Here is a 72,089-nt window from a genome sequence, read left to right as displayed (position 1 = left end):
TGAAAAAATTTCAACCACAAAGGCTTGCATAGTTACACATGAATCATCATAAACATTCACTAAAGATGAAAATCCATATCTCAAGCAAAAATTTAACCAATAATAGAAGAGAAATAATGTTCGAAGTTTAAATAACTAGTAAAAACATCAACAAACTCTAGAATCACCTGCTATAACTCCTAATAATGACATTGAATGCTCTAGATTGGAAAATTTTCAGCATGAATTCGCAAAATTCAGAGTTGTTCTCATCGTGCTCCCTCCCCAACTTAAATGACATTGTCCCCAATGGCATGCAAAAGATTATGATAATATAAAACAAGAGGAAACAAACAACAACAAAGGGAAGGAGCAATACAACCTTGGAAAGTTGAGCGTTACAACCATCAACCAACGCCTGCCATAGTTATCTACTATCGACCTGGAAAACTAAGAAAAACAAATACTGAAGTAAAATGGTGGGTTGCTTCCCACAAGCACTAAGTTTACTATCTTCAGCCAAACAAAGAGTGAGAACTCAAGAAAACTCATAAATTGGGTCAATCAAGTCAATAGACTCAATGACCTACCTATCTGTGATACCATCCACATAAGGCATCCGCCTAAAAGCGAATGTACCATAGGGGCATGTGAAAGTGGTTTTCTCTTGGTCCTCTGGGCACACAGACACCTGATTATAACCTGAATAGTCATCTAGGAAACAGTAATAGCTTTGGCCTGCTAATTTCTCAAATATTTGGTCTATGAAAGGGAGAAGGAAGTGGTCCTTGCGGGTGATAGCATTTAATTTCCTATAATCAATGCATACCCACCAACTTATGGTTGTACGAGTAGGGACCTTATCACCCTGGTCGTTCTCAACGACAGTGATGCCCAATTTCTTAGGCACAACCTGAGTGGGACTCACCCACTTGCTGTTAGAGATGGGGTAAATAATGCATGCATCGAACCATTTTACCACCTCTTTCTTGTCAACTTTGCGCATGTTAGGATTCAATCTCCTTTGTGCATCCCGAAAAGGTGCAGTCCCATAATCACAGTAGATATGATGCATACAAATCGATGGGCAAAAACCCTTCAAATCAGCCACGGAGCACCCGATGGTAGCCTTATGTTCTTTGAGGACACCCAACAGTTTGCTTTCTTGATTAGATGTTAAGCTAGAGGCAATGATGGCAGGTAATGTCTCATTTGATTCCAAGAAAGCATACTTCAAAGAGTTTGGCAATGGTTTAGGCTCTAACACTGGTGGAGACTCAATAAAACTCAATGGTGGCTTCTCAGCCAGGGGAGGAAGTGACTCATACTTGACAGTCCATAAAGGATGGTCTGGAGGAGTAGGGGCATCTAATAACGCATTGACCTCAACAGTATACGCATCAATATCAAAATCATCACCTCCAGAGAAGGTTAGATGCTACTGCAATGGGTCATCTGCTAACACCACTATTGTGCACTCTGCTACTATCTCATCTATAACATCAATGGAGAAACACTCTTCCTCACGTTGGGGCCCTACAGAAGCATTGAAGATGTTCAATCGGAGCTTCTTATTACCAAAGGAAATATCCATTGCACCTGATCTACAATTGATGCAAGCATTGGCAGTAGCCAAAAATGGACGTCCTAAGATAATCGACTGTGGTTTCCCATTAGTTTGTGTTTCTATGTCAAGGACTAGGAAATCCACAGGAAAATAGAGCTCATCTACTTTAACCAATACATCCTCAATGAAACTTCTAGGTACTTTAATGGAATGGTTAGCAAGTTGGAGAATAACCTATATAGGCTTCAATTCTCCAAATCCAAAATGATCATAAATTGAGCTAGGTAAAATATTAACACTTGACCCTAGATCAAGAAGCGCTCGCTCCATGGCAAGGTTGCCAATGGTGCAAGATATAAGAGGGGCTCCTAGATCTTTAAGCTTAGGGGGGGAGTTGATTAGACAGGATTGCACTAACCTGCTCAGCCAAACGGGACGATGTAACTATAGAAGAGAACGATTTCCAGAGGGAAGATTCTCAACCTAGACTCCCTGGAGATCCACCACGGTATGTAACAGTGGAATAGTTCAAAGCAATGCAAACTCGGTGGCAGAACCAGATGATGGAGATGCAACATAACATCCTACAGGGAATTCCACCACCACCTCCACATCCATCCCAGGCGAAGGAGAGAACACATTCCCCTGAGCACAGTGAAAATCACAATGATGCCAACAACATTCGAGGGAAGGATAAAGAGGCACTGGGAGACAATAGAAGGCAAGGATCTCACATGACCAAGGTCGAACAGGCCTTAAACGACAAAGTGATGGAGTTATAGGAGCAGATCAAGGAAGTTCTGAAGGGAAAGGGTCATGCTCCAAGCTACAACTTCCAATTCACCGCCGATCTCACCTTCACAGACGAGATTAAGGCAGAACGCCTACCTAAGGGCTTCAAGATACCCACCATTGAGCAGTATGGAGGCATGATGGATCCGGAGGACCATATTGAGAGCTTCAAGTCTTTAATGTTCTTCCAGGGAGCATCAAACGCCATCATGTATTGGGCATTCCCCTCTACCTTGAAGGGCTACGCAAGACAGTGGTTCGTACGCCTGAAGCCACGATCACATTCTAGCTTTGTGGAGCTGGGACAAGTCTTTCTTGCCAATTTCATGACCAGTAGAGTCCACAAGAAAATAGCGGCCAATCTATTGGCCATCAAGCAGCGCTCTGATGAAATGATAAGAGACTTTCTCACGAGATTCAACAATGAGGCGTTGGAAGTATGAAATGTTGGGTAATCACTTCCCTCCCCAATCATTGGTTTTGATGATAATAAATAAACATGTTTAAAAATAGACATCAAGCTAAGAAGCCAAGAAGTCAAGAATCAAAGAATCAAGAACGTGGATGATCAAGGATGCTGAAAAGTCATGAGAAGCTTCGACAATAGAAAGATCTAAACAAAGATCTTTTGAAGATTGAAGAACATCTTTGAAGATGTCAATATGAAACTCAAGATCGAAGACTCAAACCACTTACACACGATGTACTGCATGATATTTTTAAATGAAAATTGCATTGCATACATCATGCATTTTAGAGACCTTAGGAGGCTAGATTATATGTTATAATGGCCTTAGTATTAATAGGGTTTAATATGTGTAAGTACCCACTGAGAAAAATCATTAAAAATAACCTATCTGTGAACCGGTTTCATAATCGGTCGACCGGTTGATCTATACACAGATCGACCGCCAGTCACAGAGACTAAAGTGGGATGAACCAATTGGGGAATCGATCGCCCAACACTAACCGGTTCCACAATCGATCAATCGATGATCGACCGGTTGGTGCAATTTGACTCCAACGGCTATATTTTCAATGGCTCTCTTAAAGAGGTCGACCGGCACACAAAGTGGTCAACCGGTTTGACTAAAAACTAGCCATTTTTAATCCGTTTTGACTCAAACTCACTCCAGATTTTTTGTATAAATAGAGCATCTTCTTAGCTCTAAACACAACACTTGAAACCTCTCAAGTACTAGCAATTAAAGACTTGTTTGTATGAGTTTCAAATCAAGTGAGAGTTATATTCAAGCATCAATCTCAAACTCTCTTTGTTGAAGTTAACCCTCTCTTACAAGTCCATTCAAAGAGAACTTCAACTCATCAAAGACCTTCTCAACATTTATGTTACAAGCATTATCATCTTGAAGGCACTACATTGAGTATTCATGTACACATCATTCTTCACTCATAAGGAATACATGTCACATTCCTTGTCTAGGTAATCCTTATCTTTTATCTTTCAATTATTTATGCTTTTGAGTTAAGAAAGCATTTTTACATTAATCTAGACTGTACTTAGATTAGTGTGTGGGATCCTCTTATCCTGTGAAAAAGAGTTAGGATCCTCTTATCCTGTGAAAAAGATTGTAAAGGTATTCTTCCCACCTGATGTACTGAAAGGAAGCTACTAGTGGAATTCTCTCAAGGTTGAGAGGAGTGGATGTAGGTTTGGTTTAGCCGAACCACTATAAATCTTGTGTCTTCCTATTTTTGCATTATTTTTGTTTTAAACACTTAATTAGGAGATAAATAAAAAAAGAGTAAAAATTCACTAGTGATAACGTATTCACCCCCCCTCTAGGTTATCTCACACGAAACTTAGACCCTATTGTGAAATTCCAAGCCCTGTGCAGTGGAATCAGAGATGTTGAATTGAAGAAGTCCTTGATCATGGACGAGCCAGCAGATATGTATGATCTCTTCTCGCGCTGAAAAAGCACATGAACCTTGCAGAAGTTCTTGTAGCCGAGTAAGAGAATGAAACAAAGCCAGAAAAGAAAAATTCAGAAAAGAAAGATTCCCATCCTGGAGGAAATAGCCATAAAGATGGCATAGACCAAAAGGATGGGAAGAGAAAGAGAGATGATCAGGTGTGGCTTCCAAGGAGCGATTCAAAGTCGAAGCCCACCTACACTGCCCTCACCCACAACTGAGCATACATCCTTAATGGAATTAAGGACCAGGTGGACCAGGTGACCCTGTGCTGGCCAGAAAAGATGATTAAGCCTACGCACGAGCGCAATAAGAATAAGTATTGTAGATTCCACCAAGATCATGGTCTTGACACGGAGGATTGCAGGCAGCTGAAGGAGGAGATAGAAGCCCTCATCCAGAGGGGCCACCTGAGCAGATTCATAAAGAAGGATGGCAGTGACCGAAGGCAGGAGAGTCGACCATGGGAACCCAAAGGGAAAGCAAAATCCCCTGCTCGGTTGGGGGATAATGGGAATAGGACAGATCCAGTGGGGCACAAGTGCCATACTGAAAATGCACCCCTCAGAGAGATAGCTACAATCTTCAGAGGCCCCAGATTGGGAGGAGAGACTTCAAATTCTAGGAAAAATCATGCTCGGTGTGTGTTTCAGGTTGAAATACCAAACAAGAGGAGGAGGATCGAGCAGCAGATAACCTTCTCAGATGAAGATCTATCCGATCTCCAGGTACTTCATGATGATGCCCTAGTGATCAAGATGACTATCGCCAATTGTTCGGTGGCCAGGATACTGGTAGATAACGGAAGCTCGGTGGATGTGCTTTATAATGATGCGTTTGAAAAAATGCAACTGAAGCTTGAGATGCTGAAGAGGGTAGATTCTCCGCTGTATGGATTTAACGGAGCCCCCATGCATGTAGAAGGCTCCATTGAGCTATTGGTGACTGCGTGGATAGTCAATTCCACCTACAATGGAATACTCAGCCAACCGGGCCTCAATGCCCTACATGCCATTGTCTCCGTTCCCCACCTCATGATGAAGTTCCCTATTGAAGAAGGCATAGGAGAGTATCGTGGCAGCTAGATAACCTCAAGGAAGTGCTATGAGGGTTATCTGAAAGTAAAAGGGAGGAGCCGCAGATGCTCCAAGTTACATTTGAAGATGATCACGATGATGCTGAACAGCAATGATCATAGCCGACTGAGGACCTTGTCTCAATAGAGATTGTTGAAAGGGATGATCATCGCATCGTGCAAATAGGTGTAGGCCTGACGGGTGAGCAAAAGAAGCGCATGGTGGAGTTCTTAAGGGCCAATGCAGATGCCTTCGCATGGTCGGCTACTAATATGCTTGGAATTGACCTGGAGTTAGCCAATTATAGGCTAAACGTCCATCCAACCTCACATCCAGTCTTCCAGAAGAAGAGGACCTTTGCACCCGAACGCTAGGGAAAAGTGGTGGAGGAAGTAGTCAAGCTACTAGAGGCAGTATTCATTGAGGAGGCCATTTATCCTGAGTAACTCTCTAATGTAGTTATGCTACCCAAGCCTAATGGCAAGTGGCATATGTGTATTGATTTTACTTATTTGAATAAAGCATGTCCTAAAGACTACTACCCTTTGCCTTGTATTGACTTATTGATAGATGCCATGGTAGGTCATGAATTGCTGAGTTTCATGGATGCCTATTTGAGGTATAATCAAATTAAAATATATGAGCCCGACATACTGAAGACCTACTTCATAGCAGGCAGAGACACATTATGTTATAAAGTCATGCCCTTTGGGCTAAAGAATGCAGGCGCCACCTATTAGCGGCTGGTGAACAAAATTTTTCAAAAGTAGATAGGGCACAACATGGAAGTTTATGTGGATGACATGCTCGTGAAAAGTTTGAAGGCATCCGACCATATAACCGACCTCGAAGAAACATTCCAAGTTTTAAGAAAAAGCAAAATGAAGCTCAATCCTACCAAGTGTGCATTCAGAGTAACTTCAGGTAAATTTCTTGGTTTCATGGTGTAGCGAAGGGGGATAGAAGCGAATCCGGCCAAGATCAAGGCCATCTTAGATATGGTGCCACCTGGAAGAATCAAAGAAGTGCAAGATCTAACGAGAAGAGTAGCTGCGCTAGGGAGGTTTATTTCTGCTTCCGATGATCGGTATCTTCCATTCTTCAAAGCACTAAAAAATCGAGCAGCTGAAAGGTAAACCAAAGGGGTAAAGCTTACTTTTTAATGGATGGAGGAATGTTAAAAGGCGTTCATAGATCAGAATAAATATTTAGCAAATCCACCATTGCTAACGACACCTGACCCTGGGGATGTGCTCCAAATCTACCTAGCTGTTACCATAGTAGCATTAAGTGCAGTATTGGTAAAAGGTGACGGACGAGTGCAAAAGCCAATATATTATGCTGGCAAAGTGCTCGTGGATGCAGAAACAAGATATAGCAATATAAAAAAGCATGCCTATTCGTTGACAATGGTTGCACGGAAGTTAAGGCCCTACTTTCAAGCTTACACGGTAGTGGTGGTGATGAATCAACCTCTAAAGATGATTTTGTCAAAACCAGACCACTCAGGGTGATTAGTAGCATGGTTGGTTGAGCTCGAAGAATTCGAGGTGCAGTACAAACCGAGCATGGTTATAAAAGTGCAAGCATTAGCGAATTTTTTCATCAAATGCACCATACCAGACGACAACTTAGCAGCAGATGCCGATCATGAAGAGCAGACAGAACCCTGGACGTTGTATGTAGATGGCTCCTCCAGCAGCACCGGATGCGAGGCAGGATTGATTTTGATAAGCCCAGGAGGATTTGTGGTGCAATATGCACTAAGATTCGAATTCCAAACTACAAATAATGGAGTTGAATATGAGGCATTAATAGCTGGCTTGGGCCTTGCAAAGAGCCTGATGGTGAAAAGTATCACCGTACACAACGATTCACAACTGGTGGTCAACCAAGTAAACGGAGAGTACAAAGCAAACGAACAACGCATGGCACAATATTTAGAGAAGGTACGCAAACTGATTGCGGGATTTGCTTACTTTCAAATATTGCAAGTGCTCCGTGCATAGAACACATCTGTAGATGCACTATCCAGGCTGGCCACGTCAGATTTTCAAGAGCTGGGCCGAACTGTCACGCCCCCATCCCAAAAAGGGATAATAAAATGGGGTATGATTAGGATGACACGTGTCACCCCACACCTCCAGGATCTCGATGCAGTGTCTCGAATTACAGTCAACTCAATACAACTCATATGTACATCAAAGTGTGGGAAGAAATACATTTACAATAAAAGTAAATGTAGATGCAAAAGAATGGAAGCGTTTACAATAATAAAAGCGTTCTAAGTCTATGTGATAGACAAATAATATATTACATCCTTTCTCAAGAGGTTAATTAAAACTAAGAACAATAATAATTATTAAAGAGTTTATACCGTACAAATGATGAAACTTAAAAGGAATAAAGAAATAAGTGTCTCGATCCAAGTGCCCCATTGGCACAAGCATCAACATCTAATCAACATCATAGATATAAGTCACCGATTGCAAGTCATCAACACCAAGCAAAACATATCCAAGAGAAAGAGCCACAGAGATTTTCACTAAAACATCACCTACAACGCATCTAAAAAGGTTGCGCAAAGAGGGGTAAGCTCCACTGAGCCCAGTGAGGGGATGGGGAACATGCAAACAATAACACATAGTCCATGATGTATGAATTAATTAATAATATTAGCCACCTAGCAAACATGTCTAAGTCACTAGGTTCTTGCTACTGCAACAACTCGGGAAACATCATGGACCACTTATCTTATCACCACAATGTAACCTCAATTGTTACCTTGGGGCCCGCATCGATAGAAGCCACTCGCCACCTAGAGGCAAACCCCGATAACCAATGATCATCTCTGACCTAGCCTTGTATCACTCCTCAAGCACACAGGGAGCCTTGGTTACCCAACACCTAAACCCCTGTTGGTAAGGGTCATAGCAAGGGGAACGTAACCCTAACCATACTATATGAACTATCGTGTCAAGAGGTATTCCGGGTGCATCAACGTCCCATACCATCTAGTACCTGGGTACCAGCACGACATGACGCATGATAAACCATATAATAGCACTAACCATATGATGCAATATGATACTATCGTATCGAGAGGTATTCCGGGTGCATCAACGTCCCATACCATCTATCACCTGGGTACCAACACGACACAGCGCATGACAGACCTATTATAAACATGATGAAGACATTAACAAGCCACATTCATAACGTATACATTCGTAATTTTCACAACATAGTTATAATAATGCAAGAATGAGTATGCATGAGAAATGACATACAAGCATAACATAATGCAAAACACTCCCAAATTAAATCAAATCCACACCCACTCACCTATTAGTTCGCGATTTATTTATTAGGGTTCATCGTCGATCAACGTATAATAAGCCTCACCGTAAGAGTAATGGTGCCTAAGGAAGCGTGATAAAGCAAATTAGATAACGTAGGAGGGTCCCAAAGGGTCTCCAAAGGTTAAGCTTTAAGGAAGGATAATAGAGTCCAGGTGGAGTCTTGAGTGGAGGCACAATGCCTGGGTCCAACTGGGGCCGAATGCTCTAAGAACTAGGACCGGACTCTTGGGTGGATTCTGATCTAGGTCCACTCCTGGGTCCAGCGCGAACCAGCAAGCGTGCGGACTCTTGGGGCGGACTCTGGTCTGGGTTCACTCCTGGGTCCAGCTTGAACCAGCAAGCATGCGGACTCATGGGGAGGACTCTGGTCTAGGTCCACTCCTGGGTCCAGCGCGAACCAACAAGCATGCGGACTCACGGGGCAAACTCTGGTCTGGGTCTACTCCTGGGTCCACCCTCTGCTGAATCCAAAATTCCCAAGGTTTAAGCTCCCCAACTTGATTTCACTAGGGTTTTAGTCCGTAAGAACTTGGGGAAAGGGTCTTTGGGTCTACTTATGTCACTATAACCTACTCCTATCAAGGAATTGATGGATCTATAGAATAAACCACCATAATGACCCAAATCTTTTTAGGTTTTCCATTAGAAATCCTAGATTCAAGAGATGGGTTCAATAGAAGGCCATTAGGAGAATCAAAGATGAGCATTAAGCTCCCCATGAAGTAGGATACCAATTCCATAAACATCCTTGGGTTTCAAGTGGAATCCTAGGTCAAAAACCCCCAACTTGGATGGTTCTTCCCCAAACTCAAAAGAAATAAAGAAGATACAGAGAGTCCCAAGAGCTTATTTGAGCCAAAAGACAAGAACACCAATAATTGAGCTCCAAGAGCCCAAAATCTTCATCCAATCTCTTCCTTCTTCTTCTTCTTCTTCTTTTTCTTCTTCTCTTTTTCCTTTCAATTTTGCAAAACTAATTCAATCGTTGAGTCTCTAGATTAGTTATGAACTATTGCTAAACCTCACTAAATGACACCTCCACCTTGCATGGGCTAGGTGGCTTTGTCCACCAACCACTACTTCCATTCTTAGCCACCTCCTACTTCATTATTTATCCAACAAGCCACCACATGCTTCCTAGCCACCTCCTACTTCACTATTTAGTTAAGTATACAACATAACCCCGGTGCTATTTAAATCATATATATACATAAATACCATATTATTATATTGTATATAACTTATATTAAAGTAATATTATATTACATCTTAATTTATAGAGTAACATTATTATAATATAATCCATTTAAATACATATAATAATGTATTACATAAAATTCTTAAAATTTTGTATCCGACCGGCATCGGATACAAGGCCGGATCCAAGCCTAGATGTGAATTCATGCATGAACCCGAGCCTGGATGTTTGGTCCTTAAGTCTCAAAATCCATTTTTAGGTTAAGTTGGGTCTATAGGGCCCACTTTTAAGGCCCAACACAAATAGAATGGCAGAGGGTGAGGTCCGCCATGACTAGGGACACCACCACGAAGTCTAAGACATGGGACAAGTGGGTGTGGACTCTCCCCTGTGAGTCCAGCTCAGGGTCCAGTCCTATAGAAATAGGGTAAATCCAAGGCAATAGACCCCGGACTTTGGCCCACCTTTCTAGGGTTACGAAGGGAGCACGTACACATGATATTTAAGGATTAAATGCTCACCTTCACACGGTCACATCGCCCATTAGATCAAAATTTCACCCTTTTATTCCAGTTATCACCCTGACTGCTACGGCTCAAGGTCACAGGTGTTTACCATTGGCAGCGTTGCAACATCTGCCAATGAAAGTTCAACGTGACCCGAAGAATTAGGGTGTAGTTTGGGTGCGGGTATAACATTCCCCCAACCTTACAAGCAATTTGGTGTACCTTGTAACTCAAAAAAAAAGGGGTACTTCAGCCGCAATTGTACATAAGATGAGTCATAAAAAGGTGGGGGACAAAAAGGAGAACAAGTTGGCCCCACAAAATGGGCCAAAATATAGGTGTCGGCCTAATCAGATTCTCGATCAAATCTTCCTAGGAGATGATCCGATTGAAGATTTGACGGATTTTTTTTTTTTTTTTTGGCTAAAATCCTAATCCTGAATTTGAAGTTTTTACTTCCCAACCCAATTTTCAACCTTATAAGTTTCTAGATGTTACTATTTTGGGTTTATTTCCAATTCTCTTTGTTTTTACATATAATGGACTAGGTTTGTGGTTTTTTTTTCTTTTAAATCCATCCGCATCTAACATGCTAATGTATGTTTTATATTTGATTTAGAAAAAATTCAAGTTATTACATCAAGTTTGAGATCGAAAATTTATAATCCAAAGTCGTAGAAATTTCTGTTGTCATGCTTTGTATATTTATTAAGGCGTTGTTTGTAGTTATGTCCCGACTTATTTATATTATGGAGGCTGGTTGAGCACTCCACTCATGGATTTTACCCTTCCAAACCAGTACCCTACTCCCTCAAAAGTCAACATAAGGTCCACCAGTCACAATAGGCTGAAACCTTGGTCAAAATTACACTAGGTAGCACTCACATACTCCCAAACTTTGTTCATGAATTTTGGGCAGAATTAGAGTAATTGAGGAAGAACTCAACTCTGACAGAAAAGACCAAAAATAAACATATAGAAGTTTCTCAATCATGACAGCAAGCAACCTCAAAATGGGCCCAAATCAGAATCTAGTTTCACTCCTAGTAGGTCAAAAACCCCAAAATCTCATCCTAATCTGACATACATTGGGTATTGGGATTTGGGTTCTAAGTATAGCTCTAAAATTCTAACACATAATAGGTTTTCAAAGTAAGAAAAAATCATAACTTTAGCCTTAAAACAGAATGGGTTCCAATACAGCAAAATTCAGAAATTACTTTAAAGCAGAGTAGTTTTCAATGTAGTAAAAATCAGAAATCAGCTTTAAAATAGTGTAGTCAATCTAAACCATCAATCTAAGTCAAATTTGGGAAACCCCCAATCGTACATGGATTCTTATTCTCTACCCGAATTAGACATGGTCTTGTGTTTTTTTTTCAATTTCTTTCATCAATTTTAGCCATTGTGAGTAGTCCATTTGATTTTTAAGCATTTGTAAGCTATAATCTCAACTTGAGGTTGAAAACTAAAATCCTTAGTTTGCAAAATTTCTTGCTGGTGTGCTTTATCTTCTATTAGTGCATTATTTTATGATTAAATCTTGACCCATTTGCTCTATATATGGTTTGTATAGCATTGACTCCATGTTTCTTGGCATGCTCACCAAGGGTTTCAAGCAATTTTGGGGAAAAACCCCTGCTCTAGGTCAAGTCTTTCATAATCTTTGTCTTTTACAAAAGAAACAAACACAAAATACATCAATCCTATCATTGGAGATTGGTGTATACTGCCTAGATCATCCATTTATTGATTTCAAAATTTTTATACTTAAGTTGTAATGTATTGGTACTTTCCCTTTTTCGCATATCTCTACTTGAATGAGGCTTGATTTTTTTTTGTATTTTCCCTTTTCTTTAGTTTGCATTGATTATTCTTTGTGCAAGTGTTTGTTTGACTCCAAGTCTTTAAAGCTATGCCCTCAAGCTTGAGGTCAAAATTGATAAACCTAAGTTCTTTCTCAAAACCTGCTATTGTGGTTTTGTTTCTATTAGGAATTTGTCTGCAGCATAACATTAACCTATTTACACTATATAAGGTTTATATAATACTACATTCATAGACTTTACATTTCCAAACCAAGAATCCGGACAAGGTTTTGAAAAAGAAAACCCAACCCAAGGTTTAATTCCCAATTTTCTTTGTTATATATGGATTGGTTGTCAATGTAGGATTTTAATTATGTCTCTACAACTTGATACAAGTTGTAGACATTATACTTCCCCTGTTTCACCAATCATAATCTGATTTTTTTTAATAGTATATGTTAAAGTTACTAGCATGCTCTAGGTTGGATTTTTATTTCCTTTATATGGCATACCATGTCCTAAGTGTATATTAGCATTATAGTTTCAGGTTAGTGGTGACATTTGACCATCACCTAAACAAATCTCATTTTCCTTAACTTTTAGGTGTTCTCTACTTGTGAATCAAGGATTTTCACCTCTAAATTTACTATTTATTTTTCAGATGGACTTAAAGATTTTGCACATGGGGCTATTAGTCTTATTTATATGCCTTACTAGGATTTTAGCATCCAAACATGCAAGTTCCATTTGTTCTCTCTATTTACGCCCTTCTTACTTGTTATAACAGTGTACCATGTTCGATACACAGAATAGCATTATAACTTCATATTTATGATTCCATTTAATCATAGTATAAATATTTCTATTTCTAACAAAATTTTCTAGGTCTTACCTCTTTGTAGTTTAAGGATTAAATCCCCGACTTTGCTGTATTTTATAAAAAGATAGAGGAATTAGGTACTTAGGTTTGTATGGTATAGATCTGTACTACTCTTCTTACAAAGCTTTTACTCTGAAGACTTTCACTTCTGATTCTTCAATACCTAACTCAACTTTAGAATGAATTGGAATATTGATGGAATCCCTACTGTTCGCTCCCAATAACGGAGGGGACATTCGGTGATCCATTACTCCACTCATATCCATTGTTGAGTAAAGATTTGTCAAATCCTTCAGTTCCAGATTCCATACTCTTACCCACACAAGACTACAAAACCAACACCCTACACAATACCATACACCAAATAATCTTTTGGATCGAAAAGTTCTATCCATCGGTTTGCGGGTGCATAACTTTATGGAAACTCAATTACGTACCTACACAGCACGAAAGAGAAAGGTAAAACCTCCTCTCCAACCACTAGACTAAGTAACAAGTCCTTCGGTGAATCCCTCACCAATAGTTAAACCAAGTACCAAGTGATTTTTAGCAACCTTAGTCGGCGGCTAAAAGAACGCAACCCTAAAAAGACAACACATGCACAGGTCATAGGTATAGATAAGATACCTATTACGGTGCCCGGTGTTGCCTCTGTCTTCTCTATAGTCCAGAAGAAAAGCTACCTTGGGACCTATCGTCCTATTGTGGCTGCTCGGGATACGCGACATGTGGATCTGGCACATACTTAGCTCCATGATATGGGCAAACCCTGGTTGTATGCCCCAGCTGATTGCAGTCGTAACACCAAAAATTTGGCCCAGACGACTGAGGTGTAGCTGTGAATTGTGCCATTTGGCCAGGTTGGTTTGCATCCCTTCTATCAGAGCTTGTTGGAGTCGAATCAGGATAGGGTCCTCTGGGAGCCTTACTAGGTGTCTCAGACTCTTGCAAGGTCATAGGTTTCTTCTTAGATCCTTACGTTCGAGGTGGCAGTACAGGTTGATCATGAGGTGCAACGCTTGTAAATAGTGCAAAAGCTATGGAGGAATCCATTGGCACGGTCTGCGTCTATTGTGTCGATTGGATTTGCACGTTCACACTAGCTATGAACTCTTGTTGTTGCCTTCTCATGGCCCCCAACATATCCTCTACATACTTGCCTTGTTGTTGTTGAAAACTTCATAGCATATCATTCACTATGAAGATAATCTCATCAGTAAAGAGGGGAGATTGAGCATCAGGTGCAGGAGGTGGTACTTGTGTAGGAGGCACTAGTTGCTTTTCTCCTTCCTGCATTACCGCTTGGAATTAGGCATTCATGGTTTGTATGAAGGCCCGTTGTTCCTATTTCATGACTTGCAACATACTCCCCAGTATTGCCATCACATCTGCATTATTTTCGGCAAGAAGGGCGAGTGGTACAGTTGTGTCTGAGGCATCTGAGGCCTTATTACGAGGAGGGGAGAAATTCTCATCTAAACGAGTGTGAACCATTATAAATACCTATTCAAAATTCTCAACCCATCACGTACATTAGTAGGTTTCATAGCGTGAAAGAAAAATCTAAGTCTATAGAGAATCCTTACATATATATATATACGACGAATCAAAAACAAAGAGGGAAGTCATAAGGAAGGACTACTAGAATCTAGAGATGATTTGGCAGTGTCAGTGACATGAAGCTGGGTCCATGGCCCACCTTTATTATGTTTTATGCTCTTAACATTTATTAGTTTAAATTGTAGTAGCATATTTACTTCCTTCTATGTAAGAATAATAAGAAACCCAACTGAATTTTTGAGAATTCAACTTTTATGAACGCCTCAAAGAGAAGTCTATGTAATCAAAGATGAATCTAAGAATGGAATGCTAATTCATCACTACTATGTCATTTTATTCTTGTTTTATTATTGATGTTATCGGCTTTCACGCCTATCTAGTCTTCTATCTAGGTTTTGTTATACAATATCGTTGTCTTGCAAGTCTTTTAATTAAAACCTACTTGTGTAGAGTAAATCGATATTCCGCTCGATTGTGATTCCAAGTGCAGAGTATCATGCTCTAATACCATATTGTCACGCCCCCATCCCAAAAAAGGATAAAATATAATAAAAGGGGGTATGATTAGGATGGCACGTGTCACCCCACACCGTCAGGATCTCGATGTAGTGGCTCGAATCACAGTCAACTCAATAAAACTCATATGTACATCAGAGTGCGAAAAGAAATACATTTACAATAAAAGTAAATATAGTTGCAAAAGAATGGAAGCGTTTACAATAATAAAAGCATTCAAAAGTCTATACGATAGACAATAATATAGTACATCCTTTCTCAAGAGGTTAATTAAAACTAAGAACAACAGTAATTATTAAAAAGTTTATACCATACAAATGATGCAACTTAAAATGAATAAAGAAATAAGTGTCTCGATCCAAGTGCCCCATTAACACAGTCATCAACATCTAATTAACATCATAGATATAAGTCACTAATTATACGTCAGCAACACTGAGCAAAACATATCCAAGAAAAAGAGCCACAGAGATTTCCACTAAAACATCACCTGCAACGCATCTAAAAAAGTTGCGCAAAGAGGGGTAAGCTCCACTGAGCCCAGTGAGGGGATGGGGAACATGTAAACAATAACACATAGTCCATGATGCATGAATTAATTAACAATATTAGCCACCTATCAAACATGTCTAAGTCACTAGGTTCTTGCTACTGCAACAACTCGGGAAACATCATGGACCACTTATCTTTTCACCATGATGAAACCTTAATTGTTATCTTGGGGCCCGCATCGATAGAAGCCACACACCACCTAGAGGCAAACCCCAATAACCAATGATCATCCCTGACCTGGCCTCGTATCACTCCTCAGGCACACAGGGAGCCTTGGTTACCCAACACCTAAACCCCTATTGGTAAGGGTCGTAACAAGGGGAACGTAACCCTAACCATACTATATGAACTATCGTATCAAGAGGTATTCCGGGTGCATCAACGTCCCATACCATCTAGTACCCGGGTACCAGCATGACACGACGTATGACAATCCATATAATAGCACTAACCGTATGATGCAATATGATACTATCGTATCGAGAGGTATTCTGAGTGCATCAACGTCTCATACCATCTATCACCCGAGTACCAGCACGACACGGCGCATGACAAACCAATTATAAACATGATGAAGACATTAACAAACCACATTTATAACACATACATTCGCAATTTCCACAACATAGTTATAATAATGCAAGAATGAGTATGCATGAAAAATAGCATACAAGCATAACATAATGCAAAACACTCCCAAATTAAATCAAATCCACACCCACTCACCTATTAGTTCACGATTTGTTTATTAGGATTCATCGTCGATCAACGTATGATAAACCTCACCGTAAGAGTGATGGTGCCTAGAGAAACGTGATAAAACAAGTTAGATTCTTAGATAACGTAGGAGGGTCCCACAGGGTCTCCAAAGGTTAAGCTTTAAGGAAGGGTCATAGAGTCCAGGTGGAGTCTTGAGTGGAGGCATAATGCCTGGGTCCAACCGGGGCAGAATGCTCTAAGAACCAGGATCGGACTCTTGGGTGGATTCTGGTCTGGGTCCACTCCTTGGTCCAGCGCAAACCAGCAAGCATGCAGACTCATGGGGAGAACTCTGGTCTGGGTCCACTCCTGGGTCCAGCGCGAACAAGCAAGTATGCGGACTCACGGGGCGGACTCTGGTCTGGGTCCACTCCTGGGTCCAGCGCGAACCAGCAAGTATGCGGACTCACGGGCCAAACTCTGGTTTGGGTCCACTCCTGGGTCCACCCTCTGCTGAATCCAAAATTCCCAAGGTTTAAGCTCCCCAACTCGATTTCACTCGGGTTTTAGTCCGCAAAGACTTGGGGAAAGGGTCTTTGGGTTTGCTTAGGTCACTATAACCTACTCCTATCAAGGAATTGATGGATCTATAGAATAAACCACCATAATGACCCAAATCTTTTTAGGTTTTCCATTTGAAACCCTAGATTCAAGAGATGGGTTCAATAGAAGGCCATTAGGAGAATCAAAGGTGAGCATTAAGCTTCCCATGAAGATAGGATACCAATTCCATAAACATCCTTGGGTTCCAATTGGAACCCTAGGTTAAAAACCCCCAACTTGGATGGTTCTTCCCCAAACCCAAAAGAAATAAAGAAGATAGAGAGAGTCCCAAGAGCTTACTCGAGCCAAAAGACAAGAACACCAATAGTTGAGCTCCAAGAGCCCAAAATCTTCCTCCAATCTCTTCCTTCTTCTTCTTCTTTTTCTTCTTCTCTTTTTCCTTTCAATTTTGTAGAACTAATTCAATCGTTGAGTCCCTAGATTAGTTAGGAACTATTGCCAAAACCTCACTAAATGATACCTCCACCTTGCATGGGCTAGGTGGCTTTGTCCACCAACCACTACTTTCATTCTTAGTCACCTCCTACTTCATTATTTATCCAACAAGCCACCACATGCTTCCTAGTCACCTCCTACTTCACTATTTATTTAAGTATACAACATAACCCATGTGCTATTTAAATCATATATATACATAAACACTATATTATTATATTATATATAACTTATATTAAAGTAATATTGTATTACATCTTAATTGATAGAGTAACATTATTATAATATAATCCATTTAAATACATATAATAATGTATTACATAAAATTCTTGAAATTTTGTATCCGACCCACATCGGATACAAGGCCGGATCCAAGCCTGAATTTGAATCCGTGCGTGAACCCGAGCCTGGATGTTTGGTCCTTAAGTCTCAAAATCCATTTTTAGGTTAAGTTGGGTATATAGGGCCTACTTTTAAGGCCTGACACAAATAGAATAGAAGAGGGTGGGGTCCACCATGACTAGGGACACCACCACGAAGTCTAAGACATGCGACAAGTGGGTCCCACAACACTTTACCCAAAATTGACCTTACAGCAATTGTGGACTCTCCCCTGTGAGTCCAGCTCAGGGTCCAGTCCTACGGAAATAGGGTAAATCCAAGGCAATAGATGCTGGACTTTGGCCCACCTTTCTAGGGTTACGAAGGGAGCATGTATACATGATATTTAAGGATTAAATGCTCACCTTCACGCGGTCACATCGCCCATTAGATCAAAATTCTGCCCTTTTATTCCAGTTATCACCCTGATTGCTACGGCTCAAGGTCACAGGTGTTGACCATTGGTAGTGTCACAACATCTACCAATGAAAGTTCAACGCGGCCCGAAGAATTAGGGTGTAGTTTGGGTGCGGGTATAACATGAACGGTGTACATAGATATTCTCAGAGCATCGAGCATTGAAGAAACACAGAATGTGATGCCCATTGAAGAAGAACCATGCTGGATGGACCCACTCATTACATATCTCCCGGAGGGCATACTTCCGACCAATAAAGAAGAAGCTAGGAAGATAAGGATGAGAGCAGCTCGATTCATCATGATCGGCGGAGTACTCTACAAAATAGCATATGTTATGCCATATCTAAAATGCCTCAGGCCATCAGAGGCTGATTATGTCCTCCGAGAGATACACACTGGCATTTGTGGACAATACTTAGGGGGCATGGCGTTAGCTCACAAGGTGATCAGACAAGGGTATTTTTTTGCCATACTTACGTAAAGACGCAATGAGTTTTGTACGTAAATGTGTTAAGTGCCAAACATTCGCACCGATCACCAACCAACCGGCAACAGAGCTCACCACCATCTCAAGCCCGTTACCTTTTGTGTAATGGGGGATGGACATTCTGGGAGCATTCTCAAAAGCAACAGGAGGAAGACAATTGATGGTGGTAGCAGTTGATTTCTTCACCAAGTGGGTGGAAGCAGAAGCATTAGCAACAATCACAATAGCCAACGTATGGAAGTTCTTCCTGCAATCTGTTATCTATAGGTATGGAATTCCGAGGACCCTTATCACAGATAATGGGAAATAATTTGAGCCGAAGTTTAAAGAATACAGTGATCAATATGAGATTCAACTGCATAAGACTTCAATGATGCACCCACAATCCAACGGCCTAGCAGAAGCCATGAATAAAATCTTGTTGGATGGAATAAAAAAGAAGCTGGAGAAGGCCAAGGGGCTGTAGGCAGAACTACCGAACTTCTTATGGGCGTACTGAATGACCACGAGGCTCGCAACAAGTGAAACTCCATTCATGCTAACATATAGAACTGAGGCGATACTCCAAGTGGAGATCGGTAAAACTACACTGAGAGTATAATTCTATAACCTAGAAACCAACAGTGAAGAATTATGAATGAATCTAGACCTATTGGAGGAAATCAGATAGGCAGCGCGGGTGAAGAACAATGTTCACCAACAACGGATAGCATGCCACTACAATGCCAGGGTGAAGCCAAGAGCATTTCACCAAGGGGACCTTGTGCTCTGCAAAATAGAAGCTTCTGAACCAAGAGCCATGGGAAAACTAGCACCAAACTAGGAAGGACCACACAGAATCTCCAAACAAGTGGCTTCAAAAAATTTGAGGAAATTTTATCAGTAGAGGTCAGTCCTCATATATTCTAAAGTTAGTTATGTATTTATCCCAAGTTTTTAGCTTCTATACTCAATAAAGGTATTTTCATCAAATTATTTCAATGCGCAAATCTTCAATGTCTATATTAATGGTCCATCAACCATAGTGGTGAGTTGCACCACAGTATAATTAATGGTCTCCCAACCATAGTGGTGAGTTGCACCACAATAAAATTAAGGGTCTCCTGACCATAGTAGTGAGTTGCACCACAATAAAATTAATGGTCTCCCGACCGTAGTGGTGAGTTGCACCACAGTATCATTAATGGTCTCCCAACCATAGTGGTGAGTTGCACCACAATAAAATTAAGGGTCTCCTGACCATAGTAGTGAGTTGCACCACAATAAAATTAATGGTCTCCCACCCATAGTGGTGAGTTACACCACAGCAAAATTAATGGTCTCCCGACCATAGTGGTGAGTTGTACCGTAGTAAAATTAATGGTCTCCCGACCATAGTGGTGAGTTGCACCACAGTAAAATTAATGGTCTCCCGACCATAGTGGTGAGTTGCACCACAATAAAATTAATGGTCTCCCGACCACAATGGTGAGTTGCACCACATTAAAATTATGGTCTACCGACCATAGTGGTGAGTTGCACCACAATAAAATTAATGGTCTCCCGACCACAATGGTGAGTTGCACCACATTAAAATTATGGTCTATTAATGGCCCATCAACCATAATGGAGTGAATGATGCCAGAAGCAAACGATAGATCACAAATATATATATATATTGTTGACAAAAAAGGAAAAGTGAAGATTTCATTAGTGTAAACTACAAAAGGTTACAAAGTGTATGTGATACATGGAAAGATTATAGATACATAAATCTCTCGTTGGGCCGCCGAGCATTAGGAGGCAATGGATAAGGAAGGTTCTGGGGAGGGGGAAAAAGGGCAAAGAAATGGAGGAAGGCTCCAACTGAACATCCCGTACTGGAACCCTGTGATTGAAGCCCAACTAAATATTTCTCCACTTGAAGAAGGGGGTAGCCTTCCTCACCTCGTTGTACAAACGTTGAGCACCCTCTAAGGCCTTGTCCTCGCAAAAACAATAGAGATCGTCGACTTTAAAAGATGATCAATAGCCAAGTTGGTAGCGGAATGCTTCTCAACCCAAAGATAATCAGCAACATTGTCAACAACATCCCTAGCAAAATTGAGCCTCTGAACTAGATCTGCCTCCCAACTCTCAAGCGACTTGCAGTAGTCAAGCTCCTTTTCAAGACAAGTCTTAAACCTCTACAAAGCGGCATTTGAAGATTCATACATCTTTAACCATGCATGTAATTTCTCCTCTCTACGTGCGCTATCAGAATGCATACCACGCATTATGGGGTAACCCTACATGCAAAATTCTAAGGTCATGCTCGGAATTGGCAAATATAAAGACGGACACAAAAAATAGATTTCAATCAAAAGTTGAAAAACCATCACATTAATAGTACTATCTGCATACAAGAGGAGATATGGCAACAGAGCTCAAACATAAGCACAAAACAGGAACAAAACAGGAACAAAACAGATAAGATATTGGGTGAGGCTAAACCTTAGTTAGTAAGTTTGGGAACGGATACGTTTGGCAATTAAATAGACTAGATGGCAATAATACTTTTCAAAAATCCGGTGTAATAAAACGCATACGGCAATAATTCGATACGTGTTTAATACGGCCGCTATATAAACAAAAATACGAGCATATATTCACTATGTAATAGACATGCACCACCTAATAAACAAAATAATAGCATATAGACAATGATTTTAGCAAAAAAACACCTCACAACTAAAATAAACACAATATAATATCCCCTATTACATCTCATAAGATTATTATTTAAGAAATCAAAATATCAATAAAAGTATCTCATCCGACATAAGAAAAAAAAATAAGACATACTCTGTTCTAGAACTCATCTCTAAGATGAGCTCACATCAATGAACTCATCTCTAAGATGAACTAACATCACCAATGGAAGTTCATTTGCCTCTGCAATCGCCAATTCACCCAGCTGCAATTAACCGGCCACCTGAACTGAAATGAGAACGGAGATGAAGAAGATGAATGGAATGGGGGCAGTCGACGGCTAGGGTTCGAAGAGAAGAAGACCAAAATCGTATTATGCGATGGTTTTGTTTTGCGTTTTTCTTCTTTAAGTTTTGAGTTTTTTTTTTAAAACAAAACTAAACGTAAATTAAAAAGTATTAAATGCGTTTAATTCATGTTTAATATGTGTATAATACTGGTGCACTTAAAAAATGAGTATTTTACCATATATACGAAAATATATGATAAAATAAATTTTTCTGAATTAAACGTTCGGATACGCGTATAATATGCGAACTTACTAACTAAGGGCTAAACTAGGGCTTGAGTGTCCGTGTTTGGATCTTCAACATCGGAGGCAGGGACCTGCTCGTCTTTTTCTACCACAAACTTGGCACGCTCAGCTTCCGGTACGGTAGTCTACTTAGCTTCAATTGCAGGAATCTGTTCCTGTGCCCGAGCTTCCCACCTTAGCTCCGAAAGACTTTGCAGCAGCTTTGGAAACCTTCAGTACAGGGATCCTCACCTCCCCCTTGGATAGGAGGGGAACAAAAGAGCCATCTTCTAGCATGAATAGCATCTTCTCCAGCTCCTTCATACTAGTGAAGTTAAAGGTGGGATTCCATTCATTCACTTGTCTTCAGATAGTGTGGGCACATTGCATCAACGTCTTCGCGGAGGTCTTCAGGTGTTCCACCTTGTTCTCCTCAGAGGCTATGTAAGCTGCCACTACTTGACTCCTGAACTCCTTTGCTGAATTCTTAGCAGTCACCAGCTTGGTCTTTAACTTGGAGATCTCCACCTTTTGGCTCTCCACCAAGTTGCCCCTCTTCTTCGATTCTTCTTCGGCCTTCTTTTGTACTCGAGCAGAGTCATCGGCTCGTTTCTCAGCTGCATACCGAACATTATCAGCGGCCACCCGGGCAGCCTCGGTAGTCCCCTTTGCCGACTCCAACCCCCTAACCACATGCTGGAGTGTAAAAATGTACTGATCGCGGTCTTCGCAGACCCGCTGTAGCTCCTTAAAATCCTGCTCGAGTTTACTGTACGCGGAAGCGTATACTTCCTCTTTCGCTGAACCACTTAAGAGGCATAAGTCAGCGCCTAAAAATTTAAATGGGTCAGAGAAATGAAGAAAACTCATTGGAAATAAAGGAACAAAAGAGACAAGGAGTTACCTCATAAGCCCGAGCACAGGTATTTCTCTCCAAGGAATCATCACCCATATTGGAGAGTGCCTCCGATCAGCAAGAGGAATGCAGTTCAACGCCATTTGCTTAGCAGCAATGGCATCGTCCAAAACTTTTTAATCGACTCTTACCGATAATTTGGCAAAAAACTTGTTTGGGGACAATTTTCCCTTCCCCTTGAGGAACTCCTTGTCCTCAGGCAATTTGGTGGTCAGTAGCACCATAACTGGACCACTCCCCTGGGAACCTGGGGGGACACCATCCCGAGCATCATGATCGGAGGCTTCGAGAATCCTCACCGAGAGTGCCTTATCTTTCTTGTTATCTTGGTGGCTCTGGCTCTCGGGGACCTCGGCATGCAAGCCACCCTTTTTTCTGGACTCCTTCTTGGTAGGAGCCCCCTCTGGATTATTGCATACCTATTTCCTTTTTCTCCTCCCCAATGGTGTGGGAGAGGTCAGCTCATCCCTAGTAATCTTAATGTTCCCCTGATCGAGGAACTCCATTGCAGAACCGAGGTTAATATCCACTGCATCAAACAACAAAACTCGGTCAGTAAAATGAAAGAAAGTAGAACTACAAGGAGAACATACTTGAAGCCTCACCCTTCTCCAGGCAAGACATATCTAGGGCATCAATGTCGGCCAGTTCCACAGGACTCTTAGAATCCATTATCAGTTGGAGAGTTTTTAGATCCTCGTCGTCGAGGAGTGAGACCTTGTTCTGAGCAGAAGTGTTGGGCGAGCGCCACACACAGGGAAATTTTTATCTCAAGCACAAATCCTAGAAGAACCTCTGTTTACCAAACATGGATGCAAGAGGAGATTTTACCCATAATCGGGATGTTCGGATCATGCTGGCGGAAGTAATACCATCCAAGGTGGGAACTAAGTGAGGTGAATAGAAAGCATCTTATGAACAACGTAGGGGAAGAACGTCTACGTAACCAAGCACACCAAAGGATGAAGGCACCAACATACCTCCAGGAATTCGGAAGTAACTGGCTAGGAGCCACTCCATAGTATTTAAGAAGGCGAGAAATGAATCGAGGAACAGGAAGACGAGAACCATCCTCGAAGGCATCAGAAATAAGACTAATCTCACCAGGATGATCGGTATTTGCCCTATCCTCGGGAGCGGCAGCCCTAAGGTCAATGGATTCAGGAATCAAATAGATTTCTCGAATCTCAACAACGTCAGACACATCTAAAATGGAAAGGATGTCCTCTACCCTCTTTCCTATGGTGGGATCGATCTGGGGTTGGCGAGTGTGAAAGACCCTACCGTGGGAGGGGGCAGAAGTTTTCTTCGAAGGCTTACTGGAGGAGGTACTGGCGGTAGCACCAGACCGAGTGTGATGTACCACTGGAGACTCCCTAGAGGGAATCGCGGTAGCATCCCCAGATGCTGGAGCGTGGAACAACTTGTCTAACTCCTCAAATAGGGACTCAGTATCCCTCACAGTTTTAGGAGCCAAGGTAATTTTGGAATTTGACATTTCTTTAATAAAAAGAAAAGAAATCAAATGCAGAAGGAAGGAGAGGAAAACTTACTCGAATGAGAAGAGTGTAGTTGAAGAGAAGGCACAGAGCGAAAAGCTTCAAGCAAAGTTAGAAAGGCAGAAAATCAGAACTTCAGAGCTTCAGAACTTGAAAATGATAATGAAGAAGAAAGGTCCAAGGAAGTTAGTGTCTTATATACCCTGAGGAAAAGGTTGAACATTTCAGATTAGTCCAGCATGTTCTAATGGATGGTCAAGATGTAACCGAAAACTCAAAATCAGAACGTGGGAGGATACGTGTCATACCGTCAAAGGAAGCTTCTTCGACAAGGTGAAATTGGGATACTAAGCGTTTTAAATTCAACTTTATGATGTCTTTTCAAGTCCCCTCGAAAGGCGCAAAATCCAGAAGATATTTTGGACTCACGTGCTAAAAATGGCAAATGCCGACGCACTTTTGGGAACCAACGCTTCGTATCCAGGGCCATAACCGTCAACGACAGCAACACATATTTTAGAAACGAGACAACTTCTCTAATCTGAGAGGTGTTCGGTGATGCCGACCATCCTAATTAACCGATCATCAATATAAATCCCATGGTCCACCAGGGTTAAGAATAACGGATAACCAATCATGATGGTTGGTAGAATGACACCCAGAGGAGATGTGAAGTCCTCCCTATGCCTTGCTCTAGATAAAGGGAGTAGGGGGCAAATGATACACCATATTGTATCCAACCAGTTACCAGGTGACGCATGGAAGAGTGGGGCTCGAGAAGCATATTCCTTCGAAGACTCCTACATCATAAGAGGCAAGGTAAAACGTGGATAGACATGTCAGCAAAGTTAGTTGAAAAGAATCCCGATGGTGTTAAGAATGGTAACCACACTCCAAGTATGGAAAGACTCCTAATGGCTGAAATTTAGGAGAGGATCACTTCTCCAGGGAATGACTCAATCATCCGAAGAAGAGGGAAGGCAATCTCGCACATCTTTGAAAAGGGAATCGTGGGGGAAACATGTATAAATAGAGGCCATAGTGCCATAAGAAGGGGATCAATCACTTAACCAATCAATAGAGATTTTTGTAGAGTTCTTCGTGTCCATTACAATTTCTTGTGTTGCAAGAGGGAAACCTCTCATCTTTCTTTATGCAACAAGCACCAAACTAGCAAGGGCATTGGTAGGGAAATTACCTTCACCGAGAGTATGTTGGAAGGTATTATGAGTGAAGTTTGAAGCTAAAATTTTGCAGCCTCTCACCAAAAGGGAGATTCAACATTGAATAGATTGGGAGCGCCCATTGAGAATATTGATTATCATGAGATTGTTGCTTTCAATGCAAATGTTATAAATGCCTTGTGTAGATGCTGATAAACCCAAAATTACACAAAACCAATCATGAGCCGCCACATGTCCTGGCACTAGAAGGAAGGCTACCCAAGCCTGGCCACTTCAGGTACTCCACGTTGGCCCCGAAGGAGAAGGACAATTAAGGTCACACAAAGGTTCAACACCAAGTACTACATGCAAGCCACTAGCATCATCGCCGAGATATACTTCATCTCACCACTTGACGGGTACCTTTACAGGAGGTACCATCTCAGCTGGACTCATGCACCGAGGATCTTATCCAACATACAAGGGCACATGCATGTCTATCTACCAAGAGCGTCTTCCCTACTGAGACTCTACCTCCCATGGGGGAGCAACTGACTAAGTGATAAATCCTACTAACGAGGAACACCTATCTACTATAAGGACTACTCGTTACCAACTCGGACTCTCCACACCGCCATACTTCACTATAAATTCCGAGGTACTCTACCCTATTAACCCATCTTGAATTTAACTATTCATCTGTTGCTTAGAGAGATCTAACTTAGACATCGGAGAGTCCTAGGCCGAAACCGTACCGGTTCTCCCTTATCACTAAGGTCCTTTTGCAGGTTGCAGCACCCGAAGGACCCACTGGCGATTTCTTGACACAACAAATTGGTGCCATCTGTGGGAACGATGCTAGCCAACCGATCTACTAGCTCGTTTCCTCAAGCATTCAATGGCACCACGGGGTAAGAAAGCCGCTCCCTCTACCAACGCTGCGAGGGAGAGGAATGGGTCACCTCCACCAGAGAGCTCTCATCGGAGAGCCAATGACCATGACTCCCAGGAGAGGGAGAACCCAGAGAAAGACCATGTTAAGGTAGTCGACCTCAACAAAGAAGTAGGTGTGGAGGCAGTACCTGACCCTAATGCACCAGCAACTATAGGTCAGATCAATGACTTGCAGCGACAGATCCTTCAGGACCAAAGACTCTTTTGAGACTACCTGAGATAGCGGGCAACGTCCCACCGCAGTAGGGCATTGCCACCACCAAGGACAGAGCCCATCCCTCGACAAGAGCCAAACCCTAGGAGGTCACCCCCTGGGGGTGAATGATCGGAGAGACTCATGAGGCATGCAAGTCCAACTCACCAACAAGGAGATCCTTCGCATCATCCCAGGAGAACAGCGGATCTGCCAATCCGGTTAGGACGTGGGGTGTCACTGACACACAGGTCGGCAGTACCTAGTTCGGACGGTTCGATGAGAAGGTCAGTATTCCAAGGGCGACTAGGAGGAAGTTACACACCAAGGTGGAGCCGGACCTATCGTGAAGAAAGTCACTCCCGTTCGCGTCAAGGCTCATCACGTCGTGACCACTCACCATTACGTTAAAACTCATGATGGGAGGGAACATCACGGAGGGGTCGAGAGCGGGTTTGCAGTGAACGTGCAACCAGGCATGATGGATAGTCACGAGTGGAGGAGCTAGACAAAAGGCTCCGAGAATTGGATGAGAAGCTGGAAGGGCTAAAGAAGCAAACTAAGGGTGAAACACACTCAGTACCAGGACAACACCCATTCTCGGCAGAGATCATGGCAACAACATTCCCCTCCCGGTTCAGGCTATCCACCTTTGAACTCTATAGTGGTACCACAGACCCTAATGATCACATCAACTACTTCAATGGGATGATGACCCTCTATGGGGGATCAGACGTGGTCTCCTATCGAGCATTCCCTACATCCCTCAAGGGTGCAGCCACTTTATGGTTTTCAAGGCTCCGACCTAGATTGATAAGTTCATTCAAGGAACTCTGCGAGCAATTTGTCACTCGCTTCTAGAGCAGCGTCAAGCAGAAGAAGACCACGGTCAATTTGTTGAACATGGTATAGAACCCCAGGGAGTCCCTCAAACAGTACGTCTCCAGGTTCATGAAGGAGTCCTTGGAGGTCTGAGACCTAGACGACCAGACCCAGCATGCAGCCTTGGCTGGGGGCATCAGGGACCTAGACTTGATCAAGGACCTGGCACGACATGAGACCAATATAATGAAGGAACTTCTAGAGCAGTGCAACGAGTTCGCCAATATGGCCGAGGTACTGCAGGCTCAGAAGAAAGTGATCGAGGCCAAGCCTCAGGACAATAAGAGATCAACGCCAGATGATTGTAAGGAAAGCAAGAGATCGAGGACCAAGCGTCGACAGGAGAAAGGTGATCGCCAACCAGAGAAGACTGAGTGCCATCCAGAGAGGACTGATCGAGCTGGAAGCCACAACTATACTCCCCTAAACACCATAAGGTCACAAATCCTCATGCAGATCCAAGACCGTGGCTTGCTCAATTGGCCACGACTCATGCTTGCAGGACCCGAGAAGCGAAACCCACACAAGTACTGTCTCTTCCACAAGGACACATGACATGACACGGAAGACTACATCCAACTGGAGAGGGAGATAGAATAACTTGTAAAGGTGGGGAGCCTAAACAGATTTGTAAGAGGAAGACGAGAGGGTTGTTTGGGCCAAGGAGGCAGGGATTGTGACCAAGAACAAGAGGAGCCACCGCGCAAAGAAAGGGGAACAAATCGGGGTCGAGAGAGAGAGAGAGAGAGAGAGACCGCCTGGAGGAAAGGAAGGACGGAGCAGGACCAAGCAACTATATAGGAGCCCCAATCCTTACCAAACTGGGAGGACCGGGGCAGGAGTCCACAAGAAAGGCCAAAGCCCATGCTAGCTTCATGGGAGTAGCAGAGATGCCGAGCAAAGTAGCCAAGACCGAGACGGTCATCTCCTTCTCAGATGTTGACCTAGAAGGATTGAGCCTGCCACATGAAGATGCCCTAGTAGTGTGGGTGGACAGAGCTAATCAAGTCGTGCACAGGATGCTGGTGGACACCAGAGGATCAGTGGACATGCTCTCACTGGAAGCCTAGAGGCAGTTCGGATTCAGCAACGAACAACTCAAGCCGAAACTAACCCATCTCCATAGGTTCTCGGGCGCCACCGCCTCCATCAGAGGGACAATGGAATTGCCCATCATTATCGGAGAGCACCCCCGACAAACCACGATCATGGTCAACTTCATGGTTATGAGGTCCATAGTGTCCTTCAACAACATTCTAGGATGACCATCCCTAACCGCTCTCAAGGGAATAGTCTCGCCAATCCACCTGAAGGTGAAGTTCCCAACAGAGAATGGAGTGGGCGAGATCAAAGGAGACCAGAAGAAGGTCAGGGAGTGCTACGCGACGTTCGTTAAGAATAATGGCAATGCTCGAGGGATGACACTGTGTATAGAGAACCTCATCTGCAACCAGAGAGACGAGCTAATGAAACAAAGAGGAAGGTTGGTGGAGGATCTCGTCCCATATCTCCTTAGCGAGGATGACCCTACCAAGGTAGTACAGATTGGATCGCTGCTAGGCAAAGAATAGAAAAATAAGCTTGGGGGATTCCTTAAGGAAGACTACTGTTACCGAGTCGTGCCATTCAAGCTAAAGAACGTAGGGGCGACCTATTAGAGAATGGTCAACAGGATGTTCGAGGAACAGATCGAGCATAATATGGAGATGTTCGTGGACGGGTTGAGTGAGGAGCATGATCAAGGGTCGTGGGAGATGTTTGTGGATGGATCGAGTAATGCGGCAGGGAGCAAGGCTGGATTCATGACCACCAGCCTAAAAGTTTCCATGCATCTAACAATGAGGCCGAGTACGAGGCATTACTTACAGAACTACGAATTGCAAGGGCCATCTAGGTCACCCACCTAGTCGTACAGAGTGACTCCCAGCCCATGGTAAACTAAACAAACGAGGAGTACGAGGCAAAGGATGAATGCATGGCATCATACTTGATGCGAGCTCAAGGTTTAGTGGCAAAGTTTGAGAAGTCCAAGAAGTTTGAGGAGTTCAAGAAGTTCGAGGAGATTGAGATGGTTCGAGATGGTTCCACCAGGGAGACCTAGGGCAAATGGGGAAGGACCCTACATAGCTTTCAAGCAGCTACGACTAGGGACATATCGTTTGAAAACTCCGGGAGGCAAGAAGATAGATCGAGCCTGGAACTTAGAGCACCTGAAGAAGTACCACCAATAGAAGCAGCAGTTGTTACGGCTTTCAATCACAGTAGTTCGCATTACAGTAGTAGTATTTCATTTTTAAGGATTATTTGAAAATTTTTGAAGTTTTAAAGTAATATCAAGAATTTGTTATGGGCTACATTTGTCTACCTATCGTTCATCGGTCGAGCACTTTTAAGCACCAAGGCCTATTGGCCACGAGGCGTAAGGCCACGAAGGTCTAAGGACCACGAGGTGAATGCCACCAAGATCTAATGACCACGAGGCGTAAGGCCACCAAGGTCTAATGACCACCGAGGCATAAGGCCACCAAGGTCTAATGACCACCGAGGTGTAAAACCACCAAGGTTTAATGACCACCGAGGCGTAAGGCCACCAAGGTCTAATGACCACCAAAGCGTAAGGCCACCAAGGTCTAATGACCACCGAGGCGTAAGGCCACCAAGGTCTAAGGACCACAAGGTGAAGGCCACCAAGGTGGAATGCCACCAAGGCCTGTCGGTCATGTACGCATAAAGACGAAGAGCAATACACAAAGGAGTGAGGATCCAACCACAGAAATCCAAAAAGAAGGCTGTAGGAGAAGGAAACCTCATAAAAGCAGACCTCATCCGTTCGGTGGGAGAAGGCAGGATTGACTCCCCCAGGGGCGCTAAGGACAATCTCAGAAGGTATGTGGTACAATCGGCGAAAAGACACCAAGTCCGATGCGGTTAAGATACTCGAGAACCGTCCCATCCTACTATCGGGGTCCATGACCAAGGGTGCCACCCCAGCATCATTTCTAGGAGGACTACCATCTGGGCCAGGACTATGAACGGCATCCTCCCCGTTACTAGAAGTAGATCTAGGAGGAGGCAAAGGAGGGAGAGTGTCCACGCCTGACATAGACGAGGACATGGATGAGCTAGAGGTCGGCCCACAAAAGGCACGACCCTCATGAGAGGTGTCGGGATCAGAATCACTTGACATAGTCGTGGAGAAGGGGGACTTACTTTGGCAATGCTACTCAACTCCCAGGCTAAATTCCCCAGCAGCGTACGGTCACATGCACAAACACACAACCAAGGAAGTGTCTTAGAGACCGAATGGCAAAGGTATTCACAGTGGACGATAGCAACAACGTAAGGAAAATGTACCAAGAAGGTCGAGGTTCGAAGAGAAGTCCGTAAGGGGTCGAGGTCAAGGTTCAAGTAAAGATGTGTCTGTGACAAAAGACCAATTCGAGTTAATACCAAAAAAAAAAAAAAATTTACCACGGTCATGAGGCCGTGGGCGAAGGGCGAGTGAGTGAAGGGCGATGGACCATGGGAAAGTAAGCGAAGGGCGACGGACCATGGGCGAGCAAAAAAAAAAAAAAAAAATTTTGGCCACGGCCAAAGGGCCATGGGTGACATGCCACAAGCAAGCAAGAAGAAAGAAAAAAAAAAGGGCCAAGGGGCCATGGGCGACCAGCCATAGGCGAAAAAAAAAAGTACCATACCTAAGCGGCAACATAGATGACTGGGCAACAGATAATGCAAGACTGTGGGCGATGAACGATAAGTGAACGCTAGTGGGCACAGACCAAGGTACCAAGAGGCCAAGTGACCAAGAGGCTAAGGTACCAAGAGGCCAAGTGACCAAGGTACCAAGTGACCAAGAGGCCAAGGTACCAAGAGGCCACGTGACCAAGGTACCAAGTGACCAACTGACTAAGTGACTAAGTGACCAAGGCCAAGGTACCAAGAGGCCAAGTGACCAAGGTACCAAGTGACCAAGAGGCCAAAGTACCAAGACGCCAAGCGACCAAGTGACCAAGTGACCAAGTGACCAAGTGACCAAGTGACCAAGTGACCAAGTGACCGAGGCTAAGTGACCAAGTGATCAAGTGACCGAGGCCAAGTGACCAAGTGACTAAGTGACCAAGTGACCGAGGCCAAATGGCCGATTGTGGATGATGGGTGACTAGCCGACGGGCAACGGGCGTCGCAGGCACGCGGACGAGCGGACGAGACCGAGTAAGATCGTGGCACGACCATGTGACCGAGACCACGAGGATGGACGGGCGTGACCAAGATCGGAGATGTACAGGAACAAAAAAAGGAAAAAAAAAAGATGGGAGAGAGACCAAAAAATGAAATAAAGATGTGAGAGACCAAAAAGAGATGAGAGAGACCAAAAAAGGGGGGGAAAAAAGATGGGAGAGACCAAAAAGGAGATGGGAGAGAGACCAAAAAAGGAAAAAAGATGGGAGAGACCAAAAAAAGGAAAAAAAAGATGGGAGAGACAAAAAAGGAGATGGGAGAGAGACCAAAAAAGGAAAAAAGATGGGAGAGAAAAAAAAAATGAGATGGGAGAGACCAAAACAGAATGGAAAAAGTGTAGTGGAGAAGATTTGAACCCTTCCCCTCCCCCACTCACTAGAAGAACTACAAGGCACCCAACATGAAGATCAAGACTAATCCGACGGCCCAGAAAGACTTAGTATGGAGCTCCCCAAAGTAGACTTATTTATATCAAGCCCCTCACAGCCACAAAGACAAGGAAACTACTCTCTTGAGCACCTCATTCTAAGAGAGTGGGGGGCAACTGATAAACCCAAAATTACACAAAACCAATCATAAGCCGCCACATGTCCTGGCACTAGAAGGAAGGCTACCCAAGCCCGGCCACTTCAGGTACTCCACGCTGGCCCTGAAGGAGAAGGACCAACAAGGTCACACAAGGTTCAAGACCAAGTACTACACGCAAGCCATTAGCATCATCGCCGAGATATACTTCACCTCACCACTTGACGAGTACCATTTACAAGAGGTACCATCTCAGCTGGACTCATGCACCGAGGATCTTATCCAACATACAAGGGCACATGCATGTCTCTCTATCAAGAGCATCTTCCCTACTGGGACTCTACCTCCCATGTGGGAGCAACCGACTAAGTGATAAATCCTACTAACGAGGAACACCTATCTACTATGAGGACTACTCGTTATCAACTGGGACTCTCCAAACCGCCATACTTCACTATAAATTCCAAGGTACTCTACCCCATTAACCCATCTTGAATTCTAATTATCCATCTGTTGGTCAGAGAGATCTAACTTAGGCATCGGAGAGTCCTAGGCTGGAACCACATCGGTTCTCCCTTGTCACTAAGGTCCTTTTACAGGTTGCGGCACCCGAAGGACCCACCGGCGATTCCTTGATGCAACAAATGCCAATATATATGCTTTTTTTATAGCAGCTATTTCCACTACACAAGCATGAGTGGAGCCCAGGCCTTTAGAGAAGCAGAAGTGGAGGCGGCTAGAGGAGTCCTGACATACCCCACCGACACTAGCCGGGCCTGATTTCCACTACTTGCTCCATCCACTTTATTTTTTTGAAGATGGGGAACTCCAAGATATAGGTTGATGATTTGTGAGTGCCTCACACCTGAAAATTGCTGATTGTGGGATATGTTAGCACTGGTAGTTTCTTGTTGACGAAAGCAGTCCAACGATACCAAAGAACAATAAAGAAGAAGGATCGGGATCCTCTCTAATGAGGTGACGTCCAGCCACCGCCTAGTGAGCAACTGACGGTTGGGTTGCACCGCACACATCCTGACAGCTGACTGGACGCACAACAGGATGTGTGTGGTACACCTAAGGGTGTCAAAATCAAATCAAAACCATTTACCGAAACCGAATCGAACCGTTTAAACAGAAACCGTGAAATCGTTTAATAAATGGTTCGGTTATGGTTTCAAAATTGAGACTGTTTGAACCGAACCAAACCGTTTAATCGAATAAACCGTTTAGCACCCTTAAATGTACATAAATGCGTCAAAAGCAAATAGAAACCGTTCACCGAGTCGAACCGAACCGTTTAAAACGAAATTGTGAAATCATTTAATAAATGCTTCAATTATGATTTCAAAATTAAGACTATTTAACTAAACAGTTTAAATCGAATTGAACCATTTAACCGAAACCGGACCATTTAACACCCTCAGATGCACCTACCCGGATGTCTCACTGGGCTCTCCAACTCATTGGAGAGGATACAAATCCAAAGAAGAGGGACCCGCTTATGAGCAAAACTGCCCGAACACGTTCACTGCTCAAAGTCCGAACGCGAAGGAGAACAAATGGACACATTTGTAGGGATGTAAACGGATCGGATTCGGATCGGATACGGATCGGATGTGATCGGAGCCGGATATTCCCTGGCCGAATACGGATACCTCTAAACGGATTCGGATGCGGATCGGATTCGGATTTTTGACCATCCGTTTACATATCTGCCTTGTGTAACCCGGACCTTCCTCCCCCTAGCGGATACAATTCTCTCTCAATCCATATCTCTTAGATCATGATTCTCTTTTCATCATATTCTAGAACTTGTTTAATCTTCAAAAACCCTAAAAATCATTATTTACTTAATTTTTTATTATTAAGTATTCGGATTTTTTTTCGGACGGATTTTAATCGGAGTATTCGGATTATTTTTCGGATATCTCTAAACGAATACGGATGCGAATTCGAATTCGGATTTCGGTTATCCATTTACATCCCTACACATTTGGTCCCACGTGAGGGCCTTTCCGTCATGCCATGGAAAATCAGGGCAGAACTCATCAATATCCTCAAAGAGAGGGATACTTCGGTAATATCAGACGAAGCTAAGGTTTAAGGGACTTTAGGTTCCTCACATTTCATGTGGAGCACTGATGCAGCACTAGCATATCTCAGGTGAGGTTAGGGTTTCTGCTCGTTACAATTCTCTATTTTTCTTATCAACTAAATTGATAAATCTCCTCTTCTTCTCAGCTTCTAGGTAATACCATTACCTTTAACTCTTTTCACTCCCGGAAAATTTGATTAATTTACTGCAACTTTGGCCGCTCGATTATGGTTTATTTGTTTATTATTTTATTTTGTTTTTGTTTTCTATTTTTACTTTTATGTCTTTTTTTTGTTTTGATAGTTTATAATTTCATATTTCGTAGCTCCTCTGTTGTCGTTCGTTTTATTAATATTGATTGGGTTTTTTGGAGGTCAGCTAGGGTTTAGGGTTTTGTTATCGCCTCGATTTGCTGACAGTGGTCCAATTCTCCTGTGAGTTCTTGTCGGCTTCATCCAACCCCTTCTTTGAGATTTCCCGTTGTCTTTAATTTTTGTAATTAACTAGACTTCTTTATATTGTATACTATGAAGAGAAATACGATTTTACAGTCCTGGATTGCTCGCACCACCCTTGATTTTTATTCGACATAGGTATTGAGAAATTTAAGTAGTGCCTTTCGTTTTAGTCCTTGATTGATGGTACCAACCTTGATTTTTATTTGACATAGAGGTATTGAGAAATTTAAATGGTGCGTTTCTTTTTAGTTGATGAGGTTGGATCTAGGAGTTGAATAAAGGTAATTGCTTGAGATTTTTGCCCTCTCCAGATGAGAATGGAAACTTCCATTGATTGTCAAGTGAATGCCTCCCGTAATTTAAAGTTGCACGTGGTCTTTCAAATAGTAAACCTCGATTATGGTCTGTGGTGGGTACCTGGAGAGTTTTGATGAATTTTAATGTTATTTTAAAATAATTAATTGGTCTTTCAATTATAGTCTGTGATGGGTAGCTGGAGAGTTTTGATGAATTTTACTGTTATTAATCAATTAATTTTTGGTTGCCTGCTACGAAATTGAACTGTTTTCTCGTTGGCTCTGACCTTGTCATGTGACACTTGTAGACAGAGAAAATGGCCAAAACGAAGAATCCACTGGTATTCCTAGATGTATCGATTGATGGAGATCCTGCTGAGAGAATGATATTTGAGGTAATATTGGATTTAATGTATTGGCTAGAATAATCAGTGGGGAAGAGTTTTTTTCCCCTCTTTAACTGTCCCTATTGTGTTCTACTCTCGAGTTGTTATTTTTCTGCCTTTTCTGTTCTCTTCCCTGAAAATACGCACAGACAGTATCAAGGTTTGAAGTTTTGTTTTCAGTTCAAAATTGGTTTTGGTCAAAACCTAGTAAGTTTCGGTTGCAGGTTTGATTGCTGGTTTCAAGGCCCAAATGACCAAATTAAGCCTTGAAACTTCTGGGAAACATTATTTTAGGCCTGCTAAACATAGTGGAACCCTTAGATTGTAAAATTACACACTTAAAATGGTAGACCCTAGGTTGGTAGTGTACGCTGTACACAGTTGTATATTTTATCTGAAATAACCTATTCTACACAAAATTTAGTTCTCCATGAAGTCTTAGATTGGCCTACGATGTTCAACATATAAAAATTTGAAGGCCAATCACTAAGTATTTACCCTATTTTTTGCTAAAATTAATTTGTGAGAAAAGTGATATACCTTCAAATTTGAATTTTGCAAAAAATTTTCACAAATGCAGCAAGTTGTCTCTGTAGATCCGTTCCAATACTGCCAACACCTTGTTCCACAAAGATATGGGAGTGATTTTGCCAAAAATCACAAAAACTGAGGTTTTCTAGGAAGCTTCTCTTTGGAATCGAAGCTAGCAAAGTGGGTTGAAATTCTTGCCCATTTTGATCATGCATTTATACAAAGGGTTTGTATTGTTTCGGCTGAAATGTTACCAAAACCTGAAACATGGTTGAAATTGCGTCAAAATTACTAAATATCGACCAACACTTGGTAAAACCCATGTATCACATCTGTTTTTTTTTTTAACCTTTGTCGAAACCGAGAAACCTTTGTTGAAACCGAAATTTTTGTGAAACTTCGTTCATTTTGAACATTGGCTAGTAGTAGGATATCTTTCTTACCAGTGTTTATTGGTTTTACAGCTTTTCTATGACGTGGTTCCAAAGACGGCAGAAAATTTTCGAGCACTTTGTACAGGTGAGAACTAAAATTAATTTACCTGTTCCACTTCGATCTTTGATTCCATCATCTGCCAGCTTCAAATATTTGATTATTATTACATGTTCTGGTGTGTTCAAATATTGGATTCAGTTAGTGGTCAATGTATTCATACCTCCAAATTCGCCGGATTATCATATAGTTTTTTGTGGCCACCTCTTGTTCAACTTGCTGTTTCTATGGACTGAAATTGAGTCACCACTTGGTGGAGTTTCCTTCGAGCAACTTTATTAAATTTTAGGAAGGATTTTTTCAATGCTTTGGAAACATAATGTTTCCCATTTGATGATGTCATTATTTATGGTTTTCCCTTGATTAATTCTCTCCCATTTCCGACATCACTGAAGATGTAGGTCCGGTGATGTTCTGACACTCCCGCCAAAAAAAAAAAAAAAAGAATCAATTGTTGTTTTGGGGTCCTAAAGCAGTAAACTTATAGGCTTCAAGCAGCTTGATGCGTAGGATCAGAATGGGATTATATGAAATAAAGACTTGTTGATGCAGATTCATCACCGAAATGGGCTTATTTTATTAGGAATAAGTCTAGGGTTAGGTTATATATATGTTGGGCCTTTGATCCCATGAATTTTTTTTATGTCATAGGCCACTTTTATGGGCCTAAAATATGGGTCATTAGGATGCATACGGGATTAGCTGTTTTAATTCCTTAGTTTTTATTTTTATGTAATAAGTGGTCATGTGATCACTTAAGTGATCATGTGACTTGGTTAAGTGGTCATGTGATGTAAGTTGGGTTAGATTAGGACTCTATAAGTCTAGCCATGTTTTGGGTCTATTTCTTTTAGTATTTTAGTTTCTTAGTCAGTTTAAGTTACCTAATAGGTTAAGGATTGGTTTAAGCCTTTCCTTTTTAGTGTAGGAGTCCATTTAGGAGTCTTTTATATAAGGTTGTAAGGGGAACAAACATTGAACACGAATTTGATTAATAAAAATAGCTTTTGCTTGCTGCCATTGTTGCTGTTGCGTTGCTCTATTGAGTGTTGCCTTGTGAGTAATATCAAGGTGAAGGGACTGGTGGATCTCTAGTTGACTCCTTGCGTCTTGTAGATCGGGAGGTCTGTTATAACTTATAAGGGATTGGTAGATCTCCAATCGACTCCTTGCATCTTATAGATCAGGAGGACCTGCTTCTAGTCTTTAAGCTGCTGTCATTGAAGTTCTGCAATTCCAAGTAAGTTGTTACTGTTATTAGTCATCCCCTTCTTATCCTAATCCTCTAAACCCACCCACATCGATCCCCATTGTTAATACTCAATCCTTACTACCTTCCTCATCCACCATTAATACTATAGATTCATTAGGACCCTAAAACCTGCAACTATTCCTCTTCCCTTGTAGAAGGTCAAATACAAGGTGATTTTCGTGAGAATTCTGCCCGTATTGTTATATTGTTCTTCTGAAGTTACAATTAATATACCTATTCTGCTGATCTGTTATTGCTGATTTTTATAGACTAAATTTATATTTGATTACTGAACATAACCCTAATTTCTGATCTCTGAATTTCATGATTAAATTACTGTTTTGCCCTTTTCCTAGTTGTATTAGGATTCCCCCATATTAGCTGACCTAACCATTGGATCAATTTCAGCTTTTCAGCAATTGTTCCAGTCCCTATTTAGTAAACTCATATGGAATTTGGGATCATTTTAACCATCTGATTTTCTGTTATCAAGATTTTCCCTAATCTGAACTATCCTTTAATGAAAAGATCCTGGTTTGGTTCCTATTTTGATTATTCGAATCTAGGACTACATTACTTGCACTCAACTTTTCTAATAAGTTATCTATCTCATTTTCTTTGGATGACTAGTTTTTGTATGGATTTCCTATTTATGTTTTCCATAGTTTAATTTGTAGGATTCATAATTTGAATCATATGATTTGGTTGGAACCTATTGTCAATTAGGCAAGAGTCATTAAAATAAAAAAAAAGCAAAAATGGTTCAACAATTTGACTGGGTGTCAATAACTAAATCAACTCACTAAGACCAAGAGTTCTAAAACTCCCTTTGTTGGTTTTCCTTGTTCCCTTTTTGGTTCTAAATCATGTATTTTTGTGTTCATACTTTGGGGTTTTAAGTTATAATTTGCTTTACCAAAGAAAGGATCTTCCCCCCCCCCCCCCCCTTTTTGTTGCTTTTTATCCCTAAACCTTATGTCATAAAATCTAGATTTTGTCAATATCGTGAGTTCGAGTCCAATGTACTCTTTGGGGTAGAGAATTCTGATACATCTATTATTTTGTAATTATTATTGGAGTGCTTTTGTTTGTTGTATATTTACTCTCTGCTGCTGTATTTGGTTTGTCTGTTTCCTGAAGAGTGGATTAATGAATCTGGACCAACTCAAATGTCTGAATTAATATAATTATCTAGGTGAAAAGGGAATTGGAAAAACAACTGGAAAGCCTCTTCATTACAAAGGATCAATTTTCCACCGAATTATTAAAGGTTTTATGGCTCAGGTATGTCCTTGATTTATTTATCCTTGTGGTTTTTGTCCTTGGTGTTTTGATTGCCATAGATTGCATCTGAGCTTATGTTTTCTGGTTATGAGTTAGCAAGTGATGGCCATTGTCCTTCAGTCAGTTACCGTTGTTTATGCTGTAGGATACAGGGCTGATGGTCACGACTGCTTTTCTTGTGATGTAGATTTTAAGGTTGTACTTACTAAGTTGCCTTATAATTTTACTGATCTTCATCCTACCCAAGCCAGTTTTGTATGAAAAATTTTCATTCTGCTTCTTTGGTTGTTTAACAAGTAGCTTTTGTATTGCAGGGTGGTGATTTTACCAAACGTGGTGGTATGTATTTTTTAGCTGCCTTGCTTTCCTTTGTAGCTTTGTTGTTTATTTAAAAGTGCTTATCTTAACTCTGTTCAGCTTATGCATGTTTAAACTTACCCCAACAAGGAGTGTGTTGTATTTGTTTTTTGTTTTAGTTCTCTCTAAATGGTATCAATGCCAATATTTAAGTACTTAATGGTTTAATATGGGTAACATGTAGGAAGTTTTGTACTGTAACTTGCCATTTTTAACATTAGGTTGAACATAAAGGTGCTGTAGGACTTTTGGATATCTGCTGTTGTGACCAGTAGATGCTATTTACTGGTGTTTGATTTTATATCTAGTCTACATTTTAGTCAAATTTGTGTGACAGTAGGACAGTGCTGCTCTTGATGTTGATTCTGGCAGTTCTCTACGTTCTTTGTTACGATAAGAAAATCTTTAGTCTTATACAAACTTCAGAAATAAGAACTTTGTCATACTAACCGAATCACCCATACTTGAAAAATACTAAATTCTGGAATAATAGGATCCATAAGTGAAGAAACAAGTTAATATCCCTAAGCATTTGTGGTGAGGGTTCTAACAACACTTCTAATGGAGCTATTTAAAATTGACACTGAGACTAAGAAAGAAACTGAAAGGAATTGACATCCATCAAATCTCTCTAACCCCAAGGATGGAGGAATCAGGATCATATTGGTCTTGTTTGATTCAAATTAGTCTGGGTTGACTGAGCCAAACAGTGGATCTGTTGTCATGGTCCATCCACTACAATGGCCTTGGCTGATCTATATCCAGATCATCCAGACTTGTTAGAATCAGCCAATACTTAAATGTGTACTAGTGGAAGCTGAACTAGTTGTGTTTAGTGCTCTAATAACAATTGACCATCACATGCCATTCTGCTAGTTTGTTTACCAACTAATAGCTTGCATGGCCAAACTTTGTCCCAGGTGGTAGCAGGACAAAAAAAGTAAATGGAATTAATGTGTGCATTTTTGGGATTAAGAGAAATGGGGAAACCATTTGGGAGGCAACTTTCTCCATATTACTGACCTGATACATAAAATTAGTTTTGTTGTAGGGTCATGTACTTGCTCCTTTATCATAAATAACTACTAACCATAATGTTGACAAAAGCCTTACTTCTTGTGGATTGATACTCCTCCAACTTCCCATTTAAGAACCAAGGTTCGAAAACTCGGGTCTCGGTTCCAACTCGGACCCTTGAAAAACCGAGTCGAGTCGAGTCGAGATCTCGGCGAGATCTCGCCGAGTTGTTGCACTTTTTTTTTTCTCGACTCGAAGCCTCATCTCGGTGGGTTTTAGACTTAGTTTGGGTCTGAAACTTGGTATTCAGCCTAGTTTAGGCCATTTAAACACAATGGCACTATCAGATTTTGCAAAAACTAAGTCCAAATAGGAGTTTCAGTTAGTAGGAAAGTAGGACAGACACTTACTTATTCTAGAAACCAGGACAAACACAGGACAAACACACTTATTTATGCCTAATATCATTTAAGATATTATTCATAAATAAGCAAATACCCCCCTATTTGAATCCAATAAAAATAGTTAAAAAATCAAATTCCAAAAGAAAAAAAAGTCAACCCCCCAGTTCAAGAACAAAAACTGGATTTTCGGCGGTAGGTGCAATTTTCAAACTTTCTAACGCAACTGGATTTTGACAGCATTCATGCACACCGAATTAAGTTTGACCGGTACATAACTCTTTCAATATAAATCAGATTTTAGCAATCTTGGACTTGTTGGAAAGCTTTGTTTTGAAAGCTTTCCAACAAGTCCAAGATTGCTAAAATCTGATTTATATTGAAAGAGTTATGTACCGGTCAAACTTAATTCTGTGCGAATGTCGTCAAAATCGCTCCGAATGGAAATACTTTTTTGGACATCAAAACAAATGAATATTTTACCGCACTTTTGGTTTTTAGCAATGTTTTACCATAATAAGATTTATGGAATTTTTAGATTTGAGAAAAACCCCAGCATTAGAAAGTTGAAAATTGCACCTACCACCGAAAATCCAGTTTTTGTTCTTGAACTGGGGGGTTGACTTTTTTTCCTTTTGGAATTTGATTTTTTAACTATTTTTATTGGATTCAAATGGGGGGGTATTTTCTTATTTATGAATAATATCTTAAGTAAATGAAATACAAATACAAAAGCACTTAAATGATATTAGGCATAAATAAGTGTCTGTCTTGGTTCCTGTCATAGATAGGTGTCTGTATACCAAGAATTTCCAGCAAGATCTCGTGATCTGGCATTCATGTAGATGGGCATTTTCCTATGTCAAACCGAGAAACTCGGAGAGATCTCGCCGAGATATCGATATCTCGCCGAGAAAATGCACTTTTAGAATGCGTATGTGATCTCGACTCGAGATTTTGAAAAACCGAGAAACTCGGCGAGATCTCGGCGAGGTCTCGCGAGTTCTCGAACCTTATAAGAACATATCATTACTATGGTGATGTTTGCTGTGTTTGCATGGCTCTTCTCATTCCCATTCCTTAAAGTTGAGAAATTGTTGGGGAGAAAAAGAAAAAAAAAAAGGGTCGAGAGCATGCAAAATTATCCAGGTCATCTTAATAGACTCAATTTCAAATCTTTTAATTTTTGGATGCCTAGTTGTACCTCCAATATTTGGTTGAAAAGGTTTCAGTAGAATCCTCCTATAGGTTATGCTCATACTCTGTAACCATAAGCAAATGGTTTCCATGCTTAAATACACTGCTTGGGCTAACGCCTTTGATGATATTGATAGTTGATTTTATTGGTCTTTAAACAAAATGAATAGCCTGTTGATGCTATGAAATTCTCATATGTTTTCTCTTCCTTTTCCATCATTTCTAGGTACTGGTGGAGAGAGCATATATGGGGGGAAGTTTGCAGGTGAGAATAGGTCATGGTTTTGTATCAACCTCCACTCTTGAAGCATTATGTATATTATATGTGAGATTCAAGTAGTTTGTTCTTATGAACTTCTAATGAAGAACAAATAGCAGGTTCAGCTGGCGATGAGCTTACTGCTTACCTTGCTTATATCTCAAGTTTTATACAAGATCTGTTATAGAAAAACCAGGCAGCAGAAAATCTTCTTAGTACCTGTAACAATCAACAGAGGAGAGTAAGCAAGGTATCTCAGGAAGAGAAATATGAAGGGGAAAGAAGGAGAGTGAACAAGGTTAATGTAGAGCTAATTTACAAGTAAACTAACCCCAGATTACCCACAACACAATGTAACCAAACAGCTAACAAACCCTAGCCACAGGTCAGAATAGGCCTAAACAGAATCTCAATGTTCAGCCCTGTGATGGGCCTGAAACTTAGGTTGAACGAGGGTTTAGACAAGGCAAACTAAACCTCCAAATTAGAACCAATTCTGATGGTCAGATTAAGAGATGGCAGCTGGTTACAAAATTAGAAAGTAGAATAGAAATTAGAATGTAAAGCTGCATCTTACAAACCAGCAGTAGTGTTGGCTCCAAACTGGAATTGAAGGTAGGTCTTCTTGACAGGGATTAGCCCTACAAAACTCAGTTGAATCTGAGCTGAAGTTGCAGAGAAATCGAGGCCTGAGTTGCAGCAGGTTATGGCCTGGAAATCTGATCCGCAGGTGAGCAGAATCTCTCCTAATACCTCTGTGTTGCAGCAGTAGTCCTTGTTGATGATTATTGGTGGATTCTGGTCTTCACAAAGGTAGCAGCAGCAATTGATTTACACTCTCATAATAGTAGTAGCAGCAGGGGATCAATTAGAAGAAGAAGAATAAGAAGATAGGGATAGAAGGGGGATAGGGTTGGCTCTCTTAGCCTTTCATCCTCTCACCAGGACACAAGTTACATAAAAGCAAGTTCTTTATTCATCATCAAATTGTTTGGAGGCATCTAAGGGCATTACATTATATAGACTTGAAGGTTGAGCCCAAAATAGGAACAATAAAAATAGAAAGTCTCTTATGAGGCTGAGACTTGGGTTACAAGTAATGGAACCAAATTAGAAGGTAACTAGAATAGAAACTCTAACTCAAGGTAAGCAACTAAATTTGAAACTTTCATTTAGCTGTAAGGACTGAAATAACAAAATGGAAACAAAATCTTCTGAAAGCTGTCCCATAGATCCTGGAGTGTCTTGTTGTCCAAGGCTTCTAGATTCTAGAATAGAAGCACACATACTCTAAGCTGGGACCCACAACACTGTTCACATGAACAGTAACTTTGTTTTTGAAATCTGCTTTTGTCCTGTTTCATGCTTTGATCCATATCAAAGGTAGTAACAGATTGCTACCCTAGAACAAATTTCAGATCGATAGAAGAGAATATTAGCAGTATCAATTTGCTAGGGAGGGAAAATAGAATGAAAGGAAACTGTTGGGGGGGGGAGAAAGAGGAAAGAGAAGAGATCACAAGGGGAGAGAATGGAGAGAGAAAAGATTACAAGGGGAGAGAATCACTCTCAATTTTAAAATTTCCCAAATCTATTCCATTATCAAAACCGTGGAGGGTGGATTGGTTGCATTGCTATTTATAAAAATAAAGAAAATATACTAAATTGACTTCTAATGACTCTTAACCTTCCTAAACTAACTTAAACACTTAAACGGACTCTTCTAGATTAACTAACTTGACTACTTAATAGCTCATGGGACCCACACAATCGTATCCATGTACTTACTCCCGTATGCCCCCTTAAAACCCAACTTTGGACTTATAAAAGAGGCCCATTACTACAAAAAAAACTAAAAAATATAACAAGCCCGATGCCCATAAAAGTAAAACCCAACATGGGCCAAAATAAAGTATTCCACGGTCTAATTGGCCCGATTGAACACCCTTAACTGCATCAATTCCCCTGGTGTTGGGAAAAAATCGCCCTTGAGTTTGATAGTTGGGGAGGCTCAATACCACTCGATCAGTTGCCTTGATTGATGATTCATTGCTTCTCACGACCAAAAGATTTGTTGTGGAAGAACAATTTATTTGATCTCAAAAGAGTCCATCGTTATTTGCTCCTCTTCAACATAATCTTCTGTGGGAGGCTCTTGATCTTCAATTTGAACATTGATCAATTTACCTTCGATTCTGATAATGGGCTCCTCTTTGGTGTCTTCATCGTCAAAAGCTTCCTCAATCAACTTGCCTTCAATTCATTGTTGCAGAACTTCAAGTATACCTCCAATTTTTTGATTGAATTCTTCAGATGTTCGTCTTTGATACACTTTTTTAGGGAACATAGACTTTCTTGGAGCGTATGTAATCCATGCTAAAAATTTTTTGAGGTTCGGCTCTAATATCAAATAATGCAGAACGAGTAGCAGGTTTTGCTGTTGGTGATGCAGGAGCAAATCCTTGGACCGGGCTAAACTTGTTGGGGGACCCATATGAAGATGAACCGGGTTCAATTGGGTCTTTGGGTTCAGTAGGATATTTAATTTACTTAATTAGTAGAGTTTATCATGTAATTTTCTGTTTTAGTTTTAATAGGCAATTTAGTGGTAGAGCCTATTTTGGATTTTATTTCAGTTATGAGTCCCATTAGAGTTGAGGTTAGTTTCAGTTTTAGAGTTTGATTAGGAATCTTTAATTATTTTCTTTAAATACCTGTATAAAGAAATTAATGAAATTTGGTTTCTTATTGTTACCAGAATGGCACGATTGATACAGGTTGTGAGACCTATTCCCTCTCTCTTTACTTCTTCCATTATATTTTCTTGTAAGTTTCTGAACTTCCCCATACGCTGTTCTGTTCCAGCCTAACTGGTTTCAGATTTAGATAGCCAATCTCCCTCTTTCCTTCCCTCCTTTTCTCCCCATCTTCCTGACGTAGGATCCTCTCCTCTGGCGGACCAAACCCTGTGAGTTTCAGTCCCTAATCCCTGCCTGACGTCGATAACCAGACCAGCAACTAAGTGGGTCATGAACCTGTCCGCCAACAGCAACTTAATCCTTACAATCTCAGTAATATTATGGTCGATAGGGTTTCTGATGGTGTGTGATCAAGAAGTGTATCCATCATCTACCTCTCCTTAAAATCCTAGGTCAGATAGAGAAGCACTGAAGGAGTGCTATCCTTTGAAAGCCTGCTGGTTTTTCTGCCATTGACTGTTGCCGGAGGTTGAAGACATCCCCAAACCCAAATCGTGGGTTTTGTTTACAGGCTTACTTAGTTTTCAAAATAACCCTCTTCTTATTCTTTTATTCTATTTAGTCCATATTTTTACAATCCCTTCCAAGATTATCCCTGGACAATAAATAGTAAATCCTCTCAAGTCCCATTGCTTCTTAGTTACCAATAGCCCCTTGAAATTTCTGGTATATTACCAGATTGCCACTGGTTATTAGATTCGAGCTATTTGTTGATCGGGTGGATCCACAAGTGATCCGAAATGGGTTGTTGAACCCTGGATCCGCATCAGATGGTGAGCATACCTTGCTTATATCTCAAGCTATATCCAAGATCGGTTATAGAAAAACCAGGCAGAAGAAAATCTTCAGTACCTGTAGCAATCAACAGAGGAGGGAGAAAGGCATCGTAGGAAGTTAAGTATGAAGGAGAAAGAAAGGATGTGAACAAGGAATTAGCATATTGCTACCGAAGAAATTTCAGATTGATGCAAGAGAAGATTAATAGTATCGATCTGCTAGGGAGAGAAAATAGGAGGTAAGGGAACCATGGTAGGGGGGGGAGAAAGAGGAGAGAGAAGAGACCACAAGGGGAGAGAATCATTCTCAATTTCAAAATTTCCCAAATCTATTCCATTGTCAAAACCATATAGGGGTGGGTTGGTTACATTACTATTTATAATAATAGAGATAAAATCTCCTAAGTTGATTTGCTAATGACTCTTAACCTTCATAAAGTAACTTAAACACCAACTTAAACTGACTCTTCTAGATTAAATTAACTTGATTACTTAATAGCACATGGGATCTGAACAATCTTATCCATGTACTTATTCCTATGTACCAGCTTAAATCCCAACTTTTGGGTTTATAAAAGAGGTCCACTACAATAAAAAAAAAAAAGCTCAAAAATAACAAGCCCAAGCTCAATAGAACCAAACCATGGGCCAAAATAAAGTATTCCAAGACCTAATTGGCCCAATTGGACACCCTTAATAGCATCAACTTGTTTTTAAAAGTTACTCTTTTTATATCTGATGTCTTAGATTGCTCTGCATTAAGGGATGGTAAGATCTGATGTTGGGTGCATGGATAGTTCATCAGCGAGTTGCTAGGCATTTCAGACATTAATTTATTGGAAAATGAGCTTTTATGACATTCTTCTTGAAAGTACCAATGCAGATCAGTTCATCTGTTACTGTCCATTCTCTTAGCACATAACATTGTACAACATAACTGAAGGATATATGCAGTTGATATTTAGTATGGTCTATCCTTGCATGTGCTGGCATATGTTTAATGGAGCTATTTTGTGGGTTAAAAAAAAAATTTATGTTTGTCCTGTGTCTTTTATGGTGCTTCAAGCCAAGGTACTAAAACTCGGGTCTCGGTGCCAATTCGACTCTTGGAAAAACCGAGACGAGTCGAGATCTCGCCGAGTTGGTGCATTTTTTTTTTTTCAACTCGAAGCCTCAACTTTGGGTCAACCCGAGATCCGAGATCTCGCCGAGATATGTCGAGTTTTGTCCAATTAGGTAAGGTATTTAAGTGGTAGGTGGGTTAAAATAATGGGTCGAAACCGAGATCCAACCAAGATCCGAGATCTCGCCGAGATATTGCACTTTTGAGACTCGCAGGCAATCTCGTCTCGAGATTTCAAAAATCCAAGAAACTCGGCGAGATCTCGGCGAAATCTCGCGAGTTCTCGAACCTTGCTTCAAGCACATTTTGCGTAGGTAATCGGCTTATTCATGGCGACATTTCAACGATGATGCATTGTTTCTTCTCTTTTTTTTTTCCCAACTTTTTCGCTAACTGGTGTTAATTTGACATTCCAGATGAGTCCTTCAAGCTTACACATGATGGACCAGGTCTTCTATCCATGGCAAATGCTGGTCCCAGTACCAATGGTTCTCAGTTCTTCATCACCTTCAAGTCTGCATGCAATCTTGATGGGTTGGTTTCTTTGCTATTTTATGTTGGGTCATGGACTTTTTTTTTGGGTGAATGTTGGGTCATGGACTTTATTCGCTTCTACTGCTGAAACTTCATGGCATCCCATGCATGGAACATTTGTCTTTATAGTCTGATTGCTTCTACGAGTATCATTTACTTAAAAAGTTAGGTGAAAGGTTTCATGTCAACACTTCATACTTTGGGTGGAAATAATTGAGGTGCACCTATCCAACGACTGAAGTATTGACCGTGTTTAATTCATGATTGTGAATGAAAACCGGCCCCATGAAGTTGAGTTGCAATATAAAATCCATAAAGGAATGCATTTTCTTATATTTGGTCTGTAATCTCTATAGGAAGCATGTTGTCTTTGGGAAGCTTTTGCAAGGACATGATACATTGAAGAAGATTGAAAGCATGGGTACTGAACAAGGAAAACCTACTGCTTCAGTTAAAATTGTTAATTGTGGTGAATTATGTGAAGGTAAAAATCATGGACCAACTACATTGGGCAGTAATACTATGCTTTCCTGACATGGGACTCTATATATATATATATATATACATATTTGATCCTTTTGGTGTTTGATGACTCAAGCATTCTCTGTCTGCAGTTAAGAAGAAATCAACTAAATTAAAAGCAAGAAAGGGTGCTTATTGTGATTCTGATAGTTATGAAGCAAGGCGACGGGGAAAAGACAAGAAATCTTCAAAAGAGAGTAGGAAAAAAAGAAGAAAATACTACACATCTGAGTCAGATACTTCTTCGGACACCGACACTGAATCATCACAGTTTGACAGTGACTCTGATTCATATTCTTCCTCATCTTCTTACCTTAGTTCTTCAAGTGATGACAGGCGCAGGAGGAGAAAGAGATCTTCCAGGGGGAACAAGTATAGGTGTGGAAAAAGGAAAAGGGACCGACGCCATGACAAGAAACGCACGAGGCATGATAAGAGATCAAGACGCAAATCAAGGTGGTCATCTTGGTTACTTGATAAAGCTTGTATATTAGTATATCGGCTATTTTTCATGACTAGGTAGAGGAAAATTAAATATCTTCCTAATCTTTTGTTGGAAAGATATTTTGTTCAGAAAGATACTGTTTAGTGTAATATCGGTTTGAGTTTGACCACTTGACTAGTTGACATGCTCAGAATCTATATTAAGAGTTTGATATGAAGGATTTAAAGGTAATTAGTGGAACATGGATCATACCGGGCAATCCCTATTCAAATTTGTATGAACTGGATAAGCGATCAAGAAGGATCCGCAGTCTAGAGGGCAGCATCCTAAAAGTTGCCAGTAGTTTAGCTGATCTATTTCTATGGTGGATCTGGTCAGAACTATCTAATGCCGATCCATTCGGTTATCCAAGTTGTTAGTGAATGCTTGAAACCTCGTCTATCGGGGACAACCAACAGATTGCAGTTGCACTAATTTCAATCTAATAATTAAAAGCTTTAAATTGGCTAAGTACCTTACAGGCTCATGATTCTGTATTCTTGTAATTCGAACTGAACTCCAAATATATTTTGTTTCAGTGGCTTGCATTCTTTATGTTGATATTGGTATGTGACTTTGTAGGCGTACTGCTGATTTTGGCTCTCAGTAGTGATTATGGTTTGTTTGTTGACTTTTGAGTTGTTATTTTATGAAGCTTTGGTATTATGATATACATCTATGACCTTTATAAGAGAGACGATCCTACTATTATATTCAATATAAATTCTATGGTTCAACTCATGGTTCAAGAACTCGGTTTCAGTACAGGTTTCTCCCTGGCCAAAAATTGAGTTGGGCCGAGATCTCGGCAAGTTGGGGTATATTTTTTTTTGAATTCGATGGCTGGTTTCAGTGGGTTTTAGACCTAGTTTGGTCATGAAAGTTGGTATACGAAAGCTTTCCAACAAGCCCAAGATTGCTTAAATCTGATTTATATTGAAGGAATTATGTACCGGTCAAACTTAATTTGGTGTGCGCGAATGCTATCAAAATCGCGTTGAATAAAAATATTTTTTTGGACATCAAAGCAAATGAATATTTTACCGCTTTCTTGGTTTTTAGCAATGTTTTACCATATTAAGATTTATGATATTTTTAGATTTGATAAAATCCCCAGTATTAGAAAGTTGAAAATTGAACCTACCGCCGAAAATTCAGTTTTTGTTCTTGAACTGGGGGGTTGACTTCTTAATCCTTTTGGAATTTGATTTTTTAATTATTTTTATTGGATTCAAATAGGGGTGTATATGAATATTTATGAATAATATCATTTAAGTAAATATAAAAAAAGATTTACTTAAATGATATTAGGCATAAATAAGTGTCTGTCTTGGTTTCTGGCATAAGTAAGTGTCTGTATACCAATGTTTGCATGAATAGGTGTCTGTATCATGGTATAAGTGTCTGTATACCAAGATTTCCCACCGAGATCTTGGCCAAGACATTGTAACTTTCCATTTTTACTTTCATCTCATCTCGCTAGTTTGAATGGCGAGTTCTTAGCGAGATCTTGGCGAGATCTCTCGAGTTCTTGTACCATGGTTCAACTTAGATATAGAGAGAACTGTTATAATGTTTCAGATGGTTCACTGCTTCTTTGATCTCTCGAATAAATTGTCTAGCTTTATCTAGCAGCCTCTTTTCTATCTCTTTTGATTGGTTCCTTGGTTGTTCTTGTAGCTTCTACTGTTTATTTCTTTTGTTAGGTTTTGGATGAGTTACTTTGAATCTTACGCATCATGCTGAAAGTTTTTCTGTTTTGTTTTTCTACAAGGATGCTGGAAAGTACAAGTGATAGTGGGACTGGAAGTACAAGTGACTCTAGCTTAGAGGACAGAGTTGATTCTCCTAGGCCAGATCGGAATTCTAAAATCTCTTCCCGGATTTCTGGTAAGCCTTGAACTTTTGCTTTTCAGTTTTGCATTTCTTTTTATGTGAGCAATTTTTTGATTGTGCCTGCTGTGTCTTGCTTTCTGTGCTTTATTAGGAAAAAGTACTACATAATATCATGAATCATAAACTTCTGTTTATACCTATTAGCATTTTTGCCAATTATGGTTTTATTAGGTTGAAGATATAATTCTGTGCAGTTTGGGCCAGGGCTGGTCTTGGTCCTAGTAGACCATTGTTAGTCTTGGGTGGGGCTTAGGTTGGCTTGAGAATGTTTCATAGCACGTATGGCATAGTAAGGTGCTATAAATATAAAATGAGATGGTTATAAATAAGCTCTTTTTATAAAATTGTAATATATGTATTTTAATGGGTATGCTGTAGTTTAAATGTAAAAATATATTATGTTCTTACATGTCACAGTATAATGTAAAAACATCTAGTGTTCTATTACATGTCACAGTTAGAGATGATATACATACAATTATCATGTTTTTATTCATGCTAGATGCATATAGCTCATGGTTCAGACCCTCTCTGGGCTAGCCAGACAAATCAGGGCCAGCCTAAGTTATATCACTAAATTTTGTTAGGGTTTTGACTTCCTTGGACAAGAGCAGGGCTGTTGGAAACTTCTACCTTGTTCTTATTGAGATCCATTTTTCTCATCAGTATATTATGCTTTTAAGCCTCTCGTGGCATCTAATTTTCACTTGCATTGTCCCTGCACAGAGGCCCCACTGCTGTCTGAACTTCTATAGGTAGGCCTCTCTAGTTATAACAGTTAAATTTTTTTTCCTTTGGGATGTTATCTACTCTTATTTGCCTTGAGTTTCGATGTTTCCTGAATTGTTTAGTTGATAAATAGTGTGGTATTTAATAAAAAATGCAATTTTATTAAATGGCTTGTTTCAGCTGGAGTAGAATCTCCATCAATCAAGGAGGTTGTAACTGTTCCTTGGCAAAAGAAAGGAGATTCTACAGATATGGTTGACCAAGAAATTGGATCCCCAAGGGAAAATGGAGAGCTGCGGAGCAATGGAGTTGAAACTAAGACTGACAGCAGCTCAGGGAGGCAGCCGGATGTTGTAGATGGTCACCCAAGCAAATCTAGGTCTTTCCACTACCTTTATTGCTCTTATGATTTCTGTGTCTTCTGTATCAGTTATTTAATTAGTAGTCGATGAGCAGGAGCAGAAGCATGAGTCCTAAAAGGGCCATGAGTAAGAGTATGAGTGTTAGTCCTCAGAGGAGTTTGAGCAAGAGCCCAAGTGTAAGCCCCAAAATAAGCAAAAGCAGGAGACTGACGCCAAGTGGTGTTAGAAGCTCCCTACGGACATCACAGCAGAGCAGAAGTATTAGCAGAAGCCCAGCTAGAAGTAGTAGCAGCAGGAGCCCAGTTAGAAGTTTGGGTAGCAGAAGTCCAGTGAGGGTTAAATCTCGAGGAAGTATTAGCAGGAGTCCTGCAAAACCTCGGCCACAAAGAAGTGTGAGCAGAAGCTCGGTGAGGTCTCTTTCACGGAGCAGAAGCCCAGCTGGAGCAGCTCGGAGCAGTTTGAGCAGAAGCCCTGTAAGGGCCCGGAGGAGCATAAGCAGAAGCCCAGTTGGAGGGAGAAGCATTAGCAGAAGTCCGGTTAGAGGTGTCTCACGAAGAAGCATTAGCAGAAATCCGGTTAGAGGTGTCTCACGAAGAAGCATTAGTAAAAGTCCGGTTAGAGGTGTCTCACGAAGAAGCATTAGCAGAAGTCCAGTAAGGGCACCTAGTCGAAATAACCGCCACAGCTATTCAAGGAGCCCTGTACGTGGAAAGAGTGTGTCAAGAAGTGCTTCTCCAGATGAATCTCCTAAGCGCATACGAAGGGGCCGGGGTTTTAGCCAGCAGTATTCTTATGCACGGCGGTATCGGACTCCATCTCCAGATCGTTCTCCTGTAAGATATCGTTACAGTGGGAGAAGTGACCGTAACAGGTAAAAACGTTAAGCCTTTCTAAGTAGTTTAGAATTTCCATTCAGTTTGCATAGATGTTTTCTGTTAAATACTGAATATATAGTGTATAACCAGATACTCAAGTTACAGAAGCTACTCTGATCGTTCTTCGTGGCGTTATAGGAGCCCGCCAAGAGGCAGAACTCCTCCAAGGTTTGGATCCTTCTTGCCTTTGTTTATTATTTTTCATTCACCAGGGTGGGAGGGGGAAAGTAAATATTCAGACAATTCCCCACCTCCACCACCCTCTCAAAAGGGGAAAGCAAGGGTTGCGATTCCCCCCCCCCCCAACACACGCACATACACACACACACACACACATATTTAACAAGGGGCATGGTTGTTGTGTGTTTTAGTATTTGCTGCAGAACAAAATGGGACAAACATTGAGTTGGGGCCCACCATTGAAATTCCTATTACTCAATGGGATATTAAAATACTAGATGTGTCGTCACCATCCACTCATTTTTCTAGGTCCATCCTTCTAGATGTGTGTACTTATCAAAGTTTTTTAATCTTTATTTTTCCTAAAACATGGATCAATCAAGTGAGATCCGGTCATCCAGATGTTGGGTTCAATTCAAACTGCAGTTATGCTATATACCAAGTTACCAACATGTTTTGACAGTGTGGTGAAGAGATATCTTGGCCATAATCAGCCTTGGGAAATATAATTCTTGTGATTGGGTATTTAGGGTGCGATTGGTGAGTCTAAGTGGTAAGAAAACTCGTTGGTAAAATTTCAACCCAAAGGCTTCGTTTGGTTGCAAGGGGAATTAAAGGGAAGGGAAGTGAAATTTTCATACGTACAGAAGAAACTTTTGTAATTATTACCTCATATTTAGTTATTAAATTCCACTTTACTTTGCATCCAATTCTCTTTAGTTTAAAAAATAAAATAAATATGACATGTAAAATGTATCATTACTAAATATCATATGAAATTTAAGTAGTTTATACAATCAAATGGAGTAATGATTAATTTTTTTTTTATTTTTTAAGTTTGAAAATTTTCACTTCCCTTCTCTTTAATTTCCTTTGCAACCAAACGTAGCCAAAATGAGCGGAGGAAATTGCTCAAGATTACAAAGATGCCATTTGTATTTCTCTAGTCATTTCCCCCTTTTGGCAATTGGCAATTTTATGAAACTGTGGGGTTAAGCTTTGAACCTCTTGCTCATTGGGGGCTGAAATTTACCATCAAGTGGTTAATGGGTCCTCTTATCACGTGGAGTCCATGTATCCCAATACGACAGGTTGTCAAGGGTGAAATGTTATTGTTAATGCTTATATTGGGTTGACGTTTACGAGCACTTGTTTGGTTATCTTTTGAGATGACTTCGTTGGTTAATGCTTGTATTGGGGTGACGTTTACGAGCAACCTCTTGCCTCTTGGTTATCTTTTGAGATGACCTCTATTATAAATCCATTACCATTTCTGTATTACCTTTGAAAACCTGTTTGCAGATACAGAAGCAGAAGAAGTCGGACATGGAGTCGAAGTTTATCACGTAGCCCAATCAGCTACTGAAGCCGGGGTAGAGGTCGTAGCCCACTGCGTAGCCATTCACCTGTTGAGAAATCTAGGTTCCGTGGATCACCGATACGAGCAAAGAAGCAGAGCTCATTTTCTAGGAGCAGAAGCCTATCAGAGTCGAGGTCCCCATTGGTCTCACCATCTCCCAAAAGGACGAGCAAAGAAAAGTTGAAGTCTACTTCTGTCAGTCCTGATGGGAAGAAGGGCCTTGTTTCATATGGAGATGGGTCACCTGATTCGGGGCAAAGGTAGGAATGCATCGATACTTGTCTAGTAATTATTTAGAGGAATTGAAGCATGTATGTCTTATAGGATTCTGGATTTTTTCCTCCATTTTGCTTAGGACCTTTAGGTTTTGGTTGGTTTCTGATCGAATTTTCTTATGTTCTAGAATAATTAGTGGCATGTTAAATACAAATTTATATTAGAAGGTTATAACATTAGATTATGGGGCACAGCGCCAGGCACATGGGGGTGGGCGCAAGCTGCGCAGCGGCACAGAAAACATTCTCCCTTAGATTATATAGTAGAGTTGAGAAATTTGTTTGAAATCGTGGGTTTGAGTATTGCATTTTTTGTTTTGGGTCTATCCTACTCAAGGGCCCTTAGGCCAACTACAAGCTAAGGGGAAAGCTAAGACAAGTCAACAAACTACTACTATTACTATCGGGGGAGGGGAATTTGCAATCCAAGGATAGTGATCCCTTGACCTCTTGTGGTGGCATGGACTGAACTGGCAAAACCACCAATCAATCGAGCTATTGATTGTTTGCGAGTATTGCATTTAACCCCATCTCGGATTAGTTCTGCCCTCATTCTCTATGACCCCATTTCTTTAGATGAAGTATAGGTTGGGGATTGTCTGATTAATGGGTCTTGCATGCTGGTGAGGTTAAAGGCAGGGGAAGCTAAGTTCAATTCAGATCCTCTGCAGTGTGCTGCCCGTAGCGATTTGAGCGGCTCAGACACAGGGCATAGCACAATGTCCGCTTTACCCCTGCCTGAACTCCTTCCCCGAGCCCCTTTCTTGAGTTGGGGTAAGGTGGTCATTGTGCTGCGCCACTCGGACCGCTACAGGCAGGGTGCCGTAGAAGATCTGGATCCAACAAAGTTGGGGTTACTTTTCCACCCCATTTTATATGGACGGGCATTCAGCGTCTCCAATTGACCAGATCATGAGAGTCTGTCCATGATTCTTCACAAGGGCCTTCATTTTCCCATTGCCAAGTCTTCAGTTGCGCTGGGATATTCAGGGCCCCGATATATTAATTAATTAACAATAAAAAAAGGTTGTACAAGGAAAAATTTGCGCATACCCAGACTGATTACAAAGATAACCACAGGGAGACCAAACAGAAATGTCTCAAGGTACCACCTTAGACATTGCCATCAGTGGAGACCTCAAGCCAAATCAATAACAGAATGAATCAATCCATATTAAGGTAAAATTGCATCAAATGTCAAAGTGATATAGGGGTCTATCATCATGATACCAAAGTAGATCCTGTTGACTGAAGCTTGGACTCGTGTCCTAGGAGGAGTACCGCAAAGAGGTACTCTTTTTTGTTAGAGAATTTGTCACACCCCACCTAGAATGGTCCAGGTTCAAGTGACCAAATGTCCATTGACATTTCCAAAACCACCAGGATATCAGTTTTGAGGCCAACTCGTAGTTAAAAATCAGAGTAAATAGTAGATAATCAAAGAATTGCAACGGAAGTTCAAAGTACTACTATATACATCTATAATCAAAGAATTGCAACGGAAGTTCAAAGTACTACTATATACATCTATAACAGAATTCTAATTGTTACCATAGTTGATTACATAACCAGGGTACTATTCAAGTTTTACCACCATCATAATTACATATATACCAAAGGAATATTTACACACAAAGATTGTTCCATAAGTAACCCAAAACATAACCACAACCCATCCACATCAAACAGTAGCCACTCCAAGGCACAACTGTCATAGGCACATGCATCTTCGTGCTCGTTCTGCTTAGCTCCTCCACTGTACGCTTCCTGCTTGACATCGAACTGAGGTGACGGATCCTCATCCATCATCGTCACATCACCTGTCATATCTAAAAGAAAGATATATCGAGGGATGAGTTCCATTGAGCCTCATGAGTGGAATCACACAAACACATATAGTCCATAATTTAATGCATGATACGATATAATCATTAATAGCAATCAATGTGCTTAGGTCTCATGATAGGTTATATACCACAACAACTTATGTTGCATTGGAAGCCTGCCAGACACGTGTACGTCCTACCCAGCAAACCCCCCATGTCAACCCTAATTCTCCCTCCGTTCTGGCCAATCTCATTGCCACTTGAGTTCAAGAATGGTACACCAGTACTTCGCTATCACCATCGGTTACCAACACCTTTCCCCCTGTTGGTAAGGGGTGTAATATAGGGTACGCTCTAGTCACATGCATACTAATCATGATGTAATGCGCATGATTGCAGGTATGGTCAGTGCCCATACAAAGCCATACCAACCCTTATAAAGTGATAAAAAAACACACACACATGACAAAAATAACATTCTATAACATGATCTTTACTAAACCATAATCTCATTCAATGCTTCTCATAATCATTTCAAAATAAATACTGAAATGTAATGTATGTTTCACATCACACATGATGCATGAATCACATTATGCGACACACATAACAACAAGATAATAAATATTCCAAAAGAAATCACTTCCCTCTCACCTTCAAGTACGTGAGGATTCCCGCAATCAATTCCCGTAATCAACCCTTGTGAGGCCTCGCCGTGTTAGTTGTTTCTAAGAAAAGAAGTGTCAGTTAGCCTAGAAGACTACAAGGTTAAACCCTAAGAATCCAAACCCAACCAGCAAAATAGAGCTCTGCAGGATGGCACCGGATGCTATGATCGGCATTGACAGGTTGGATCGTCCGATGCTGGTACCGAGCTCGATCATGAGTTCTAAACTCAAATTGTTAGCTCCATACATCAAAGTCTGAGAGAATAGTGGAAAAAGATTATCCTTATGATAATTGCTAGGTCTAAGTGTTATTCATGTTAATTACATCTTGTTAGTGTTATACATGAAATAGTACTGTTAAATTCATATACTTTAGAATGTTATTTTTCTTATGGATTGTTTCTGTTAAGAATAGATGGTTATGAATTCTTGTATTGTGAATGATTGTTATGATTGGTTTATGCATTGATGTATGTTTGTGAAACACTGTGTCCCGAGTGGACGTGTATATGGAACACTGTGCACTCTTGGATATAGCATATCATCATCTAGAAATACATGGTTAGGTTGGAAACCCCAAGCTACAACCCTTACCAGCAGTTGTTCAGGTGTTGGGTAATCAAGAGCCTGGTGGTTGGAATCATGGGATATACCAGAGTCAGGTGTCTTGATTATCGGGGTCCGCCCGAAGATTTGGTACAAGGTGCCAAGCGTGGAGGTAGGCTCCTTACTATATTGGCTGAGGGAGTACGGCAGCGATAAAAAGAAGTGACCCAAGATGCTTCCCGAGTCAGTACTGTAGCTTGGACTTAGTGACTTAGTATGTTTGTTAGGTGGTTAAGTCAAAGATGGGATGTTACATGCATCATGTGAATGATAAGTTTTAATAATGAATTATTTCATGCATCATTTTAATGTTGTGTGTTTCCCCTCTCATTGGGCTCAGTGGAGCTCACACTCGTGGAAAACCCTCTAAATGTTTATGTACGTAATGGACTACCTATATACGAGTACGTGGACGTTGGTGGTGATGAGCTCATAGATCAAGAACCCAAGGAGCATAACAAGTCTTGCATCTGTGATCTGTGTGCCTTTTCGTAGGCGGGCCTAACGGATTAGGCTGGATCTTTAGTTCTTTTTTGTGTTTATAGACTAATGTATATAATCTTTTGAGGTACCTTAAATACTAGTATATATTATGGTGTAAAGACTATAACTGGAGACTATATGTAAATATTAATATCATATGGTTCCCTAACAGGTTCCTTTGGTAAATTACTGCCTTTACTCGCTTCTGCTATTTGATTACCTATGTTGGTGTGTGCTTGGTTAAGAGTGCTGCATTGTGATCCCAGTAGTCTTGAGTGTTAAATAGCCTCTCTTCATACTACGCCTGGATAGTTCGGGCGGGGTGTGACACTAATGATATATACGCCTCTTATAATGTTGAAAGTGTTGTTTCTAAAAGATCATTACCTAAAGAATGGTCTTTTACATTGTGGCATAAGGATCACATTTCTAAGATAAGAGTGGAAAAGCTGATAAAGTTTGACATCCTACCTACTTTTAAAAGTGATCTAGATACTTGTGTAGACTGTTGTAAGGGAAAGATGACCAAGATAAAGAAGAAAACTGTAGTCCGTAGTTTTGACCTGTTAGATGTCATTCATATTGACATTAATGGACTCTATTCAGCTATACTGTGTAGAAATTTTTATTTCATCACTTTTATAGATGACTATTCCCTATATGGCTACCTATACTTAATTAAAGTAAAGTTTGAATCTCTTGGCAAGTTCAAGATCTTTAGGACTAAAGTTGAGAAATAATTGGAAAAAGTTATTAAAATTGTTAGATTTGATTGTGGGGGTGAGTATTATGACAGACATGGCGATGCTGGACAGCTTAAGGGTCCGTTTGCTGCATACCTAGAGGACTTTGGGATAGTTGGTTAGTTTACTATGCCAAGAAGTCTTAAACAAAATGGGGTCGTCAAAAAGCGTAACCGTACCCTTATGGATATGGTGAGTAGGACGAATTTACCTAAGTTCTTGTGAGGAGAGGCTTTGAAAATTACTCTTTATATCCTTAATCATGTTCCTTTTAAAGCCATTCCTGTTACCCCTTTTGAGTTGTGGACCGGCCGTAAACCCAGTTTAAACCATCTTAGAGTTTGGGGGTGTTGTGCAGAAGTGGAGTTATATAATCCGTCTTTAAACAAGTTGGATCCCAAGACTACTCGTTGCTACTTTATCAGCTATCCAGATCATTCAAAGGGATATAAATTTTATAATCCCTGTGGAAGCACTATGATTATGGAGTCACAGACAGCGGAGTATGTGGAATTTGATGTGGCCGAAAAGAATAATTGTTCTCAGACTGTTCAAGATAACGACATGGTTGGTACATCAGTACCTTTTCTTCTACCTATTTAGACAGATGTGTGGCATACGATGCTATTGGTTACCCTTCCTGGAGTTCAACAGCCTGATATTGATATGGTCTCTGACATTCATGCAGCACTTGATGAGATTCCTCTTAATTAGGATAAGATTCAGGATCCTATTATTGATATAGTTCCAACTGAGATTCTTCAGATTCAGGGCGAGGTAGTGGTGGCACCATTACAGAAATTCATCAGGGTGAGAAGGTCAGCTATAACATCTATCTATGAGGCCTATTAGGGAGAAGATGACTATGACATTGGTTGTGTGGTTAATCTAGTTACTTATTCGAACGCTGTTTCTAGTCCTTAGTCAGATTTGTGGTTAGATGCAATGAGAGATGAGATGCAATCGATGAAATATAATGATGTCTGGGAGCTTATTGAACTACCTAAAGGTTGTAAGCCCATTGGTTATAAATGGGTGTATAAAACTAAAAGAGATTCCAAAGAAAAAGTTGAGAGGTTTAAAGCCAGACTGGTAGTCAAGGGATTCACTCAGAGAGAGGGAGTAGACTACAATGAGACTTTTTCTCCAGTCTCTTCGAAGGATTCTTTTAGAGTGATTATGGCATTGGTGGCTCATTTTGATATAGAGCTGCATTAGATGGATGTTAAAACTGCATTTTTCAATGGAAATCTTGATGAGGAGGTCTATATGGTTCAGCCTGAGGGTTTTGCAATGGATGGTTCAGATCATCTTGTGTGTAGACTCAAGAAATCTATTTACGGTCTCAAACAAGCTTCAAGGCAGCGGTATCTGAAGTTCGACAGCATTGTGACCATTTGGTTTTGTGAAAAATAAAGTGGATCAATGTATATATCACAAGGTCAATGAGAGCAAATTCTATTTTCTCATTCTTTATGTGGATGACATCCTGCTTGCAGCAATGACCTAGGAATGTTACATAACACAAAGCAACTATTATTTATGGAATTTGACATGAAGGACCTTGGTGAGGCTTCTTTTTTCCTTGGCATTGAGATCCATAGGGATCGTTCTTGTCAGTTATTAATTCTTTTTTGGAGCGTTTATTTTGATCATATTCGAGAGAGGTTCAGTGTCAAACCTGCCCCTGACTGGCTGGGAATTTGAATGAAGGACAGGAACCCCTAGCAAGACATCCAAACACACTGTGGAGCATCACTCCAATGATTGAATTTAATGAAGCATCCCCAAGGATGTCCTCCTACATACCTGCCAGAAAATGGATTGCAGACCCATGTAGTTGCACTACCCACAGCATCATGTATTGCATAAACTCCAGGTAATCTCTCTCCTCCTCATAAATGTGGGATCCACACCTAAAAAGAGGTACATTTAACCCTGGGTGAGGTGTAGGTATAAGGCCTAAGCCCTGGGCCAAGCCCCTGTTCAAGCACAGTGAGTTACAGCCTTACTGTATTCTCTGGGTGATGCACTGGGCGATGCACACATCACCTAGTGAATTACCCAGAGTGGTAAAATTTAATATTTTAATCAATAGAATTGTGGGGACCACCCATACAGACCATGGACACCTACCATAGGTAGATGGGAGTCTTGGGCACCATAAATTACCCTTGGACCCCTGTGGACCCCACCAGAGTGGCCAGAATGGCCCAGAATCAGTTCCAAAAATGCATTCTAGGGGTGGGGCCAGGCTGCCAAACAAGACCTAATTATGGCTGGTCTATAAATAGAGGCTCTCAGCCTAATTTTAGAACTCTTATTACTGTTCAAATCGTGGAAGGGAGAGAAGAGAGAAAAGAGAGAAAAAGAGAAGGAAAGAAGAAGAAAGGAAGGAGAAGAAGAAGGAGAAGAAGGGGGAGAGCATACCTTGCCTCTAGATTCAGTTCCAGCAGCAACCTCAGCTTAGATTCAGGTATACAACCATGTCCTTAGCTTATTGCTGCTGTTTACTATTGCCTCCCTTAAATCTCTGAGTTTTGAAGGTGAAACTGGTCATGGACAGCCCAGATCACCTGGGGGCTGCCATGTACTGCCTCAGACCTAACATGCAAACATATTGCATGGAAGATCTAAGCTTTTTCTTATGAATTTTCTGTTGTTTCGTACTTGGGACTGAAATCTGTCCCCATGCCAGACAGCACTGCCCTGTTACACCTAGAACAGGCAGTCTGGGCTTGGATCTGTACATGCAAGCTAGTTCTTGCCTGGATCTTGGTAGGGACAACTTGCTGCCATGATTTGGCACGTAAATTTGTCCTTGCATGTAGCTCAAACCATGGCTTTATGCTGGACTACTGTTCTCTGTGCTGACTGGACAGCTCCTGGCTGCTAAATGGTGGGCCCAGGTCATGATCCATGTGGACCACTGAAAACTACTCCTCATGGGGTCCACAACAACCCTACATGCAAGATGGGTCGACCTAGGCACTGCCTATGGTGAAAATTGCAGGTTTTTGAGCTTGTTCACGTTGTAAACAGGCTCTGGGTGATGCACTGGGCGATGCACACATCACCTAGTGAATCGCCCAGAGAATTAAAAGGACTGTTTTGCAGGCCAAACCTTGGGGGCTTCCACCTATGGACCATGAACAGTGTAAGGAGGTGGTAAATGAAAAAAAATACCCCTCCTCACATCTGTCCACTATATTATTTACATCTTGGGTACCCAAGTGGGCCCCGTAAGGATTGGCAACCCTGCCAGAGATGGTCTAGCAACACTGTTGACCTAAGGACTGAAATGTGGGAATGCCGGGACCATGTACTAAGTATTACACTGGTAAAATACATACCTGACCCTAAACCACATTCTCCGGATGATGCACCAAGACATGGACCCAAGGCCCAGTGCAAGACCCAGAGAATTCTAGGTAATACTAGATTAAGCACCGGGTCAGACCAGTGAGCCTAGATCGATACTAGGACTTCCAAAAATAGTTCTAATCTTTTATAACACATTTCTGATTTATTAGTCTAGGATTTGATCCAACGCTCGAGGTGCACTGCTAGACACCGACCGGAAGCAAAACAGTAACTAAACTTGTAGAACCAGACCAAGGTGAGTGGAATGTCATCGCGTATGTAGATGTAACATAAATAGTATACTGAATTTAATTTTATAATAATAATGCTGTGATACATATTTAAATTCATAAATCTTATAAATTCAATACAACTCTGTGTTGACTGTTGGAAATTGTGTTTGAATATTCTATGTTAATTGTGAATGCTACACTAGATGTCGTAGCCGGCTTGGAAATGAGGCCTGTGGTAGCCCATAGAATGGGATACGGTTGACACCGCCTGATTCATACGATGCCATATAGACATGGGGTTAGAGTTTCATCACCCGTGCTATGCATCCTTGCCAACAAGGGTTAAGGTGTTGGATGCCTGTGGGAGTGACCATATATATGAGAAAGAAAAGAAAAGAAAAGAAATGAAAAGAACAGAAATATGTTTGCACCGGAATGGTGATTATGGGCTATGTGATGGGCTATAAGCTAGAAAAGAAAAGAAAAGAGAAAAAGGGATGGATGCCTCACAGGTTAATCAAAGAGGGCTGGTCGGGCTGACCTTGGTGAACGAATGCGGGAGCTGACTGGTCCTCTCCGACAACTTAATGGATGTATCGCAGGAAGGGGTTAAAAGCCCGCACCAGGTATACATGTATTGGGGATTGTAATAGTACTAACCTACCTTAGTTGTGATGTTAGGTGGCTAATAAATAACTGGACTGCATTTTCATGTAGGATCCACATGATTGTGGTTGCATATGCATGCATGTTGATATGTTTCATTCATGGGCTCAGTGGGACTCACACTCTGTTATATATGTTTTTCTATTAGATGATTCTACAGTTCGATGTCACTGTGGTGGGGAGGCTTATTACTTGGAGGAGAGCCATGGTAGTTATGATGATATTGGTATGGACTCCGACGGAGGTTGTATCGTTGATGCGAGTATTCTCAGTGATTTCTGATGATGACCCGTGAAGGGTGCAGTTGATGCATTTTGTCTTGGGGACTCCTTTTTGATTTTGACAGGAGTTTATCCCCGTTTCTACTTTTAGTTTTCTTCTTTCTTTTTGGGGCTTGAGTCACCTCGCCCTGTGTATATTTTTCTTTTGTTTCAGCTAATGTATATATTAGTTTTTATTGTTCAGTTTGTGGGTGTGAGAGAGGGAATGATTCAACTTACTATTGTATATAACATCATTTCCTGTACTGCTACGCTTCTTTTATTTGTTAATGTAATTATAGTTATCTGCAGCACTTTGAGTTGTACTTATTGTATTACGATGGATGTGTGTCCGTGAATGGAGTAAATGCTTCTAGATCTGTGGGATTTGGCGGATTGCCATTATGTAATTCGGGTCACTTACCTAATCCTCCCAGGGGGTGGTTTGGGGTGTGACGGAGCTTGATATCAGAGCGTGAAGCTCTTTCTACATTCACAAATGACAGAATAGGAATAATAAATTATAAATAATAAGACATGCAATAAGTAAAAGCTACAGGGGGTAACTGTAAATAAAAGGCAGAACACATATATACATTAATAAAAGGTTAACTATGGACAAAACCACTACATAAAGTTCAACTGGAAGTACTACTTCCAAAATACATCAGCTGACAAAAAAAAACTATTACATAAACCATGATAAAAAAAAAAAGAAGGGAAAGTTAGAGCTACATCAGGACATGTCAGGCTAAACATAAGAAACACGAGCCGGGAAAGCTACTCCTGAGGAGGTATGTCGCTCGATGGAGGCTGAGTATGTCGAGAGTCGACGCGATAGTAAGAATCCCTGAAATCCAAGCGCCGCTCCACGGAACCTACTCTCCCCTCTAGGGACGTGAAGCCCTGATCCATCCCTATGGACATCTTTGTAAGCTGAGTGCGGAGGCCCTGAAACTATGCCATCATATCAGACCATCCGTAGGACTTTGGCACCTATGAGCTAGTAGCACCAGTCGACACATAGGAGGGCAAATCCATGAACTGTGCTCCAATCCCCTTTATATCACCCTGCACCTCCTGCTCCTGCTCTTGTCCCTGTTCCATCTCATCTTCCTCCTCTGGATCACTCTCAAGCTCCCCTTGCACCTTCATCTTCAGGATCGAGGTCTTACTAATAGGTCTAGACCTGTCCTTATCCATGTACTCTCTGGCCAGGGGAACATCAAAATATCGAAACACTAAAGTTAGGAACTCCCCATATGGTAGGTTCCCATCAGAAGGGTTCTGAGCATGGTAAAGCATAGCCTGCATTAGTAGATATGGGAGGTTGATCACTGGACCGCCCTTACCAGCTCCCAAAAGACAGTAGGTGATGTAAGCCCTAAGCATCTAGATACTACTCCAGTTACCGCCCTTCGAGTCGATGTTATAGGAAATGCATCTACTAATAATTCTGGCACTGGGCTTATATTCAGCCTCAGACTTAGGGACGCCCTCTGAACCAGTCAATGCCTTGAAGACCTTCGTCCTAGTCTCCAAGGAAAACATGTCTAATATGTCTATCCTAGGCTTGTAGTAACATCTCTCGCCAGTGTCAGGCAGCCCTAGGATCTCTGCCAAGATGGCAATGGTAAGCCTGATATCCACACCCTTTACCCTACTCTCCAAACCGAATTCTCGTGCCCCAGATGGCACAAGGTTGCAATAAAAATACCGAACCAGGTTCGGGTAGCATGGATCTATGGACAACAACATGGATGCCCAGCCTAGGGCATTAAACCTAGAATACAAACCATATTGGTGGAAGTCATCCACTTATACCAGCCTCCCGTTCACGATCCTTTTGGACTTGAATTTGGTCCAATCTCTAGAGTGCTCAAACCTAGAAAACCAGAATTGATTGAAGTCTGGCTCCTCTGAGGAAGAATCCTCTCTTGGTGATGCTGGTGGCACTGTAGAGGACGAAGAAGGCTCAGGATCTGACCGTAGCCTCTTGCGTGCTACTAACTTCCTTGCCGTGCTATGTCTTGTAGACATGGTGCTACAAGAAGAAAAGAGTAAGAACAAATTAGGGCACTAAGATTCTGAAATTTCAAAGCAAAGAAGTAAGATCTATGGACAGCAGTCCAAAATAGAGAAGAAATGAGTAAAACTTACCCTAGATTGGCGTAGGTGCACGGGAGGCTTGTGCAAACACGTGGTTTTGGCAAGGAAGATGTCGAAATAGCCCTTGGAGCTTTGCCCTGGGTGTTTGGAAGACTGTAGAGAGAAAATGAAGTGAAAATGACCTATCTAGGACTAAAATACGTTGGGCCCCGATTCTCTGGGCGATGCACTAAGTGATGTGGCCTAACGCCCAGAGAATCGCCCAGAGAATGATTTTTCAGCTGTTTCAACATAAATGTATATGGACATGTAAGTTTCACCCAAAAACAACATAATAAACCTAAAAACATTAATTAAATAATTAATTGAAAAAATATATCTATATAATATAATAATATAAATAACTAAATCATAATACACATTATTGGCTAAACTAGGAAATAATAGGTTATCATGTAAGGGTAAACTATTAAAGTATCTCTTTTATTTAAATGAATATATACATATATAAATAATAATGGTGTGTACTTTTAATATTAAAAATTATGTGCCTATATTCATGTGTGTACAAACCATGGTTGAATGATGCTGTGCAAACTTGAACATAGGTATGTAGGTATGTTGAATTGATAGTCCTAGGGAGCGTAGACCCTACCACACCCATAACCTAGTTCAACCAGGAATAGGATCTAATAGGCTGCCAAGTGGGATTTGAACCCCGTAGGTACCAAGACACCAGGTGCAACCTCGAGCTGACCTGTTTATTTTCCTGCTCATGCTACTTAATTTCCCTATAGTGTTGTACCTAGTTTTTGAGATTAAGTGACCATAGTGGCCTGATATTTAGAACTTCTTCATGGCAGGACCTTATTGCATTGTTTGGGCTTGGAGATCCCAACAACATGCTATATATTAGGCAACTGGGGAAGAGACTGATCCGGATACGAGAGATACAAACCTGTGCTGAGAACCAGTTGGTAGTTTACCTAGCACTTGCAGATACCAGTGGACCCATGGGTCGAGCCATTTTCCTGACCCTAGCTGACGGAGTTAGGAGTGACATAGCATACCTTTACGTGCAGACTGTTATCACCAGTTGGAAGTTGCAGAGACTTGCCTGCTAGACACAGGTATATAATTTAGAAAATTGCTATTTAAATTAAATTCAAGGTAACATCATGCATAACATATCATAGCATAAAACACTCTTCGATCATAAAACAAATAACTTGAACAGAATATTAAACAAATAATACACCTTGCTGGGATGACAACATAATGTTCACTGGAACTGTGGAATAGGTAATGTACATGTGTTAGATGGGTGTTGTTTGTTGACCTTGGTAAGAAGTGATAGATTATTGAATAAGTTGCTTTTTCCAGAAAAGCAGCCATGGTTAACACTAGAACTAATTGAGGTAGTCGTCGAGGAAGACGCCCTCGAACTGTCCCAAAAGTTGAGCTACTGGAAGAAACCGAACCTCAACATTTTGAAGTGTCGGGTACTTCACCGAGGGCACCAATGGCTGCTCAAGTCATTGCTGCAGCACCTCAGCCAGGTATAGCAGCTGGTGAGGTGAATGCCTTCATGACCACTATGATGCGGACCATGCAACAACAATAGGAACTGCTGGGCCAAATGTCTACACAATTTGTGGCCATGATGCAGCACCACCCCCACCACCTAACTGGCCAATAATTTTTCCACCACCTATACCTCAACACCTAACAGAAAACTCTACGGCCAAGGTGATGGAGAGGTTCAAGAAACCCCAGTCACCCGTGTTTTCCAAATTAAACTCGGAGGCAATGCAGTCGGAATGGTGGATTAGTGCCCTAGAGAAGGCATTTGATGTGCTTGAATGTAAGGATGCGCAAAAGCTGATATGTGCAGGTTATCAGCTGCAGAATGAGGCTGAATCATGGTGGAAGGCTACCAAGCCAAATCTTGAAGCCACCCATCCAAATCCTACTTAGGAGCAATTCAAAGAGGTTTTCTTTAAGAACTACTTCCCAGAGAGCTTTAGGGATAGAAAGGAAGTTGAGTTCTCTGCACATGTGCAAGGAACCAAGTCGGTGCTGGATTACCAGCAACAGTTCGAAGATTTGTTCCATTTCGCTCCGAAACACTTAAAGGGGGAAGTAAGTAAGATGAAGAAATTTGAGAAGGGACTTAAACCTGAGATCGGGTCTATCCTGTCAATTATGGACATTCGGGATTACGCTCAGATGGTCAACATGGCAAAGGCGATGAATGATAGATTGAATGAGAAAGAAAAAGAGAAAGCTACAATGTCGTCCAGATTGGGCAAGGGGCCAAGCAACTACCAGAACTTCGGCTGGCCGAACAAGGTTTTCTGTCAAACCTACCCCTGACTGGCTGGAATTTTGTTTGAAGGACAGGAACCCCTGACATGGCATCCAAGCACACTGTGGAGTATCACCCCAGTGATTGAATTTAATGGAGAACCCCCAAGGATGTCCTCTTACATACCTGTCAGAAGATGGATTACTGATCCTTGCAGTTGCACTGCCCACAACATAATGTACTGCTTGGACTCCAAGTACTCTCTCTCCTCTCCATGAATGTGGGTCCCACACCTAAAAATAGGTGTAAAAGGCCTTGAGTGACATGTGAGTGCAAGGCCCTAACCCTGGGTCAAACCCCTGTGCAAGCCCAAAGAGAATCAGCCTTGCTGAAATCTCTGGGCGATGCTGACATCACCCAAAGACATAGCCTAGAGTGGGAAAATACAATATTTTAATGCGCAGATGTGTGGGGACCACCCATATTGGACATGGGCACCCTCCATAGGTTGAGGGGAGTCTGGGGGACAACCTCATACCCTTGGATCCCTGTGGACCCCACCTGAGTGCCCAAAATGGCTGAGAATTAGTTTAAAAACACATTCTCAAAAGGGGCTTAGGCAGGCAAACATGCCTCAGTATGAAGCTGGCCTATAAATAGGGGTGCCTTAGGCTCATTTTAGAACCTTAGACACTGTTGAAATCGTGGAGAGAAGGAGAAGAAAGAAAAGAGAGAAAAGAGAAGGAAAAGATGAAGGAAAGAGAAGGAGAAGAAGGATAGGGTCTCACCTTGGCTCAAATCTTCTACCAGACCTGGACCATGCTACATCTACTGCTATGCTACTGTTCTTATTCATCTCCATAAATCTCTGTGTTTTTTATGCCTTCTGGCCATTGGCAGCCCAGAACAGCTGGGGGCTGCCATGGACCATCTCAGATCCAACATGCAAGCATGATGCATGGAGGATCTGAGCATTTTGACCATGTTTTGATGACTGTTCTACACCTGAGACCGAAACCCAGCTGGTGCCAGACTGCACTGCACTATTACACCAAGAATAGGCAGTCTGAGCTCAGATCTGTGTACCCTGGCTATATGCAGCTTAGCCATGGGTTGCAACCACTGTATTACATGTGAATCAACCCTTGTATGCAGCCAAATCCATGGTCTGTAGCTAAAGATATGTTGGGTTACTATTTACTGGGCTGTCTGGGCAGCTCCTGACAGCCAAGTGGTGGGCCCAGGTAAAAATCCATGGGGTCCAGTGTAAAGTACACCCCAGGGGGTCCATGTTGACCTAATATGCATGGGGAGATGGTTAGGGCACTACCCATGGTGCAGATCCTAGGAATTGGAGCCTGTTCGCATGTTAAGCAGGCTCTGGGCGATGCACTGGGCGATGCAGACATCACCCAGAGAATGAAAAGTGACAGTTTTGCTGATCTATCTTAGGGATCTTCACCCATGGACCATAACACAGTGTAGGGAAGTGGTAAATGATCAAAATACCCCTCCTCACATCTGTCCATAAATATGAATACCTTGGGTGCCCAAGTGGGCCCCGCAGGGCTTAGAAACCCTGTCTGTGTTGGTCCTACAGCACTGCTGAGTTAGGGACAGTGTTGTGGGGTTATTAGGACCTTGAACCATGTACTGTAGGTGTAAATGACCATTCTGCGTCTAAGCCATAATCTCTGGATGATGCACCAGGACATAGGCCTAAGGCCCAGTGCAAGGCCCAGAGAATTCCAAGTGATGTTCAATTATGCACCGAGTCAACCCAGTGAGCCTAGATCAACCCTAGGACATCCAAAAATAGTGTGGAATATTAAATGACATATTTCTGATTTATACTTAGGGTTTGATCCCGCGCTCGAGGCCTACTGCTAGACTACTGTCGAAACTGAAATTACAATTGCATTCTTAGAACCAAACCCAGGTGAGTGAAATGTTATCGTGTATGTACGTGTAACAATATTCTTATGATGGCAATTAAATTCTTTAATTATAATGCTTTGTTACTTGATCAATTACAATTTCACAATTATTACACGTTGTGTGACTGTTGATCAACTCTGTTTGGATATATCATGATGATTGTGATTGATAGACTAGATGTCGTAGTCGTCTTGGAAATGAAGCCTGTGGTAGCCCGTAGAATGGGATATGGTTGACACCGCCTGACTCATACGATGCCATATAGACATGGGGCTAGAGTTTCATCACCCATGCTACGCACCCTTGCCAACAGGGGTTAAGGGGTTGGATAACTGTGAGGACTATCGTAAAACCCCGGGCGTTTACACCAGGAAGCCTCGGCTACATATTAGGATGCCCTAGGGCAATTATGCCGGGAAGCCTTGAGCTACATGCTTGGGAAGCACCGGTAGGTGAATTATGGCTATATGCCAAACAAAGTTTATCCTCGATCTACATGTCAGGAAGCACTGGAAAGGTGAATTTGATATTAGGTCAGCTACCTCACAAGTTTAATCACAGGGGGTTGGTCAGGCTGACCAAGGAAAGTATGCTGGAGCTGACTGGTCCCCTCCGACAACTCAATGGGTGTATCACGGGAAAGGGTAACCAAGCCCACACCAAGGATACATGTATTGGAGATTGTAGTATCACTAGCCTGCCTTAGCTGTTCTATTAGGTGGCTAATAAATAATATGGACTAGAATATCATGTAGGATCATGTGGAATGTGGTTGCATATGCATGCATGATGAAATGTTTTACTCACGGGCTCAGTGGGGCTCACACTCTGTTATATATGTTTTCTTCCTATTAGATGATTGTGTAGATCGATGCCACTGTGGGATGGAGGCTCATTACGAGGAGGAGAGCCCTTGTGGTTATGATGATATTGGTGTAGACTCCGACGGAGGTCGTACCGATGATGCGAGTGTTCTCAGTGGTTATTGATGAAGAGCAGTGAGGGGCGCTCTTGATGCTTTTGTTTTGGGGACTCCATTTTGACCTTTGTTAGGAGTTTATCCCTGTCTTTGTTCCTATTTTAGTTTCTTCTTTTCTTTTTGGGGTTGAGTTATCTTGCCATATATATAGTTACTTTTACCTCAGCTTATGTATATGTCAGTTCTTACTGTTCAGTTTGTGGGTGTAATGGGGAATGGAACAAAGCTTACTTATGTATATGTATCACAACCATTTCCCGTATCGCTACGCTTTCTCTTTCTTTTTATAATTGTAGATTATCTGTAGCACTCTGATCTTACTTGTGGTAATATTATGGATGTGTGTGTCCGTGAATGTATTAACTGCTTCTAGATCCGTGGGGTTTGGCGGGTAATTTGGGTCACCTACCTAATCCTCCCAGGGGGTGGTTTGGGGTATGACATTTTTCGAGGAGCTAGTTCGAGCCCCAATCCGACTTCGTATCCTAGGCCAGATGTGGGTCAGAACCCTTTTCACCCCACTTATAATCGGCCTGCCCAACCAACCGTGAGTCAAGCGATAACGGCAGCCTAGCCAGCCCGACCAGTTATAAGCCAAGTAAGCCAAGCCTCTACACTAGCCGTTCCGTTCAACAAATGCTAGGTGTGCAACAAAGTGGGACATATGGATAGAGAATGCATGCACCACAGATACAACACTTACTTGCCAAACCAGTCCTATGCTAGACCTTTTCAACCACGGGACAATCGAACGCGAGGAAAGGTATTCGCGCTGACTAATGAAGAAGCGGAGGCGAACCCCGATGTAATGACAGGTAAGTCCACTGAACACTACTAAGTTGTAGGGGATAACCTATAGATATGTGAAACCTAAATTTTATACAAACCCTAGGTACCTTGAATGTCTCAACCATTCCCGCACGAGTACTATTCGATTCGGGTGCATCCCACTTTTTCGTATCAACTACCTTTTCGAGTAGGATGACTGATCAATCGAGGGACATCGGGCACGATTTAGTAGTCAGCATGCCGACGGGTAGTGTCATGAGCCTGAAGGAAGTCTACGACCCTTGTCAGGTAGAAATTTATGGGAAGAACCTGACTGCACATTTGATAAAGTTCGATATGAGGGACTTTGACGTAATATTAGGCATGGATTGGCTATCCGCCTATGGAGCAAACGTCTTGTGTGCGGAGAAGAAGATAATATTCAAGTTAGATGATGGGTTGGTTTTCACCTACCAAAGTGAACCGATGAGGAAGCCCAGAAAAATAACCTTATCCGCCCTCCAGGCGTAGAAGTTGCTGAATGAAGGATGTCAAGGCTTTTTGGCCACTGTGATGGACACCAAGGAAAAGATAAAGCCTTTGGAGGAACTTGACATCGTCAGAGAATTTCTTGATGTTTTTCCAGAAGATCTGACCCAGCTACTGCCTGATCGTGAGACAGAATTCGTGATTGATCTGATTCTTGGTGCAACACCAGTATCTAAAGCACCGTATCAAATGGCACCTATTGAGTTGAAAGAATTGTAAGTCCAACTACAAGACTTGCTGAAGAAAGGGTTTTATACGACCTAGTGTATCTCCCTGGGGAGCACCCGTG

The 72,089-nt window shown here is 41.4% G+C and overlaps 1 protein-coding gene across 1 annotated transcript; it reads left to right on the top strand.

Moving 5' to 3' along the window:
• The first annotated feature begins 35,562 nt into the window (after nucleotides 1–35,562).
• Nucleotides 35,563–54,460, top strand: LOC122671280 (peptidyl-prolyl cis-trans isomerase CYP95-like). The gene is made up of 14 exons (XM_043868406.1): nucleotides 35,563–35,645; nucleotides 36,632–36,686; nucleotides 39,107–39,195; nucleotides 39,292–39,390; nucleotides 39,510–39,534; nucleotides 42,394–42,432; nucleotides 47,501–47,618; nucleotides 47,975–48,102; nucleotides 48,233–48,596; nucleotides 50,396–50,514; nucleotides 51,430–51,628; nucleotides 51,706–52,482; nucleotides 52,577–52,654; nucleotides 53,969–54,460. The coding sequence occupies exons 1-14, from the start codon at nucleotides 35,568–35,570 to the stop codon at nucleotides 54,030–54,032; spliced, it is 2,232 nt and encodes a 743-aa protein (XP_043724341.1). The 5' UTR covers nucleotides 35,563–35,567; the 3' UTR covers nucleotides 54,033–54,460.
• Nucleotides 54,461–72,089: the final 17,629 nt, after the last annotated feature.

This window comes from Telopea speciosissima, chromosome 8 (assembly GCF_018873765.1).
Source record: "Telopea speciosissima isolate NSW1024214 ecotype Mountain lineage chromosome 8, Tspe_v1, whole genome shotgun sequence".
Lineage (NCBI taxonomy): Eukaryota > Viridiplantae > Streptophyta > Magnoliopsida > Proteales > Proteaceae > Telopea > Telopea speciosissima.
Note: the sequence above shows the minus strand (reverse complement) of the source record. Positions and strands in the feature narration are given on the sequence as shown.

Coding starts and splice junctions, on each gene's coding strand:
- LOC122671280 (XM_043868406.1), top strand. CDS start 35,568: ATGGCCAAAACGAAGAATCCACTGGTATTCCTAGATGTATCGATTGAT. Junction 36,687..39,106: donor TTTTCGAGCACTTTGTACAG/GTGAGAACTAAA, acceptor ATAATTATCTAG/GTGAAAAGGGAATTGGAAAA. Junction 48,597..50,395: donor AGATCAAGACGCAAATCAAG/GTGGTCATCTTG, acceptor TTGTTTTTCTAC/AAGGATGCTGGAAAGTACAA.